Raw genomic sequence first — 70,700 nt, 5'->3', positions numbered from 1 at the left:
CGCTCCCTGGGCACGGGGAGCAGCCCGGCGCATGGTCAGCCTCCGCTCACTCTGGCTGGCTCCCCGGCACGAAGGAATCCCCGCTCTCCCTGAAGGGCGTCTGCCTCGTCGTGTCCCGGCGGCTGGCGTCCCTCTTGCCCAGAATTCAGAACAGATTTGGGTCAGCGCGTTTCGAGGCAGCTAAATGCCAGATGAATGACACCGGACGAATGTCGAAGCGGCGTAGCCGAGGTTACCTGCGTCCTCGCTCGCAGCAGCTAGCAGGTGCGAGCCAATGTCAGCGAGGTAACCTTGCGTGTCGGGCCGTGCTGCTGCCAAGGCTGGGTTCCTCCCCGCTCCCTCCCCGCGGCGCGAAGGAGCGGCGTTAGCTCTGTCGTGCTCCAGCCGCCTTGTCGACTCTGGGCACAGAGTGGAAGGCGGGGCCGCTTTGTTATCTGGTCTCCACACGCGGCTCCGGGTTCGTGGGGTTGTTGGCTCGTGGACGGGGAGCGGCTAACAAGGTTTGTACCTTGTCGAGGGTTTTATGACTGAACCATCTGGAATTCTTGGACATTTTCAAACTAACACAGTTGGCATGGGTTTAGAGGTGGAAAGGTGGGGATAATCTTTTCCCTTGACTCTGTCAGTCTCGGGATACGGATAGACCTTCGGTATTCCAGAAGACGCGGTCGTCCCGGACGAGGGGTTGGGGGACCGAGACTCATCCTCTGTCTCTTGCTCTGGCTGTCTGTCTGTCTTGCTCAACACGCAGCATGAGTTAGATTCAAAGTTAAAGGACGCAGTATCCACAAGACCTCACTTTAGCTGCAAACTTGGGGGTCCCCAAGACTACTCTCAGGTTGGCTTAATTCTCTAGAAGGAGTCAAGGAATTCCCCGAGGGCTCTCACAAGGCAAGGACAGGGAAAGGACACAGACTGACCTCAGCCCATGGAAGAGACGCATCCGCAGACTCCTGGCAAGTGCCCAGAGTGTGTTCCCGTTGTCCCCTCCCGCGGGGTCAGGACCTGTCATCGTCAGCGTTGCTGTGTGACAACACACTGGAAGAATTGCTTCCAGGAAGCCCTCCGGAGCCTCACTGCCCCACGGGCTCACGCGTCAGGTCTGCCTCACGCAGCTGTGGTCAGTGAGTGATCACTGATCATTGACTGGTTGGTCGCCCGCGTTGTTGGTCTCAGTCTCCCGGTGATGGGCACCTGGGACCCGAAGCCCCACCCTGCATCTCAGGGCTGGTGTCTCTGGCACAGCCAGCCGTACGCAGAGCCCACCGCTCTGCGTCACGCTGTTGGGTTGCCCAGGGCGACCCAAGGCCTCCAGGAAGGCAGGACATTGTAGAGGGGACTGTCCGGAAGTGGGGGACAAAGACCAGATGAAAAGCCCCCTCCCCACGGAGAAGATGAACTACAGTGTGCCGGTGGGCCTGTAACTCCCCCCCTCCCCTCACCATAGGCTGGTTGGATCTTTCTTATCTCTTTTCTCTCGATTTCTGCTGAATTCCCTGGAACTAATGCCCATTGTGTGCACCTGATTACAAAGGGGGAAGGTTTTATAGAACATTTTTCCTCTCAGGAAAATGAGAGGCACCCTGCCTTTTTCTTGGTGAGAGAGAAATGTTCTTTTGAATAATTTTTTAATTTGCTAAAAATTTTTGATTCTGTTGCTGCGAGGACGCAGTCTCCCAGCGGAGAGGCACACAGATAACGATGTTTTAATATTTGCGCTGCTCCGTGGTGAGGCCAGCGAAAGCCCAGGGGCTGCCAAACCGCAGTGAGCTGTACCACAGCTCCCGCCGGCTCGCTGAGATGACGGCACACGGGTCCCCGGGCCTCGGGGGAGGCACAGCCCTGCCCCTCCCCAGCCCCCCACCGAGGCTCTTCTACCCCTCCCCCAGCCCCCAGCGATGCCCCTTATGCCCCCCGGAGGCCAGCCGTCCCACCAGCCTCAAACTGATTATCTCTGTGTCCAAGGGAAGATGTCCTTGCTGTTCACTTACTGCCTGGAGTTTTGAAAAGCGATGTGTTTTACGGTCAGCGGTCCCTTGTTGGTTCCGTGCCCGGTAACACCTGAGCTGGCGGTCACTTGACGTGGCCCAGGGCATCGTGCTGTGTCCAGATGGTGACATTTTCAGCTCAAGAGTCTCCATGGAGGTTTATCCCAGCTTTTTAAACTTTGCGGTGTCGGATGCGTCCAGCTTTCTGATAGAGCTGCTGCTGAGGTCTGGGGGTCCGGGCCCGAACATCCATTACCTCTCAAGCCTTCTGACTTGGGCAGCTCTCCTGCCGTGGGACCCCAGCTTTGCACTACTGACCAGCACGGGGGGTCACTTTTGTAGAGGAAGGAGTGTCCACCTGCAAAGGTGGCTAACGTACAGGTGGGGCATACTGGGACAAAGCTGGGCCCCTAGCAGGTCCCCGGTGACTGGGGATGGAATAACCAAGTCTGGTGACCCTGGGGACGCTGGGCGTCTGAGCCCCCACACTGATGCGGCGAGTACAGTGACACACACGTGCTGCGAGGGCAGTTTCGTTGTGCCTGGCACTGTTCTAGACTTCTTCCGTGCATCGGCTCGTTTGATTTTCGAAGCACTCTAGAGATGGGGGTCTCTCCCTGCACCATCTACACCTGGGGAGACTGAGGCATGAGGAGGCGAGGTCACGTGTCCAAGACCCCATAGTAAGGAGGTGGTAGCGTCCGGTTCTGGAGTTAGATATCCTGCCCCTGCCGGGACTTCCCCACCATGTGGGGAGCTGCAGGGGAGCGGCCCCCTGTCCCCCAGGGAGGGAAAGTGCCTTGTGCCGAGCTCTAGCTGAGGGGAGGGTGGCTGGCTGGGCGAGCGCAGGGGCCGGCAGAGGCTGGTGTCTCAGTCCCGACAGCAGGGGGCAGGATGAGACAGGGAACGGCAGCCGCTCCAGCTCCGCCGGGTGGGGGAGGCTGGGGAGGAGGGCGGCAGGTGCGGGACAGGGAACGCGGTTCTGTCCCTGATGACCTTCGGAACCTGCTGGGCCGGGGTCCAGTGCAGAGAAAGTTCCTCTTGGGTTCCCGGCGCCCCGGGGGATGCGGGGCGTGATGTCAGCTTGTTGACCTGGAATCATGCAGAGGGGGCAGCGGCGCTCAGGGCGGGTTCACCTCCTCTGAGCTCAGCTCCTGGGCCCGCCACCAGCTGGGACCCCCCCTTCCCCCTACCACCCGCACAGCGGCCCTGCGGGCCTGGAGGCCTCGCTGATCTGATCCTCCCGGAGGCTCCTGTGGGCCTTCTGGGCCAGGGGTCCCGGGGGCGGGTGGAGTTTGCTCACCCTGCCCTCCCCCACACTCTGCCGCCCCCAGCCCAGCCCCGCCGTGAGGCTCTTCTGGGGGGGGGTCACTGCCAGGCTCCACAAGAGGTACCACCCCCCCCCCCGGCCCCGTGCCCACGGGGCCTCTGCTGCTAGGATCCAGGAGGCAGAGCCAGGACCTGAGACCCAGGTCAGGGTTGCAGACTTTCCCACTCCGTGGGTGCCTTCTGGAAACCTCTCTTCCTTTGTGGGGCCTCTGATGAGTGGTGATGGAGGGAGGGGTGCGCTGGCCCAAACCGCTTGGTCACGAAGGAAAAGATGGTGGCCCGGAGCGGTGGAGGCCCTGACGGCACCCAGGGGCCGCGGGCTGGCCCGCTCCTGGGGGCCGTGGGACCCCTGCACGCAGGGCTGTGTTCTCCCTGGGCGGCTTCTGTCTCCGCTCGCCATTCCAGGGCCTACGCTCTCCCTTCCCCCGCCCCTTCCCTCCCGGTCCTGTCCTGCGTCTCAGACCTCGCTCCTCCCTCCGCTTCTCTCCTGGGGCCCACGGCCACCCCCAGCTCAGCGAGAGGAGGGAGTCCAGCAGCCGCGGCCCCCGTGCAGCCGTGCCCCTCAGGCTCCCCAGAGAGGCCAGCCTTGACTGAACGTGGACAGTCCCCACAGACACTCCGCCTTGGGGGTTCCCAGGCCCCCCTGGGGTACACATCTGGCAACTTTATCCCAAATCTTCAGTTAACCAAGGCCAAGAGATGGGGCAGGACCTGAGCACCCACACCTGCTGTCAGACCAGCGGGCACAGGGGTCACCCGGGGCTGCGGGCATCTCTTTGCCGGAACCCAGAGGCCCATCACAGACATGGGGTTCCTCTGGGCTGTGGTCCTGAGCTGCTGCGGGGACCCACATGGGGACCAAGGGGGAGCCCATGCCCCTCGTGTTTCTGCGACAGTCTGTCTGGCGGTGAGTGGAGCCAGAACAGCTGAGATGTGGAGGTCTGCCTCTGGCCTGCCGTCCGGGGCCCCCTGCTGGCCGTGGGGTCAGGGCGGCTCTCTCTTGTGACTCTACTGTCGGACTGTTTTGGGGCCTCCAGTGACCCGACTGGGCCCCTCTCTGTGGAGAGGAGCTCGGGAGTGGGGGCTGAGGAGTAGACGTCTGGCACAAGCTTCTTTCTGTCCCGGCCACACTCCCAGCTCTAGACCCCAATGCCCTGGTGAGCAGCACCTGTAAGCAATACGGCCTTTGGCGCCCGGGAGCAGCTGGCCCTGCGGGTGTGGACGGAGGCCAAGCAGAGAAGACTCGGTGCTCCGGACGCGGCTCCAAAATTCACTCCCCTCGCAGGTGAACCAGCACAGACGCCTCTCCCCAGGCTTGCCCAGCACTTAGCGTCCAGCTCCTGCTGGTCAGGCTTCTGACCCCGAGGAAGGAGGACGAGACCGTTGTGTCAGGGTTGAGGGTGGTGCACGGAAAGCGGGCGGCCTGGTCTGGGGCCATGATGGGACAGGCTTAGGACAGAATATGGTTCATTCAACACGCATCGATGGCGTGTCCATTCTGGGCCTGGTTGTGAGGTCAACAGTGGATGTGAGCGGCCCCCAGGGCCTGCCCTGGGAAGATGAGGGTCTGGCCGGGGGGACGGACATCAATATCGACAGGCAGCTAAGCAGACTGCACAGCGCGCTGGGCCCCCCTGCGGGCGACGGGGGTGGCCAGGGGGCAGACGGGGACAGGTATGGGGTCGGCGGTGCGAAAGGCACTGGGCGTTCACAGCGTGTGGTGCGTCGGAAGCCCGGAGTCTGGGTCGGAGCGCAAGGGGGCTGGTGAGCCCACCACGGATGCGTGAGGACCAGGAAGACCGCGGCCCCACGGGGCTCCTGAGCTGTCTGGCCTCGGAGAGTGGCTCTGAGGCCCAGAGGCAGCCATCCTACCGGGCACTAAGGGAGAAATGAGGGCAGCTACCCCCACCCCCACCATCCTACCACTGGGATATGCAGCCGGTTCCCGACTGTGGCCAAGGACTGGCAAAGACAGACACACGGGGCACGGTGTTAAGAACAGACGTGGCTGTTTATTTCACGTGTCAGGTTGGCTGGGCCGTGGTGCCCAGGTAGTGAGTGAAGCCAACTACCCTCCATGACGTGGTGGGCCTCATCCAATCAGTCGAAGGCCTTGCCAGAACAAGAGACCCAGGTCCCCTCAGCAGCAGGGAATCCTGCGGCAGACGGACTTGGGTCCGCGGCCTCCCGGCCAGCCCGCAGATCTGGGGCTTGCGCTTCCCCAGCCCTGTGACCAGTTCCTTGAACCAAACCTCTCCCCATGTGTACATCCGTCATTTCGATCTTGTTTCTTTGGAGAGGGCTGCTGGCTGCACCGGGCAGGACACACTGGACTTCTCTGAGACAGAAGCCTGGTCCCTGAGAAGCAGCGGCCGGCAAAGGAGCATCCCTCTGGCCCCGGGGAGACTGCTGGAGCGAGGCCGTGCCCACTCACCCACACTGTCCCCAGGAAAGCCTTTCCTTTACGGCACGACACACACCACGCGTGCCCTCTGCCCCTCAGTGCGATTCTGCCCGGTGCCCCCAGCCCCCGCTCACCCCAGCTTCCTCGCCTTGGCCTGACCGACCCGCTCCTGCTCTGCGGTGCGTCTCGGCCGCCTTGACTCCCGAAGACCTCCAGAAAGGGAAGGAAGAGAGAGCCTGACCGCCGTCCTTCTGAAACGTCCCTCGGTCCTCCGTCCATGCTGGGCCCTCCACCGCGTTTCTCCCCTCCTCCCCGGTCCCGTACCTCCCCGGTCCCTCCCCCGTCCCGGGCAGCCCCCGAGAGGCATGGACTCCCTCCATTCCCCGGAATTCAGACTCCTTTACCTCTGCCACCCCAACCGGGGGGCTGGGGCGTCTCTTGTCCACTCGCTGGGCCCTCCTGCGAAGGCTGGGATCTGCCTCCGGGCAGATGGGGCTGGCCAGTGTGCGTCCTGCGGAAGCAACGTGGCCGGAGCCGTGGCTCTCGGGGGGCCCTGGTGGCCACACGTGGAGGGACTCAGACGCGGCGTCTTTGCTGGCACGGCAGGTGGCGGCGGCTGGGGCTCGGCCAGCCCCCCGCAGAACCCGTGTGTGCCCCCTCTTGGGGCCAGCCTCTCTTGGCCTCGGCTCCGGGGACCCCGGCCCCCCGCTGCTTCTTCTCCCTACTCCCCTCCCTCAGGACCTTCTCTCCCCAGCCACTCCCACCCCACATCCTCAGAAGGCGTAATTCCCATGAGAAGCTGCCTTTCCCTGAAGCGCGGACGGTACTTCTGCTTTCTTGACCGGCCCCGACGGGCTCACAGAGAAAGCCCTCGTCAGAGGTGAGGCCTCCTCATGCGGAGAGGACGCTGGCCCGGGCGGGTCACCTTGTCTTTCTCTAAACCTGTCCAGTCTCACAGGGGACTCTGGCCGTCATCTCTGCATCACGGGGAGGCCTGGGTGTCTGGGTGGGTGGTCACTGCCTGCTCCTGACATTTCCTTCCTGGGGACAGATGTCACTCCTTGGAAAGCTCGGGCCTCCTGTCCTTGCTCTCCTCCCTCCCCAACGGAGCAGACCTCCTGGGGAGTTGGGGGCAGCCCTTGGTCCGCCTTTGCCGGTACGACGAAGACAGAAGAGGACACGCCATGAGCCGAAGGCACTGGGTGTCCCTCCCTCATTCCTCTCTGCCCAGACTGTGGGGAGCAGGGGCGGGGGGCAGGGAGCCTGCTGGGTTCCTCCACGAAGCTGTGTCCCAGCCCTTCGGGACCACGGTGAGGTTTTGCTTCTCCACACACTGGCTCGTGCGTCTGATTTGGTGTTCAGTTCAGAGCTTGGGTGGGAAGAGGGGTGACCCCCTCCAAGACCTGGATGACGGGGAGCGCTTCAAAATCGGCATTTTGAAGGCACCTCCTTGCTCTCTACATCGGTATCTCCTTCGTGCTAAGCAGAGAGCTGGGGTTGGAATCTGGGCTCTGCCACTTACTTACCGCGTGGCCTGGGGACACTTCCATATCCCCGGGTCCTCGCAATAAAGTGCAGATAAAAATGCCTTCCGCTGAGGCTCTTCTGAGACTCAAGGGAGATAGTGGGCGAGCCCGTATTCCGCAGACGACAGCACGCCGGGTAGAGACAAACCCCGGGGCATGTCGTTCCCCATCCCAGGATGCGGGGGACGGCGGGCGGGGCAGCCCGGCTGGGGTCGTCCCCGGAGGCTCTCGTGTGGACGAGGTGGCTGCTCTGGCGCCCGGAGACCCCAGGCCACAAACCACACGTGACCGTGTGAAGAGGGAGGAGGGCGCACCTGCGGCCGGGACCCTTCCTCTGACACTTCCTCGCACAGACATCTCCCTTTTGAGGCGTGCCCATGGGGGCCGGAGGGCATAAAACCTCTGCACATAAACCCACAGCCCTTTGGATTTCAGGAATTCTAGGATCAACTAGAAGTGACCAGAGAGCATGGGCAGAGGGCGGTGGGCGGCACCCTCCATGCTTCCTGGCAGCTATAAAACCCTGCAGCCCGGGGTCTGACGACTTGTGTGAATTATCTTGGGCAGATTCCCACCGATCTCAGGGAAGAGCTTAGCCCTGTGGCTAAATTGCTGTGTGAACTTGACCTTGCTACTTAACCCCTCTGCGTCTCAGTTCCTCCTCTGAAAGCAGGGAGGGCACGGGTTAGGACGCTGGGATTCAGGCGGTCCGGGGAGAAGCCACCCCCATGGGCTCTGGCCCGGGAAGCAAGGGCAGATCCCGGAGCTGCGAGCCCCAGGCCTGGCTGCGGACTCTGGTCCTGCTCAGCTCCGAGGGTCGTGCGCGAGGACGGGGCTGCCAGCGTTCTGGAGGGGGCCCCTGTCTAGGCTTTCTTCGTGCGGTTGCCTTGTGAAGGTCACACGGGAGACCACCCGGATTACATCGCACTCTTGGCCCGGGAGTGGGAGTCGGTACTTAACCTCCTTTTGAGGAATAAACAGAAGTGGAATTAGCTCATGGGGGCATGGAAACCAGCCTCCAGACCCAGTTCATGACATTCACGTGGCAGATTTCGTACGAAACTCCTGAGCTAATTCCAGGTAGAATTCTCATCCCAAAACACCCACTGCAAACAGCCGGGGTGGGGGAGTGACGTCAGACTGTGACCACCGCTGAGACCGCAGCCCTGCCGCACGGCTGCTAATAGGACCGGGACTTATTTCTAGGATCCCCGCCCCAGGGACTCGCCAAAGAGGAGGCAGAGGGCCGTTGGGACAGAAGCGTGGTGCCTGCGGGATCCTGAGCCTTACCGGCAAGATGCCCCCAGTTGCTTGCTGCCCGCCTCTGGACCCCCGTCAGGCGACTCGCCAGCAACAAAGGGCTCCCCCTCTCCGGGGCTATTTGTGGCTTCGTGGCTCACGCAGGGCTCCTCCTCAGTCCAGGGGAAGCCTTTGTGTGCCAGGAGGGCCCGCGCGGAGGGCAGCTCCTCCGGCACTGACTCCGGCCCCCAGACCTCAGCTGCTTTGGCAGGGACGGTCTTTTTCCTTTACCAAATAGGGCTTGAAAGTCATCTGTGTGGGGACACCCCCCTTCCCAACAGTGACAGCGGATGGCTAGGGTCTTTCCTGCTCAGGAAAAGATGCTCTGTGAGCGGGCAGGGACAGGGAGTGGGGCCAGGGCTTATCTGCAGACCCCCGTGTCCTCGGCCACTTTAGCTTGTGAGCAAGGTGGCCGGCTGGGACACCAGGGAGCAGGGGTAAGTCACCCCCGGGGACGGTGCACCTGCTTCAATTCCAGGGGCGTTTCGATCAGCAGGTAGAACTGTTGGAGAAAGATCCACTTCCACTCACTGAAACGGGCCGCCGCCAGCCCGGGAGAGGGAGACAAAGGCGCCGATTGTCCCGTCCCAGTGGTACTTCCGGCCACTCAGGACCAGCTCTCCCGTCCCCTCCCTTTCCTGGGATTGCTCTGCAATCTTCCCGGCCTGCTGCCTGGGGCTGTCCTGGTTCCCCTTGAGGCAGGTGGGCTGGGGGACGTCTGCGGTCAGAGACTGACAGGTACCTGCGTGCCGTGTCCATCGGCCCTCTTCCCCTGGGGGGGGGCAGTGGGCATTTCTTCCTGCCCATGTTTGTAGGGTTGGGGGTGACAGTGGGTAGTGACGTGTCAAGGGCCTTGGGGATGGCAACCAGGCCTGGCCTCTGCTTTAGAGAGAGCAGACGCCGGATTAGGACAGATCCGCCTGGATCAGGTGTCCCCAGCAGGAAAGCGAGGCCTCAGGGAGAGCGGCCATGAACGGGGATGAGGCCGCAGGGACTTTCCGGGCTGACAGAGGAGATGAGCGCTCTCCGCTCTGGGGTGGTGGTGGCGTGGGTGGATAGCGTCGCCCGACTCGGCCGTGAACACCGAAAATTCGTTTCCGTGTGTGGGTCACGCATCAGCCGGCACTTCCCAGGCTGCCAGCCAGGACTTCCCTTTGTTTCTTCCACGTGCAGTGGGGTGGTGACAACTGAGATACCATATTGGGCTCCTGGGAAGGGACGTGCCAGGCTGGGGTGATCATCGTCACGGGCTAGCTGCTGCCTCTTCCGAGCCTTCCCACGAAGCAGAATGCATTCTGTCCCTTTTTAAAAACATTATTTATTTACTTATTTGAGAAAGAGAGCATGAGTCGGGGTCGTGGCGGGGGGGAGGGGCAGAGGGAGAAGCAGGCTCCCCACTGAGCAGGGAGCCCGATGCCGGACTCGACCCCAGGACCCCGAGATCGTGACCTGAGCCGGAGGCAGACGCTTTACCGACTGAGCTCCCGGGGTGCCCCTGCACTCTCTTCAGTGGGAAAGGGGAATGTCTGTGCATTAATGTCCACCCGAGGCTTCACGTGCCGCCTGCAGACTTAGGGCCTCCGCCATCCCAGCAGCTCGGGCTGGGGTAGTGCCGTTATTGTGGGGTATCACCTGGACGGATGGTGACCGGTCCACCACCCACCTGCCACCGGCAGAAAGTTCTATGAGGGCGGGGACCAAGCCGGCTTTTCTCATCCCCGATGCTTAGCACCCAGCGCAGTGCCAGACACACGGGACTCTTTGGAAATATCCGTGAAATGTTTTAAGGATAGTGATGACGGGGATGGAGATGATGGTAATTGTAATATTAATTAGAGTAGTTAACTTTAAAAACCTTTTCATTGTAGGGGCGGTCCCTGGGTGGCTCAGTCAGTTAAGCATCTGACTCTTTTTTTTTTTTTTAAGATTTTATTTATTCATTTGACAGAGAGACAGTGAGAGAGGGAACATAAGCAGGGGCGATGGGAGAGGGGGAAGCCGGCTTCCCACTGCGCAGGGAGCCCAATGGGGGGCTCGATCCCAGGGCCCTGGGACCATGACCAGACGCTCAATGGCTGAGCCACGCAGGCGCCCCAAGCGTCTGACTCTTGATTTCGGCTGAGGTCATGATCTCAGGTGGTGAGGCCGAGCCCCGTGTCGGACTCTGCACCCCGCATGGAGTCTGCTTGAGATTATCTCCCTTTCCCTCTGCCCCTCCTTGCCCACCTCCCCCAAGCCGTTTTCACTGTAAAACAAAGCACCTATACAGAAAACTGTAGTTTTCTACAGCCCTGAGGCCCCAAGCCGCGTCAACAAATGGAACGTAGTTGAGTCTTACCCGTTATTTTAAACCTGATCTATCTCCGTGTCTCTCGTAACAGACGGGCTCCACATCTGTCCCTGGCTTTCCCTTACACTGCGTCTGTGAAGGACGGGGCCCGGGCTGGGGAGTAACCACACTCTGGGTTTGCTGACTGCGTCCTCATGGTGTGCTTTGTCACGTTCCTCCGTCCTTGGGACTTCCTGGCGAGCGGCCGCTAAACCCCGAGGCGCAGCTGGACTCCGGTGCCGTCCCTTTGGCGCCGGGTTCCTTCATCCAGAGGTTTCAGTCTGGTTTGATGTTCATGGCTACGGGGGGCTGAACCCCCCCTCCCCCCAAACAGAGATGCTCGAGTCCAAACCCTGGGACCTGTGAATGTGAGCTTATTTGCAGATGGCATCCGGTTATGATGAGGCCGACAGGGTTAGGGTGGGTCCTCATCCAGTGACTGCTGTCCTTACGAGAAGAGGGAGATCGGAATACGGACCTCCTTCTCCCCAGTGACGGGTCGGCGTTTGGGCCACATCCCTCGACATCACATGGTGTGGGTGAAGGGGTTGGCTTGACTTGGGAGGGTGGGAGAAGACCCCACCTTGCACCTGGCAGTGACAGCGGTGTCAGGGCTGAGCTGGGACACAGCGCCTCCCCAAACACCTAGCTTTTTACAGTGCACGCGAGGGAAATCGGCTGTGTCTGGAAGCACCAGCTGCCCGGCCCTGACGACCCTGGGCTTGTGCGTCCATGGGGAGCTGCAGCTAGAAGCAGCAGACCGTCGGCCACGAGGAGGGCAGCCTCTGTCCCAGCCCACCCGGGGTCCAGACAGGTCAGGGTCACTTGTGGGCGCGGTAGCCCACATCCCTCCGTGACGGATGGACCGTAAGGCCCTCTCAGAGCTGGAGGGAAGAAGAGAAAGACTGAGGTCATTACGGACACACCGACAGCCCCTGCTGAGCCGCGGGCCGACCTCCCCAGTGGGCCTTTGTGAGCTTTGCCGTCCCCGGGCTTTTGCCAGAGAGACTGACCTTAGAATATCTTTGAGGAGCTGAATCGGGCCGTGCTGCCCCGCCCAGGAATGCCACATCCGGCCCCTTCCTCCTCCTCCCGCAGGGCCCCGCTGGCCCTTGGTCTGGCAAGGGGCCCCTCCGGGCCGACGCCCACCTCGGGCAGGAAGCCGCCCCCACACATTCCCCGGATGGATTTCAGGCAGGGCCCGTCCCTGTGGGCGAGGACGATGACAAGTGTGTCTCCCCTGCTCTCAGCCGTGGGGAGAAGAACAAGAGATAGGAGATGAGGTCTCGCTCGGGAAGAACCGGGTCTGCTCTCCAGAGAGTGCTCCTGGCTGGCGGCCGGCAGCCTCATCCGTCTGGTTCTGACTCTTCCCTGTCTGCTGAGCAGACCCTAGGCGACAGCGGCCCGTGTCTGCCCGCAGGTGTCCTGCCTGGTCCTCAAAGTCTGTGGTCCCAGGCCAGCGTCACTCCTGCACACCCCAGCCGGGCTCTGACCTTCAGCAGGCCCTCAGGCCTCTGTTTTTCCAGGCCCCCAGGCCCAAACCAGCCAGTCCCTGCAAGTCCCTACACTTCCTGGCCCCTCAAGGAAAGCAGCCTCTGGACCTGCTCCCTCCCCTGCTGCCCTCCACCCAGGGTGGCCCTCAGCACCTCTCATGGGTTCCAGAATCACAGTGAGATGCGGACACGTCTGTCTCCAAGAAGACGGCAAACACCTTTCCTAACTGGGACCATCTGGACCAGTGTGTACCTAGTCACCCTCTCCTCCAGGAAGCCCTCCCTGACCGCAGATGGGACCCGCCCCAGCATCCCGGCCTCCAGGAGCTCACTGCAGCCCAGCAGTGTTCCTCCACCCCGACCTCCGACCTCTGGCTTCCGGAGAGCAGGGGCCCTGTCTGCTCCCCCCACGGCTCAGAATGTGGCTGCATGAATTGAAATGTTCGGGGAGCTCAGTTCTCTCTCTGAGGCGGTGCTAGGCTTGGGAGGGAGGCGGAGGCCTCCCAGGTTATTGTCCTAGACGGTGACTCACAGGGGGGGTCACCGTGGGATTCTGGCCCCAATCCTCCTTCCACCCGGAGCCCTGTTGTCTACCTCCAGCTGTCATCACTCCTAACGGAGCCGTGGGAGCTCCTTCCTTCGTCTCTGCTGGAGGCACTGTCTCAGGCACGCGGACAGCACTGATGAGGAAGGCATTCCCACTTCACATGCGACTCACGGTCCCCGCCATCCCCAGGCCGCTCTGAGAGGGGGCAGGGCTGTGGGTGCCGCTCACAGCCCGTTCTGCCCGCCCAGGGATCTGGCATTGTCTTAGAGAGAACTCAGGCACCTGCCCGAGCCCCAGGGCCAGGACGCGGTGGGAGGTGGGTTTGAAGCCCGGCATCTGCGGAACCGGGGTGGCCCGTGTGAACCAACTGGTTGGGGGCGGTTGGAAGAGAGAAACTCATTGTGTCATTTCCTACTGCTGCCGTGGTTGATGACCACGCTCGGAGGGGCTTGGGCTGGAGGTCAGAAGTCTCCAGCGGCCCGCAGGGCTGTGCTCCTTCCGGATGCTCTAGGCCAGACTCTTGCTTGCTTTCCCCCCATTCCTTGGCTTGCAGACCCTTCCTCCATCTGCAAAACATCTCTGCGTGACACCCCCACCCCTCCCTCTTCCAGGGACCAGTGATGACATTGGGTCCGCCCACACACTGCAGGATCATCCCTACCTCCAGGTCTGTACTCAAATCTGCCGTGTCCCCTTTGCCGCGTAGGGGGACACGTTTACAGGTTGTGGGGATGAGGGTGGGGCAGGTTTGGGGGCCATCATTCGGCAGACCACAGCCCCTGGGCGTTCTGCTTAAGCAGTGACCAGCGTCCCTGGTGTTCTGCGAGGAGGGGAGCAGGGACGGGACACTTCAGCCGACATGGGACCTGCTTTGACCAAAGGCCAAGCTCCCCCTTGGCCTGGGGCAAGATTTCTGCAAACGGTGCATTATTCAGCGTTGTTTGTGGAGGGAGATTAAAATTGCATCGGGCTGGGGAAGCTCCTGCCCCCAACACCTGACAGAGACAGAAGGGGCTGCTTTACAGAAGGCTCATTAAAAATGAAAACATGATGCTGATTTCCAGCAAACTTAAATTACTTAAGCTGGTATAAGTGGATAAATATTTCATGCCACAGTTTATTAAGTTCCCACCAACAGTACCTCTCGGAATGCCTCCCAGTGGTCTCAGCAGGGAGGTAGGGGAACCCCACTCCCGGGTGTGCGGACAGGCCTCTAGCTGGTGACCCTCGGTGTTCTCAGGGTCGTGCTGGGTCCCAGCTGCACATCACCAGGGTCCCCGGGCTCCCTCAGAGGCAGGCGGCCACCAGCGCCGTGGGTAATTATCAGAGCCAGAGACAGACAGTGAGAAGAGACAATAACCCGGGAGCCAATGCCTGATGGTTTTGTTTTTCTTGGCAAGGGAAATTGGGACCCGGACAACTTGGGAGCTCAACTTCTGGCCTCCTCCTCTTGGCAGATGTGCGGAGGCTGGCGGTGCCCCGCGGCTGGGCTGGTGGCCGGGGAGCGCACCTGAGCTCCGTTGGTAACGTCTGCCTCTGCCCGGCGCAGAGTTGCCGGGACACTGGCTCCCCGCGCCCCTTCTCTGCGCAACTCGCCCACTCCCAGAGCTGCAAGTATCAAGAGGCCTCTCTCTGCGAGGACAGTGGAGCAGAAGACAGGCACAGCAGGCAGCTCGGGGGCCACACGCTCCGGTTGCTGCGCTCCACGTGTCCCCGGGTCGTGGCACTTGGTGACGCGAGCACCCTTCCGCACCAGCACACGCGCAGGAGAGGCGGTTAACCCAGAGCTGGTGGCAGGGGCACGGTGTCACCAAATCCACAGGCTGAGGCCCTGAGGGTCTATCTGAGAACGAGACCCTATTTAGAAAGAGGGTCTTTAAGGAGGCGATCCACGTTGACCGAGGCCCTAATCCAGTAGGACGGTGTCCTCCTAGGGGAAATCCGGACAGCGAGAGCGCCACGGAGATATGAAGACGGCTGCAAGTCAAGGGGAGCCCACCTGCCCACACCGTGATCTTCTTCGGGCTCGGCCTCCAGACCTGGGGGTGAGTACACGTCTGGGATCTAAGCCCCCTCCCCACCCTCATTGGAGGAGAAGTGGGTAGAGGGGAGTCCTCATTGGAGGAGAGGAGGGCAGAGGGGAGTCCTCACTGGAGGAGAGGAGGACAGAGGGGAGTCCTCCCTTGAGGAGAGGAGGACAGAGGGGAGTCCTCGCTGGAGGAGAGGAGGGCAGAGGGGTCCTTGCTGGTGGCAGTGACCGGGGTGGGGGAAGAGCTCATCTGTACTCAGCCACACTTTCTGGTTGAGAAACCAAGTCTAGGGGACAGTTTCTAGAAGCCACCGAGCATTTTCTGGGTAGTCGGCACTGTATGAGGCACTCCGTTAGCTCACTGGGTGCTCAGACAAGCGGGCATTGCCATTTTCCCCACGTGATCGACACGGGCAGGGAGACACTTGCCCACGGTCCCACAGGGGGCAATTGGCAGAGCTGAGACTTGAATGTCGGATGTCCAACTCCAGGGGCTGTGCTCCCGCTGGGAAGAGTGAGGGAATGTCAAGAACATTGCTCACCTCAGGAGACAGGACACTTGGCAGCCAAGTGGTCCAATGGTCCCCAGCCTGGGGGCCCCTGCCTCACCTGGAGAGCGGTCCAGTATGATACCGTGGGGACACGGTGCCCAACGCTCACACTCCTGCCCTCAAGGTGAGGTCACCTGGGGACCTCCACGCACACAGACCCCAGTTCCTTCCCTGCAAGAACTAGACATCTGGGGACTGCCTCGGTGGGAGAGCCCCGTTCTTCCCACAGCAGGCTGCTCCGTTCTGAGGTCCCTCTAGCCACTGCCCTCCGCCCACAGCTGTGTGTGTGGGTGGCCTCTGGAGGAGACCACCTGGGGCCGAATGACCCCCCCTTGCCCGTTCTACTACAATCACAGACTAGAAACAAGTCCCTCCAACTCTGTCCTTAATTTGGGGAAAATAATGCTCCACAAATGCGTCAGGGTCTGCACAGTCCGGGGCTCGAGGGGCAGAGGGCCTTGCCAAGCTGATGGGACAGAAACATGCCGCTGCTCGGGGATGTCTGCTGGGGAGCCCGGGCAGGAAGCCTAAAGGCCTTCCCTCCCCAGCTGGGGTGGGGTTTTCATTCCCGAGCAAGGATAAGGTCTCTTGGGAGGGAGGGATGGGCAGTCATGCCAGCCCCCCAAAGGGACCCCAAGTCTTGTACTTGTGGGGTTCTGCATGTGGGCGGGGTGGGGGGACGGACTCATGTGGATTCCCTGCCCCGGGGGGCTAACCCTGCGGGCGGTGTTGTGCTTTTCTGCCTGAACGTGTGGTAGAGCTGCGGCCGGCTGACCTCCCAGCCTGTGGGCGGGGCCACACCTCAGACCCATTCTGGTTTCCCGTGGAGCCGGGTTGGTGACGAGGGTGGGATTCCGTCGGCGATGTCAAGAGAAAGAGGAAGCCGAGGGCCCCCATGCTTGGGTAAGGTGTTTGGGCGAAATGGCGCGGGAATTGCTGGCCGACCGAAAGTTGTGGTCACTCGGCAATCCACTGGCCTCTCGGCTGTCGCCTGTGACTGAGGAGGAGCTGAACGTTGGGAGGGGTTGACAGCAGCAGCCCGAGCTCTGCTCTTCTCCAGACCCGAGGCAGACAGGACTGTGGGTGGGATGAACACATTAGAAGCGTGTCTGTGTGTTGCCTTCCCTTCCAGGCAGGAGGAGAAAAGGTTCAGCGGGTCCCAGAGCTGGGGTGGGGCTGCTGGGGGCCAAAGACAAGGGCAGCTGAGCCACGAGCAGCTACGGTAAGTCATTGTGTCCCCCACACTGGCCTGGAGACACTTCCTCTGCATCTCTCGGATCCCTTTGTCCTTTCTGACCTCAGCTGCTTTACAGGTTAGGGGTGGGGTCAAGGTCTCTCTGCCCCCAAGGAGGAACCAAAGACACCCTATGCTCTGGTCCAAATATGCTGGGGTCTTCAGGGAAGAGAGGGGCTCACACTGTTCAGTGCTCTGTTGGATACAAGCACCCAAGCACCATGGTGATCCTCCACGGTCTCACGGGGGAAAAGGGGCGCAGGGCACACGTGTGGGCTGAAGGTACCAAGAACTGTGGGATGAAGCCATGGTGGCATGTAAGGGAAGCAGAAGGAATCCAGGGTAGCTCTGGAGGCTGGGGGGAGCTGGGGGAGGGGAGGCGGACCCTGGGATGCAGAGCCAGAGTGGGAAACACCCGTGGCGGCTCTAGCTTCTCTCAGTCCTTCCCCGCCAGAAGGCAGCTGCAGGCACACCTGTCCAGGTGCTGGATCTGCTAGAGATGGAGAGAAAGCTGTAGGAAAGGAGAGAGAGCCCAAGGTCACTCGAGCAGCGGCCCGTCCCACGACTCAATGTGCTGCAGCGGCTTCCCCGTCCGGGTGTGTCCTGGGAGCGGGTGAGCCGTGTCTGTCCGTCATTGCCCACTGCTGAGTACTGGCCGAGGAGAAGGGAATGTCTCTGGGCTGGTCCCGTTCGTGGTCCCCTGAGATGCTCCAGCGTAGGTCTATGTCTCTTGCCAAACTCGGGGAGTTCCCAGCCGTTACTTAAATAGTCTTTCTGCCCTGGGCTCTTCCTCTCGTCCTTCGGGGACTCCGGTGACACGAATGGTAGACATCCTTTCTTAATCGTCATGTAGATCCCTGCGTTTCTCTTTATTTTTCCAACTGTTATTCCTGCATTGTTACGATTTGATCATTTCTTTGATCTATCTTGATCTTTACTGACTCTGTCATTTGCTGTATCTGATCTACTCTGGCCCTGTCCAGTGAGTTTTAACATTTCAATCGTCTCTTTTTAGTCCTAAAGTTTCCATTTGGTTTTTCTCTATGTCTTTTACTTTGCTAAGTAAGACCTTGTATTTTCCCTTGTGTTTTAAGAGGATTCGTGTTTGCCTTTTGGAGAATTTTTATAATAGCTGCTTTAAAGTCTTTGTCAGACCATCGGAACAGCTGTGCCGTCTTGGCGTTGGTGATGATTGTTGATTTTCTCCGTGCGAGTTGAGATTTTCCTGGTTCATCATATACCATGTAATTTTGGGTTGTATCCTGGACATTGTGAATATTACGACATTCTGTGCTTTGCTCATATACTTTGAGGAGCGGTGCTGTTTTTGTTTCAGCAAACAATAAGCTTGTTTGGGCTCCAGCCACGTGTTCCAACGCATCTTCTGCGGGTTGTGGCTCTAAGGTCAGTTCAGTTCTCAAAGCCTTTGGAACGTCCTTCAAATCTGTCTCCCGTGGGCTCTGCCATGGGGCCAATCTTTGAGCCGGAGGTGGTTCAGTTCTCCAAGTGTTTGGTATACCATCTAGGATCAGATTCATGCCACGTGTGGCCGGGGAGGTGCGACCAGGGGTTCTTAGCAACTGTCTGGGGTTGCTTTCCAGAGCTTTCCCCTCTCTGCAGTCTTCCCCATAATCCCTGGCCCTTTTTAGTCTCTGGCCGGGAACTTAGGGCTCCAGTGACCCTGCCCTTCATGCGCTTCTGTGACTATGTCCTTATCTGGTGCCAGTGATGGAGAAAGACAGAGGAAAAAGATCAGTGGATCTTCCCCTGCCCTCTCAAGATCCTAGATCCACTGACCGGAGAGGACGTTTCCTCGGCCTCAGAATTTTGGCTCTCGTTCATTTCTCGTGTGGTCCTGCCACAGGGTCACGCGGGGACTGGGGCGTGAGAAAATAGGAGAGAAAAGATGTGGGATGTCCGTGCTTTCTCTGAGCATCAGGAGGCTCTGTTCCTCCTTCAGTCAGAATTAGAAGGCTTTCCTTAAGTTCCCTCTGTGCCAGTGCCCACTTTTGGTACTTAAAAAGTCTGGTTTTCTTTCTCAATCTGCCTGCTACTATTTACTTCTCAAAACTCTTAAATAACCGGTCCATATACGTGTCCAGGTGCTACAGTTGCGTGTAGTGGGAGAGACCAGGTGGAGTGTGCTTACTTTATCTTATCTGAGGTTGGAATCCTTGCCTTTATTTTTTAAAGATAATTTCACTGTATAAGGCTTCCGCTTATGGAACGACTAAGTCACGGGGATGAAAAGGTACAGCATGGAGAATGTGGTCAGTGGTATTGTAACAGTGTTGTGTGGTGACAGGTGGTGGCCACATCTGGGAGTGTAGCACAAGTTACAGATTTGTCTAATCACGATGTCGTACACCTGAAACTAATGTAACATATTGTGTCAACTATATGCAAATACAAAAAAGAATTCTAGTTCTTAAAAAAAGGTAATTCACTGTATAAAATTCCAAGTTGACAGTTTTAAAAAAAATCAGTAATTTAGGGATGTTGATACACTGTCTCCTTGCTTCCATTGTTTGCAATAAGAAATCTGGGGTCATTCTGACCTTTGTTTCTCTTTGTGTAACACGTCTTTTTCCTCTGGCTAATTTTGCAAGTTTCTTTTTATCATTGAGGTTAAACAAATGATGTGCATTTATGGTTCCTGGGCTGGAAGTTCATTGAGCTTCTTGAATCTGTAGGTCTATAGTTTTTTTTTTTTTTTTAATCAAATTTGGAATATTTTAAGCCATTATTTCTTTAAATAGGTTTTGTGTTCCTCGTCTTTGGTGAGTCCAGTTATACCATATCGGGGCTCTGTGAAGTTGTTCCTCAGCTCGCTAATTCTCTGGTCGTTTTTCAAAATTATTATTTTTTTTGCTAATTTTAAGACGAGATAGTTTGTTTTCTTACTGTTGCGATTTAAGAGTTTTGTTCCCCCCCCCCCCCCCGGTATATTCTGGGTAAGAGTCCTTTATCAGATGTGTGTTTTGCAAATATTTTCTCCTGGTCCTTGTCTTCTCATTCTCTTTGCATTGTCTTTCCCGGGGCAGAAGTTTTTAATTTTAACGAAGTTCAGCTTTTTAATTAATTCTGTCATGGATTGTGTCTGTGGTGTTATCTCTACAAAGGCATCACCCAATCAAGGCCAGCTAGGTTTTCTCCCGTCATCTGCCAAAGGTTTTATAGCTTTGCATTTACATTTATATCTATGATTCATTTTGAGTTCATTTCTGTGAAGGTGTAAGTCCTGGGTCTACATTCACTTTTCAGCCCGTGGATGTCTAGTTGTTCCAGCGTAATTTGCTAAAGCAATTTTTGCTTCATTGCAATGCCTTTGCTCCTTGTCAGAGATCAGTGGAGTATCTTCACAGGGCTCTGCTTCTGGGCTCTTCATTCTGTTCCATTCATTTATTTGTCTGCTTTTTCACTGATACCACATTGTCTTGATTGCTGTAGATTTATAGTAAGTCTTAAAGTCAGGTGGTGTCGGTCCTCCAACTTTGTTCTTCTCTTTCAATATTGGGTTGGCTGTGGTAGCTCTATTTCTTTATTTGGGAGCAAGGACCTTTGAAATCTGCTAGGTTTCTTTTCAGGCACACAGTAGTTTGTTTGTTTTTTTTTTTAATTGAAGTGTCGTTGACATACAATGTTATATTAGTTTCAGGTGTGTAACGTCATGATTCAACAAATTCTGTACATTACTCCATGCTCACTACAGGAAGTGTGGTTCCCATCTGTCACCACACAATGTTATTACAATGTCATTACAATGTTATTACAATGTTAGTATTGGCTATATTCCTTATGCTGTATTTTTTTCTCCCCCCGACTTATTTGTTTTATAACTGGATGTTTATACCTCTCAATCCCCTTCACCAATTTCCACCATTCCCCCCATGTCTCCATGTAATAAATGTTCTTGTCTGTTAATTCTAACAGATATGTCAGCTCTGACTTCATTGATTTTTCCTTTTATCATAAATCATGTTTTCATGCTTCTTTGCATGCCCAGGAATTTTTGATTGGATGCCAGACATTCAAATTGTACATTGCTAGTTACCGGATTTTCTTTTTAATAGATCTAAAACATCCCCGAGCTTTGTTCTGGGATCCAGTTAAATTACTTGGGAACATTCCGATCCTTTCAGATCTCATTTCTAAGATCTGTCAGTTGGGGCTGGCAAATCAGTAACGGTTATCCCTAGCAATTACCCCAGAGGAGATCAGCCGCTGGTCTAGGGGTAACAGATCCCCCGTGATGGAGGCAAGACCCTTCTGGTATTCTACCCAGTGTCCTGTGAATTATGGAATTTCCCAGTCTGGTGGTGGGAGCAGTATTTCTCAGCCTTGTGTGAGCACTGGGCACAGTTCCTGCTAATCCTTTTTGGGAGCTTCTTTCCCCGGCTGTGGGTAGTTTCCTCACCCCCACACACTTACCACTCCTTGAAGGGGGTCTTCTCCAGTTCCCCAGAGCTCTCTCTGCAGCTTTCTCCTCTCCAGTGCTGTGTCCTGGGAACCCTGGATGCCTCTTAGCTCTGTCTTCTCCACTCAGGGTCCCCTGGCCTCCACCTGGGTTCCCTGTGCCTATGCTGCCGTCTGGAAACGAACCCAATGCAGCAAGCCGGGGAGATCTTCAGGCTCACATGGTTTATTTCCTATGTCTTAGAAAGTGCTTTCCTTTGTCGCTAGATGTCCATGGAATAAAAACTGTTGTTTCATATATTTTTCCTTTTTTTTTGGTTTCGAGTCAGGAAGGTAAATCCCTGTTATACCAATTGGCCAGATGGATTTATCCTCATGGATAGACTATTAAATTAGAGTGAAAATGTCTAGAAAATAATACACTTATTGAGCACCCTCTGCATACCAGGAACCGTGCTAAGAATGTTGTTTCTCTTGTCCGTAGATTCCTCACATTAACCAGTACTTCTGTCATCCCGTTTTCCACAGGGTGTGATTGAGTCTTGCAGAGGTCACTCAGCTAGTGAGTGGTGAGGTCACTCCCAGGCGGTGTGCGTCTCGGCCACCCCAGGGCTCTGCCTGTTTAGAGGATAGGTTTAGGCTTCAACAGGGAGACCCCCGCTCCCCACAGGAAGCTCTTCTCATAGACCTTTCTAGGATGGTGAGGGATGAGTTTAAATTAAATTTGAAAGTACTTTGTGTGGGTCTTCAAAAACAGACGTGAACTTACTCAAAGCTTAGAATAAAATTCTGGTGATAACCTTAATTTGGCCATTCCTCATTTCTCCTTTATCTCCTGTGCTCCTTTCCTGAGTCACACTTTGCCAAGGCTTGGACATTTGAGGGGCCATGGAGGTCTGGCCACATTTGAGACCCTCTGACTCTGGACATGGGGGCATTTCTCAGTAGTCAGATGGTCTGCCTGAGGGACTATGAGGAAGGGACCCCACCATGACTCACACGTCTGCCTCTGCTGGGGGCCTCCCTGACCCTGTTCCTCTAGCTCCTCCAGCCAAGCTTGGTCAGACGCTCCCTCACCGTCCTTCGCTCACCTGGCTGGAACCTGCCTGTTAACTGTCTGTCTGCCCTCCTGTACTTAAGCACTCGGGGCAGAAGACTTTTTCTTACTTGCTTTTTTAATTCCTCGCACTAAAGAGAGAGTACCCCAGTGTGCTGGGTTCTCGGTGAAGATGGTGTGAGTGAACGAATGACTCTCAGGCTTGTGCCAGTGAGGACACCTTGGATCCTGAGTCATGGAAGGGCCAGCTCAGGATGGTTTAGCCACGAAGAGATGCATCATCTCATGCAGGCTCGGGTTCAGAGGTGAGGTCAGCTGCAGGCACGGTGCCATCAAGGCTCTAGCTTCACTGGTGTGTGATTCCCTTGACTCTGCGTCTCCTTGTCTCCAGGCAGCCTCCCTCATAGCCTCGGGATGTGTGCTGCCAGCTGCCAACCGGACAACACCCAGAGGGAGAAGGTGGAGTTCGAGTTCTTCTCATCACTCTGATCGGCCCAGACCATGTGTCCCTGCCCGGACCCGTAACAGTCCCCAGCGGATTTCCTGTGCTGATTGGCCGAGATAATCACTGGCGAGGGGGATGGCATACTGTGATTAGCTGATCGGGATTCAGACAGAACGACAGATGGAACTGGCTACCCAAGTCGATGGGCAGTGCAAAGGAGAGGTGGACATGAGACCACCTACGGGGAGCACTGGGGAAGGTCACAGGTGACCTGTCCCCTAGCGACACACCAAAGGATGATGGGAAGTCCCCTACACGCTAGGTGTCCCTCCTTTCTCCCCAAAATAAGCATGTGCCACCACCTGCATTTCCTGGGTGTACGTTTGGCTCCACACTGGCACTGTGCCTTGAGCTGCACAGGCATGACCCTATCGGAGACCCTCCCAATGTCCATTTGGAAAGGGACTGCAATCATCCCGTCCTTGAGATGAGGGAACGAAGACGTGGAGAAACAACGAAACTTGCTCAACGTTGCCCAGCGGCTGGCAGCTGCTCCGTGTGCCCAGCCCAGGTCACCGTGTCTGAGGATGACCACCAAGGTCTTTTCAAGACGGGGCGTCTCTGTGGCTCCCAGGACCCCACTGACCTCCCACAGCCCCCCATCTTTGCCCCTCCCTCCCACCCAGGGCTGTCACTCCTCGGTGGGCAGAAAGCACGGGCTGCTTAGGGACCCTCAGCCACATCTGAGAGTTCTCGAAACGCTGGTGGCTCTGGCTGTGTGGCAACCAGGATCACCCCCCACCCCTGGCTGGGGTGGGAAGGGCAGAGCCCGTGTCCGGAGGCCCCTCTGTCCCCATCCCCTCCCCACCCCCCAGTCCAATTCCTCTGGACTTGCCCAGAGCCGGGCGACCGAGAGACCCTCAGGAGGACATCGTGTAGAACAATAAATAATCCACGAATGAGGAAAACAAAATATTAAGAACGCATTAAAGCTGAGGCTACATGACCTTTGGGGGCAGCAAGTGTGGGGGTGAGGGGCACCCCTGCTTGCCGCAACGGGTCAAGACCACCCCTTCCTGCCCACGGAGACAGTGACAGTTCTCAGCGGTGGCCTGCTCACGGCAGGTGCTGGGCTACGCACGTCCGAGTACCCGTCCACCCGACAGACATTTGCTGGGCCGGCCACACTGCCCGCGTCGCCCCGTTAAGACCCGGGGACTGCCCTGGAGAGCAGGGGCGGTGAAAACTCCGACAGCCTCGAAACCCGGTGAGGGGGCGCATCTGAACCCGCCTTCTCGGAGGCCTCCTGGCCAAGCCTGCACCCGGGCGCTGTCTTCCCAAACTGACTAACTGGTGTGCTCAAGCCTCGTGCCTGCACCCCCCCCTCCCCCGCCCAGGAACGGCCCAGGACACGTGGCGACAGGCTTGTCACTTTCACGCCCCAGAAACCAGGCGGTTCTTTCCCTCCTCGTCTCGATCCTCCTTGCTGTGTGCAGGCAGAAAGCCCCTCCCCTCACGTCCCGCTCCAGAATTCGGGACCCCCCTTCCCTGCCGGATCCGACAGGAGCAGCTGGTTTGTGGCCCGTGCCTAGCAAATTCAGCACCCGCAAATGCCTGGAAAAATGCAAATAAAAGTAAGATTATGATATTTTTCGTAAATAAGCAATGTAGCAACTCAAATCTGGTTTGGGCTGTCAGCCGAATCCACCAGAGAGAAATTGATGTTGAAATGTTTGCGTATGTTCTCATGGAGCATTTACTGTGCAACGCTGGGCTCCAATAAAGCCTTTATATAAATTATTCATCATGGAATTCAGATGAAACGCCAAAAACCCTCCCACCGAGGGGCTGCCTTTTTTAATTTCTTTTTTCTTTTTTCTTTTTTTTTGGTCTTGTTTTGTTACCTCCGAAGAGCTGGTGTTGGTTAGTGTCTCATGCCGCCGGCCAGGCAGGCAGTGTAATTAGTGGGGAGACATGGGTTGGTCTGATACCAGGTTTCTGACCTTACGCTCACCCTCTTCAAGGGAACTTGGCTTTTCTTACAGGATTTTCTCTGCTGGTCGAGCACCCGCTAACGTCCTCTCCCCACCCCGCCAGACAGCTGTGGTTTCCTGTCCTAGGCCAGAAACCTGCTTACGCCCGTCAGCAGGGTCCTGCCAGACTCTGGGAGGGGGTTGGAGCGACCGCAAGGACAGCCAGGCTCCGAGACGGTTGCCGTGTGCCCCTAAATCCACGCGTCGGTGCGCTAACCCCCAGCACCTGCGAACGTGACCCCATTTGGAGATAGGTCTTTATAGAGGGACCGTCAAGAGGGACCGTGACCCAGTAGGACCTGGGCCCTCAGAGGTAAATTGGGACACAGGGCACGTGGCCAGGGAGAACACTGCGTGGACAGGGAGACAGCATCCATCCCCGAGCTGGGGAAAGGGACCCCTGGAGGAACCAGGCTGCCGACACCTGGACCTTGGATCACCAGTGTCCGGAGTGGTGAGCGAAGAGATTTCTGTTGTTTTAAGCCACCCAGCCTGGTGTTTTACCCCAGCACACTGGCACACAGATGGAGTGACCCTGCAAGGTTCAAAGGCAGCGGGGCGGGATTTGAACCAGTGGCCTCTGTGTCCAGCCTGCTGGTGTCTCCAGGCTGGAGGAAGCAGGAGCGCACTTCGCAAACGGCCCCACGGCCTCCTGTGAAGCCTGAGTCAGAAAGACAGGCCGAGACAGGAACTCTGCCAAGGGCCTTCCTTCTCCCCTTCCGAGGGCTCGCAAGCGCTGTCAACATTTGCGGAGTTAACGTCACAGTTCACACATGAATAAATGAAGGAGGGAGAGGGGAGTCCCGCTTGCTGGGACGACGCCCCAGAGAAGCCTGCCAGACGCCAGCCCCGTGGGGCCACCACAGGCCATATCCCCGGAACCCAGTGGCCTCCTGGGGCTCTTCTGGGACCAGCAGAACTGCCTGGGGGTGTCCCGTTCTCCAGGGCCCTGGGGCGAGGCCAGGTGTGGCCTGAGCTTGGGGGCAGAAGGGTCTCCTTCGAGAGAAGTCCTGCCCCATGGGCCGTCTCTGCAGGAGAGGAGGGCCGGGCGGCTGGGGGGCTTGTGTCCCTCCGGGACCTTCTCCGTGGAGGGAAGTCTGCTGGCCTGATTCAAATCCGAGTGCGGCTTGGCAAGGCTGCAAATGATCTTTGGGGGTTTTCCATTTTCATTGTTAACGTTATTAATCACTTCTGTTCTCTCAGGGAGGAGCAGGCGGTGCATTAAGGAAATTGTTTGTGAAATGTATTGGATTTATGTTGAAAACAGTTAACGTCTCACAGAGCAGCGCTGGGTCCTGAGAACCTTCCGGATCCTTCATGCTTCCAAATACCCCCATGGCGCCTGGGAGCAAAGCAGTCACCGGAAAAGGCAGGTCCTGGCGCGGGGCCGGTCGCCCCCTCTCGCCCTCCTTCCCTCCGCCGCCTCCCCTGCCCCTCTCCATCCAGTCTGCGGGCGCGCGTGTGGTTTTGTTTTCCCGCTTGTACACGCTTTCTGTTTCCGTGTCGTTCACAATTTCTGGCTTGGTTTGAAGACTCAGCCGCAGAAGATTTCAGAGTCCTTCGGTCTGGTGGAAACTCCAGCTGTCCCAGCTTTGTCCCCTCTGTCCCTCTGCTGTACTTACACTCCAGTCCCACCCGGGTCGACCTCCTGTCCCTGGTCCCCGCCCCGGCTTTGGGGTCCCGCCTGGCCCTCTTGCCGTCCTCCTCTTATCCAGCATCCCCGCCAGCCCCCAAGTCAGGCCAGAGCCCGGTGTCCGGCTACTAACGCACCCAATCACCCCCCAGCTGCCGCCCCGAGGCCGGGTCACCCACACGTGGCTCCCTCCGCAGGGGCGGGCTAGATTTGCTTTGCTGTTGCTGCCGCGCTCAGTGACAGCCCCTCAATCACCCTGCGAACGAACACACTTCGTAACACCCATCCGTGGGGGAGCCCCGTGTCTCCCCCTGAAAGAGCAGCGTCTGGGCGTCAGGAGGGCTGTGCCTGCGAGGCTGGTGACCCGAGGACGTGTGTCTTGGCCGGTGGCTGCTCCAGGTTTTGGTACACCTGTTCTCATTTGCATAAAGCAGAGTGACCCGGGGAGGGGGTGCCTCTCTCCTTCCTCATTGGGCTTTGTGGTCTCCCTCCGTCCGCCCCTCCTCCCCCAGCTCCCCGACCCGAGCCGCACTCAGACTCCAGTGTGCTTCGGCTCGCCTCCCGGACTCGCTGTCCGCATCCTGAATGACAGTGCAGCCGTCAGGGAGCGTCTGGCTCCCCGGTCCCCCAGCCACAGCTGCACGGGGCGGCGACTCCCGCATCTGTGACTTGGGGGTCTTGGAGCCTTGAGGCTGTGGCTCTGACGGCCCTGCAGCGGGGAGTCAAGGGCTGAGGGATGGTCAGAGGAGAAGAGTGTGGTGGATGGGGCCAGCTCCCGCCACCTGTCCCAGCCCCTCAAGGTGGAATGACAGGCAGCCGGCCCTTCTGGAACCCGTCTGCTCTTGGCTGTTCAGTGATGTGTTCTAACATGTTCCTGGAACGCTTCTTTGCCATCTGTCTCGTGAGCTAGATTACTGTGCGCGCTTGGAGAGACGATTTCCAATTTGCAATTGTAAATTGTTTTTTTTTTTTTTTCCTTTTTCTTCACTCCCTGTGCAGCCACTCTGACGACTTCAAGGGGCCTCATGGCTTGTGGTGAGCAAACCGTTCCAGAGAGCATAGGATGTGCGCTCCGGAGTCCTCCTGGAGCCCAGGACCCCACCGTGGGAAGCCAGGTGGGCAGGACGCTGGGAGGGAGGGAGGGCCCAAGGCACGGCCTGCCCCCAAGGTGACCTTGGGCTGATTCTGGGCACGGATCCTGGTCTCCAGAGAGGGGACCCAAATCCCAGGGCCCACGCTGATGAGCTCATGTGTGCTGTGTGATGAGACACCCCCCCCCCCACTAAACCCGCCCCTCCCCCCCACTAATACCCACTTGGCCTCCTGGTCTCCATTCCTGACTGGCCAGAACCTTCCTAGCCATGCTGGAAGCCGGGGGGCTCCTGTACCACGCAGACAGATGTGGTCGCCTCTCCCCGAGCCATGCCCGCCCTCCTTCCTGTGGCCGCTGGGCCCTGCACGCACCTGCCGCTCTCTGCCCCCCAGTGACACTGACCTCCTGACCATTCTGCCTTGAACACACCACACAGGCCTCTGCCCAGTGGCCTCACTGCTGAATTCTGCCTAACACTTAAGGAATTCATACCAAACCTTCACAGTCTCTCCCAAACAAGGAAAGAGGAGAAGACCCTCCCCGACTCCGTGTATACCGTTCTGCGGACACGAATGGGACAGAGATGCTCCTGTCCCAGCTCAGTTGCAAAATTCTGCAGGCTGGAGGCTTGAACCTGGACACTTAGCTCTCACGGTTCCGGAGGCTGGGACGGCCGAGGTCGGGGTGTCCGCATGGTTGGGCTGCGGTGAGAACCCTCTTCCTGGCTTGCAGACAGCGGCCTTCTCGCTGGGTCCCCACATGGGGAGACAGTGAGCCCTGGTGTCTCTCCCCTTCTCACAAGGGCGCTAATCCCTTCACGGGGCCTGCCTCCCATGACCTCATCTAACAGTAACCACCCTCCAAGGGCCCCACTCCGGTATCACCCCACTGGGGGCTGGGGCTTCAGCACAGGAATCTGGGGGACACACCTCAGTCCATAGCCCACTGCCAGGGAGACCTGCAGACCCGTGAGCCACTCACCCCCTCTGCCCGGACCCTCCCCGCGCTGGGCCCACTCCTCATCCCAGCCCCCCCCTCCAGCCCACTCCCTTCCCGTGGCCGTGAAATTTACGTCCTGCCTCTGTCCTGTCCAGAAGTAATTCAGTCTACGTTACAAACGGACCCCGCTGTTTCTGTTACATCACACTGCATCGTGGGGACATGAGTGACAGTGACAGAGACAGACGGATGGGTGGACAGTTGGGACCAGTGGTTTGGTGCCAGCCCAGGGGAGGGTGAAGTTGGTGGTGTGTCTGGAGCAGGTGGGAGTGAGGCCACACACGGGACTCCCCAGAGCCCCCAGGGCCGACCGGGGAACCCCGGGGACAGGTGGAGAGGGGGCCAGGCCCAGGGGCAGGCTCCGCTTCAGAAGATGTGGAGGTCATTCTCCTGAGGCTGCCAGGAAGCCTCCCAGCCACGGTGGGCCGGGGACAGACACAGAGCCCAAGGCAAGGGGCCTGTCGTGGTGGGGGATGGGGGCTCATCCCGGACCTGGGGAAGAGACCTGGGCCAGCGGGGAGGTTGTTCATAGGCCCCTTGCGGGGAGGGTAGGATCTGGGAAACGGAACCCTGAGGAACAAGGATTTAGAACTGGAGGCGTGGCTGGATTTCGCAGGCAAAGTCGAGCTCGGCCAGCGGAAGCCCAGACCAGTGGGCACAACTTCGCTGTCCGCGTGGGGTGGAGGCGCACGGGCTCCGCTTCACGGGACCCCGTTTTCTGGGGGATTCTTAAAGGAGGTCAGGTGTCCACGACTTAGGATCCAAAGGCAAAAGGGACTTTCCCTCACTTGTAAAACCTTCTCCCTGGTGGCCTCCCGTGGCCCCCGTGGCCCCCTGACCGGCAGTTCTGACGCCCGGAGTCCGGGGTTTCCCGCCGCCCCCAGCCGCGGGCCCAACCCGCGTCTCCCTCCGCTCCCCGCCGCTCCTCCCACCTGCGCTCTCCAGGTTCGCGTGAAGTTCAGCCACAGGTGTTCGTCTCCCACTTGGGGTGAGAACGGCCACCCTCATCGTGGCTAAGGAGCCCCCCTCGACTGCTCCCGCCGAGGAAAAGCCAGCGCCGACCGGCCGTGTCCAGGGGAGGACCGAGCTCCAGACAGTCTGGGGACCCGCTCAGCCGCGGTCACGGTGTTGGCAGCGCCGCCCCTCGCACGCCCGCTTGTCCTCCCCAGACGGCATCCCTCCGCAGGGAGGAGGGACCCCGCGCCACGTGGGGAGACGTGCGACCCGCGTGGGGTCAGGCGGACCCCGCGCTGGGATGCTCGAGGGGACGTGCGCCACAGCGAACCAGCCCTGGGGGGGGGGTGTCCTTCCGCAGCGGCCGCGGTCGGCCCAGGGCCCCTCTTGACCGCTGTGTGTCCTTTGTCCTCTTAGAAGGAGGATTAAACCCCTGGGCCTGGGCAGCAGAGGGATCTGGGTTTGAGCCTGGCCGGGCCGTTCGCCAGCCCGCGGGGTGAAGTCAGGCAGGCGGTCTGAGCCGCCTCCGTTTTTTGGACAAGTGACCTCCAGTGGGGTTGCCGAGCACTCTGTGTGTGGCCCGTGGTAGCCTGGGGTCCCCAGCTCCGGGTGACTGTGTGGCCTTGGCTTTCATTCTGCCCGTCGTCCTCATGCAGGCACGGTGCACACCGTCTCTATGCGGTTCGGGCCCTGGGACAAGGTCTGTTAGCCTGCGAGGGTCCCGGCCTTCCCCGCCCCCCTCCCACTGAAGCTTCAGTGCCCTCCCAGACAGACTGCCAGGTTTCCCTCATTGCCCTCTGGATTTGGGGTGAAGCTGGGCCAGAGGAAGGTTGGAGCAGAGATTAGGCTGAGTGGATCTCCCCAACATCACAGAGAGGAGATGAAAAGCAGAGGTTAGGCAAGAGCCCAACGTGCTCGGTGTCACGGAGCGCTCCCGGGGAGAGCTCCTGGTCTTTCCCCTTGAGAGGCTCTGGGATGCACATGGAAGCAAGAGAATTAGGGAAGGGAGGGAAGAAGCTTCCCGGAGGTCTAGCTGAGAAAGACAAACCAGACCATCAAATGCTACACAGTGCAGGTCCTTGAACTCAAGACATCACGGAAACAGGACCGCAGGGGACCCCACTGATGTCTGGGTTACGTTCCTGCCTTAGGCTCAGTCTCTTCCGGACCAGACAGAGGCAGATTGTCCACCAAGAAATGATACGAACCAGAGAACCTTTCTTCCTTGAGCAGGCCATCCTCTGGCCACTCATCTGGTTTCTTTCTCCTCGCATGAGAACTTGGGGCACTCGGTGAAGAAAAGGCATTCCCTCCAGCCAGGAACAACAAGAGATTTGGAACGCGAGTCTGCCCAGAAGGAACAGACTTTCACCCCCCAGTCCCGACGGCACTGCGTCTGCTTTACTCCCATCCCCGCCTTTGTCTCCTTGGTGCCGAGAATGGAGTGGTAGCCATGGTGGCCATGTCCATGCAGGGGAAAGGACCCTTATTTTTATGTATTCTTAGTGTAAGTGGCTGGAACCGTCATGGGACTGCTGGGAGTCATGGCCGAGACAGCTGGCTATCCATCAAAGATCGGTCCTCTCCTTCGGAGCTGCGCTGCTGGTATTGGGGATTGGTTTTGCAGGCAGGGGTCGATCGCCCTTGCCAGCCTCCTTAGAACTAGGCAGGGTCAAGTGACAGAGGTGTGGACAAACGAATGTGGGGAAGGAAGCACCCCAGTGGTCACCTGCACACACTTCCCTTCCTCCCCATCGAGGGACGGGACGAGGAGGGGAGGGGACTCTGCTGCCCGGGTGAGGTGGAAAGCTTGGAGTCGCGTGGAGGAGAGCTGCGTGGTCATCAGGAACACCCGACTGGACTTTATCTGAGCACAGACTAAACTGCTGTTGGGTTGGGCCATTATATGCTTTTGGATTTATTGTTTTCGAGCAGTCAGCATTCCTTTACCTAATACATACTAGAGGCTCCCATCAGGTGTAGGTGGTACATGCTGTTGTGCCTCCTGATACAGAAATTTGCAATGGTCACTGCCCAAGGACACTAGGTGAAAAACAAGGATTTCAGACCTAGAGCAGCTGGAGTTTCTGGCTCTGCAGATAGATTTCTAGCCCCGAGCCCTCCGGAGCAGATGAAGCCTCTTGTTAGGGTCGGCGTGAGTTACAGCACAGGCTCCAGCTGCTGCAACAGGAAGGGGTGCTGCAGTGGCTGAAGCAGCAGAGAAGTCAGTCTCCGTCGCACGGACCTGTCCCAGCGCAGGCTGACCAGGCTTCACGTGGCAAGAGCCCTGTCCTTGCTGGCTGCTGTGCTCCACTGGTGGCCGCTGTCACAATATGGCTGCCCCAGCTCCTGCCATCATTTCTACTCTCTAACCAGAGTGCTACTGTCTCTGTTCTTCCTGCATCTTTCTCCCACACTTTGGGGGTGCACTCCCCATAGCACAGGGTGCTCGGCGTTGCTCTCCCCAGCCAGCACCTCCTGCCCCTCCCTGCGGCTGCTATCAGTCAGGACTTAGACAGGAGCACGGAAGCCACTCAGGTGTTTGAGGAGAAAGGGGGGGGAGGGGCAGGGCATGAGGCTCACCGAGACATTGGAGGGGAGTTATAAAATCGGGGAGACGGTTGTAGGAGAAGCCCTGGCCCCTGCCCCCCTCGGCTGGCTGCCCCCAGATTGAAACCAGACAACCCACAGCTCGCCGCTTCCGTCTCGACCCAGCAGAGCGGCCGGTCGCCTGGCGGGTTTATTATAGACTGCGTTCAGGAGGCTGGAAAGGAGACGTGTCCCCCAGACCACACCTGCCTCTCCACAGGGCCTGGCCCCGGGGGACTGTGCCGGCGGGCGGCTCTCGGGGGGCCGGTGCAGCGGACAATTCCGTTTCCGGGTCCTGCCTCTGTTTTCCACCCCCGCCTCCTCAAGGACTTTGCAATTATCCGAGCTCTCCTGCCTCATCTGATGCGCCTGTCTGGGGAGGCCATGTCAGCCGTGCTGCGGTAATCACCCGCTTTGGAAAGATCCTGACCCGCCCGCCGCTGTGCCCCAGCCTCTGCTCGCCTTCGCACCACCGTCCATGGGGGGCTGACCGTACCCTCGCCCGCTGTGGCCCGGGCCATCCCCGCTGCCCTGCACCGGTCCTCACTCCTCTGCTGGTCCTTCTCCCGCCTTGCTCGGCCCGCTTTGCTCTGCCTGGAACAGCGTCTTCCCAAGCTCTGCACGGCGGGCCACCCCCGTCCTTCCGCTCTTTCCACCCGAGTTCCCCAGACGGAGCTACTGTGACCACCAGGAACATAGTCCAGCTCAGGAAGGAGGCACTTTATTCTAGAGGGTTATTGGAAGGGATGACAGGGACTGTTGTTGGGGCGCCTGGGGGGCTCAGTGGGTTGGGCCTCTGCCTTCGGCTCAGGTCATGATCCCGGGGTCCTGGGATCGAGCCCCGCATCGGGCTCTCTGCTCAGCGGGGAGCCTGCTTCCCCCTCTCTCTGCCTACCTCTGCCTACTTGTGATCTCTGTCAAATAAATAAATAAAAATCTTAAAAAAAAAAAAAGAAAGGGACTGTTGTCTTGGGGGAGGGCCCGCTGTCCTGGGGGAGGGGCTGGTATTAGAAGGGCGGGGCCGCTGTCCTGGGGGAGCGGCTGTCACTGGAGAGCGGCTGCGGTCCCGGGAGAGAGTTTGGTGGGTGGTGTGGAGGCACCTCAAGAATGGGGCTAAGGTTCTCTCTCCCCGGCAGGCCAGAGGAAGCAGGTCGGCTCTTGGCGCGTCTGCAGGTCTGAGCCTGAAGGCTGACCCAGGGTGGATGGTCTTGAGGGCTTGTCGGATGAAGGAGTGATGGGAGGCTGGGGACCTCCGGAGGACTGCCGGAAGGACAGATGCAGGGGGTGGGTGGGGTGTCAGTGGAGGGGGGCAGAGCCCTGTCAGGGTTGCCCCAAGTGTCACTGTCCCCTGCAGAGCCCTTGGCAGGGCAGCTCCCAGGGAGGTCACGGCTAGAGGACCTCGTGGGCGCAGCCACAGCTTCCTGGTGAGCAAGACGGGACTGAGGGTGGCATATGGGGGGATCTCCCCTGCAGAACTCATCGGGGCCTAGAATGGAGGGCCTGGGTCATGACCTTGAGCTTCTGTCCCCTTGGCCTCGGTTTGTCCTCCTGGGACTTGATGGTGTGTGTCAAAGGGGGGTCCACGCTACCCTAACTGCCACCAAGTTCTGGGGCAAGAGTTCCGAAGCCGGGCTTGGTCGGCATGACAGCAACTCGACCAGCCTTCTCTTCCCCACGTCTGCGGGGGCCCGGGGACGCTCGCTGCCCAGCTTCTCCCCAGTTTGTTCAGTCCCCGCCCCCTGGAACTCCTTCGCTTTGTCTCTGATGGGCTGAAGAGCTGTGCTCGGCCCTGAAACCTCACTTAGCTCATTTCTCCCTGACCTTGGCATGACCTAGGGCCTTGTATTCAGTAGGCGCTCAGTGCACACATGTTGGTCCCGTTTGACGAAAAACGTGCATTCAGTCTGGAAGCCACGGCTGCAAGTCTTGGACTGAGCCGGGTGGGGCGGGGGACACGGTAAAGGAAAAGTAGCTGTTTGGGGTGGAGCATGGGGGGGATTACTGCTCAGTGGTGGGGGGACACTTGGACCCTGTTGTCCACTGTGCACCAGGAGGTGCAGGTGGGGGTCCAGCCTCGCTCCCCCTCAAAGAGCCTCTTGGATGCAGCTCTCTGTTCGTTTTCTCTGTGCGCAACGCTTGCCTGGGGACATCTCCTGGAGAAGGTTCACCTTGGCAGAACCAGGCATGCGCCCAATGCCGGGAGAACGTCGCCGGCGCGCGTGGCTGGCTGTAAACCATTCTGCCCGCTTTGTTGCACCTGAGCTCCCATCTCCCTGGTCCTTTAGGAGGATGATTCTCTGCTTGCACACTCCGAGGACGCCTCCCCCATTTCAGGGCATAGAAGAGTGGTGGGGTGGGGGACGCGGAGTCAGGGTCCCGCCTGTCAGCTGTGCTTTCTTGAAACAAATCGGCCACTAGAATCCACATTTCTACCAACCCTGTGGCCTGGGATTTTATCCACTCTCATCGGAGGCTCAGCAAGGGTTCCAAAGCTTCCCCAAAGTCACATTGCTAGTAAGGGTCAGCACCAAGATTTGAACACTTGTTGCAAAGCCTGTGTGTATACACGTGCACGTATGTGCACTCGAGTACCCACACGTGCACATCCATACACGTGTGTGGGCAAGGGCACATGTGCATGCATGTGCACCCATGGACACACAAGTGTGTTTGCACATACAAGCACATTTATGTGTGTGTGCATGCAAGTGCATGTGCGCACGTGTGTGCACTCATGTACCCATGTGTATCTGCATGTGTGCACATACCCATATATGTGTGCATGCAAGGGCACGTGTGCAAGCACATGGACACATGGACCCACAAGTGTGTTTGCACGTATGAGCACACTCATGCGTGTGTGCATGCAAGTGCACGTGTGCATGCGTGTGTACTCGTGTACCCACCTGTGTATCTGCATGCGTGCACACACCCACACATGTGCAAAAAAGGGCATGCATGTAAGCACGTGGACACATGGGCCCACATGTGCACTCAGGTGTGTGCACGCCCACACATATTTGCATGCAAGGGCATGTCTGCACATGCATATGTACTTGTAGATCACGCTACCTCCCGTGATACAGCATCCCTTGGTGAGCAGCTAACCGACAGCACGTATGTGAACGTGTGTGAGGAAATTCAGCGAAGCTGCTGAATCCCGAGGGCCTTGGGAGGATGCTCAGGAGGTCTGCCAGGAGAAGGAGCTTGGTGGGGCGTGTGCTTTCTGAGTCAGCTCCTTGCCCTCCTTGCCCCCAGGCCCCTCTGCCTCCTTAGCCCTTCAGTGGCCGGGAGCGCCTGGGGGGCCTCTGACCTGGTGTGAATGTTCTGGCCTCCCCCGGGGCCCAGCCGAGTCCTCCAGCTTGGCTCCGTGCCAGTGTGAGTCCGAGCATGGTGGCACAGCCTGGCGTCTGCAGAAGGACCCTTCCCTGTCCCCAGGCACCACCATCCAGCAAAAACCTTCCCAACTGACCCCTTGTTCAAACTGGCCCTGGGGCTTTATTCCTTTGTGTCTTTCAATACATGACTCGTCTAGCCACGCTGAGGGCTGGTGCTTTCCATGGGCCCCATGGGGACAGAGGCTTAGGGCCACCAACTCCAAGCTCTGAGGACCCACTCAGCTGGCCCCGGGCTGCATCTCTGAACACATCCCTCCCATCCCCAGGGCTGATATGATTTCTCTGCTGCATTATTTACAGGAGAACATCCATTCCCACCTCCTTGGGCTTGAATCCCAGCCCTTGGGGACCAGGGCAGTGGCCATGGGGCCGGCCTTCAGCTTTGTGTCAGAGATGTGGCTTCCCCAGACTTGGGGGAGAAAGCCTGGTCTTCTTGCTTTTGTGTGACTCCACTCCCGCACCCCCTGCCCCTGAAGCCCAACATTTAAAATTATCCTTATTTAATTGGGCTAATTTAGGAGGAACGGCGGCCGTGATTTGCTCATGTTGCTGAGTCTCTTTGAGAGACACATTAATATTCTGATTCCAAGAGGGATCTGTGAATTCCTCAGTTACAGATAATACAATTATATTTCTAAATTCTTCCCCTAAATTAGTACAGATGGTTAAAAATACCCTCGCCTTTTAATTAATCTTCTCGGCAATAGTTTTATGAATACAAATGGATCATTATTCCCTTCCACAGATGGGCCTGGGGTTTGGGGGGCGAGTCATGAGCCCGACTGTGGTCACGTCCCCAGCAGATCATGAGGCCTCAGTGAGGTTCTGGGGTTGTAGTTCTGGGAGTGAAGAGGGGGGGTACCCAGCACATTCCTCTCATTCCTGTGGCCTCCTTGGGTCTGCTGGGCTCTCCATGGTGACTTTTGTTTCTTAGGGGGGCTGGCTGATGGTCCTAGGGTCACTTTGGTTATGCAAGGACCCAGATGTTTCCTTAGCTATGAGGCTGCCCTAACCTGTGTTTGTGTGCACGTGTGTGTGTGTGTGTGTGTGTGTGTGTGTTTTCTAGAGCACATTGTGTTGGGTGCCATAACTGAGGCATGACAATTTGTTACTGTCTCTTTGCCAGTCTGTCCACCCTGCTGACTGCAGACAACACTGGCTCTTTCTTTGGGCACCAGAACCTACTATGGGGCAGGCCATAGTAGTTGAAATTAGCTGTGGTTTGAAATTCAAAGCCAAACTTCCTGGACTGTTTCAAAGTAAAAATCCTTCTGTGCATCAAGGGATGCTGTTGACAGAGTAAAAGGACAACATCCAGAGTGGGAGAGAATATTTGCAAATCACATATCTGATAAGGGGTTAATATACAGTATATATAAAGAACTCCTACAACTCAACACCAAAAACCCAAACAATCCTATTCAGAAGAAGGGCAAGGGACTTGAATACGAGAAGATGCTCCATGTCACTAATCATCATGGAAATGCAAATGAGCATGATGAAAGATTGTCCCCTCATTGGGATGGCTCCCTTCTCAAAACCACAGAAAACAAGACATGTTGGCAAGGATGTGGAGGAACAGGGGCCTTGCACTGTCGGTGGGAATGCAAACTGGTGCAGCCACTGTGGAAAACAGTGTGGCGGCTTCTCACAACATTAAAAACAAAGTTACCATACAATCCAGCATTTCCACTTCTGGCCCTTATTATTCTGCAAATAATTAAAAGCAGGGACTTGAACAGGTATCTGTACATGTGTGTCTATAGCAGTGTTACTTGTAACAGCCAAACTGTGGAAGCAACCCAAGGGTTCCCTGGCAGTGAGCAGACACACAAACCAAGGTAGAGCCACATGGCAGTGTATCATTCAACCTAAAAAGCAGGAAGAGCGGACACCTGCTATAATGTGGATGGACCTTGAGGACACCAGGCTCGGTGACATAAGCCAGTCCCCGAAGCATGACCCTGCTTCTGTGAGGACCCCAGGATGGTCAGATCCATAAAGACAGGAGGTGGAAGGGTGGGCGCTGGACCTGGGGCAGGGCTTGGTGTTTAGTGGGGACAGGGTTTCAGTTTGGAGATGGTGGTGGGGATGGTTGCAGAGGAGCCTGAACGCACTTCATGTGCCTGAGTTGTGCATTTACAAATAATTATTCTGGCAAATTGTATGTATAGTTTACCAAAACTTTAAAAAAGCCAAATTCTCTTGTCAAGAAAGACCACCACTGGGTCCAGCATGTCCAGGTGGACACTCACGTGGGGCCCTGGGGGAGGCTGCCCCGGGCGGCAGTGTGGGTGGTAACATCAGATTTTATTCTGGATCTTTGCAGTAGGGAAAGGAGAGCTGGTCTCAACTCTGAGGACAGCAAGGACATGTGGGGACAGGCCAGGGCATTGCATGGAAACTACTGAGAGGGACTTCAGGAGTGAGGGGTGTTCTGGCGAAACAGACCATTCAGGCTTCTGCTGACGACAGGCCAAGGTGTCCAAACATCCACTGGGGATGGTGGGGGGTGGGGACCCTATCAGATATCCAGGGTAGGGGTTCCCTCCAAGCTGATGTTGCAGGATTCCTGCTACGACTGGACGAGGCTGGCTCTGCAGGGATGGTTGAAGTCGAGTCATATAGACTTGGGGCAGGCAGACAAGAATTGGGGCAAAGAGAGAGTCTTTGTCAAGGCACATCAACTCGAAAGGAGCATCTCTGGGCTGCAGATGTGTCAGCCTATACCCTCCTGTCTGCCTACCCGACCGCTAGAAGCATGTGGGTCCACAGGCGGAGGCTGATATAGCTTCATGCAGAAATGAAGGTTCCTCCTGGTGACTGGTCTCATACGACAGATCCTGCCCCCCACCATGGGGACCCAAAGCCTTCAGCCAGCCTCACAGAGACTTGGGTCCTGGCATTGGGTCCTGCAACCCCACGTGGTTGAGGCCAGCCACTGTAACATTTCTAGGACCAGAGCTGAGCTGTTGACCACAGAGAATGAAGGCATAAGAAAGGCTGAGGGTCCAGAAGGTCAAGGTTGGCAGTGCTCAGAGTCAGAGGTGTGCTGATGACGTATAACAACCAGCTCTCTGACAAGATGTATGCACACCTGTGCATACAAGTCGATGTGTGTTTTTACTGACAAAGAGGATAGACAGCACGCAATTTACAAGTAATAATAAAGTATACAATACTCTTTACTGTAAATTCCATATGGTCAATTGATTCTCACAGATTGCTCTTGTTGATTTTTGCCAAGCTCTTGCATCTTTCATAGTTAACCAGTGCCCGCCATTGATGAACAAGCATGGCTCTGCCGTGAACGTAAGCTTGCACTTCTGTTTATGCTGGTGAGTAAGACAGGTAAAATGACAGAGCTGCATGTCTGGACATGGATAGTTTCTCGGTGACGTGAGTGACTCCTTTGCTGAACTGGATGACGGTTTTCAAATATTGGGAGGATATTTTCCGCATTGTTTGTGTTCTCTGCTGTGTATCCAATGACTGCACACAGAACACACTTTCAAGTTTGATCTGCCTCCTTGGCACTAATAAATCAAGCCTCGATTTATAGTGAGGGCCACTTCCGGTGGTGTAAATTCTGCCATGGTTCAGTGACAGCTCCCCTGGGTGTACGTCGGAAGAAGCAGAGCTGGGAGGAGGTGGACAGTGAGGAGTGCCCCCAGGCAGACACACGGTAACCTCAGGGCACAGAAAACAGTGACATGTGGTACACTCATCAGGGAGTGAGGGATCTTGAGTCCTTATTACCTTTGTTTTTATTATAATTCATTGAGTTGTGAATTTGCATACTTTAATTTGTAATATGGCTATGTTTGAACAACTGCCTCCTAAAAGCCCTGAAGCTTTAACATGAGCTCCTCCTGGGCAGAGTGAGCAGGCTCCAGCCCCCTGCAGACTCCCTCTGTCCCTCCCACTGCCTCCCGGAGCAGTCTGAGCTAGGGTGATACTCCAAGGAAGCTGGTGGCTTGTGCAGTGACCAAGAGAAGAGTGTCTCGCAGGCCACAAGTGCCCCAGGCTGCAGAGATGTATGCACGTGTGGCCCTTCCCAGGTTGCTGAGGAGTGAGGCTGGGTTCACAGGTCCGACCGCTCAGGCACGGAGAGCACACACATGTCACTCAAAGCCACACAGCAAACGCTCCCATCTCAGAGCCCTCGCTGGGGCTTTTGCTGTATCTTTCTGCCTTCCTTAAGAAAAAATGGGAAAAAGAATATGTCCTTTTGGAATACATTAAAAGTATTCAGAAATTTAACACTGTCAGTCTTCCTGGTGGGCCTCAGCTGATGTGCAATGACTGGCCTGGGGGTTGCTGTGCACCTGTGATAGACCAGGTGCCCTCGATGCCCCCCTGGAGCAGGGTAGTTTGGGGGCTGTGCTATGGACTGAATGTTTGTGTGGTCCCCCCACCCCCCCAGTTCACATGTTAAAATCCTAAGGGTGATGTTTTTAGGAGGCGGGGTCTTTGAGAGTTGATTGAGTCAGGAGGGTGGAGCCCTCATGAGTGAGGCTCATGTCTCTTTCAGGAGAGAGGTTGCTTTCTGCCTCTGCTCTTCACCATGTGAGGACACAGCAAGAAGACAGCCATTTGCAAACCAGGACGCAGGCTGTCGCTGGATACTGGATCTGCTGCTACCGCCAGCTCCGACTCCAATTGCCTGGTCTGGGCTCTTTTGTGACAGTGGCCCCAAAATGACCGTGAGAGGGAGTTCCCGAAACTTTCTGAGCCTCCGTTATTCATCAGGAATGTGGTTGTGATAACAAATAGGAATACTGGGGAGGCAATTCAGTTCATAGCAACTGGTGTCCTCATAAGAAGAGGAAAACACTGTGAGAACACAGAGACACAGGGAGAAGGTCATCTGATGACAGAGGCAGAGATTGGGGTGTTGAAGCTGCAAGCCAAGGAACGCCAAAGATTGATGGCCAATCCAGGAAAAGGTAAGGAAGGGTCTGTCTAGAGTCTCGGATGGAGCATCACTCTGCTGACACCTGGATTTGGACTTCAGGCTGCCGGAATTATGAGAGCATTAATTTCTTTTGTTTCAAGCTAGTCAGCTTGTGGTGCTTTGTTGTAACATCTGTAGGAAAGTAGCACATTCCTGAGCTGACTATAATGACACTTGTAGGTATGAGTCTTTTGGACCAACCTCTTCCTAACAGTTGTTTACTGAGCACCAGTCATGTGTCCTGAAAAGTGCTGGATTCTGGGGTTATAGGAATAGGTGAGACACAGTCTTTGTCTTCATTAAGCTTATGGTACTGTGGTTTATGTGCACAAGTCAGTAGATCACATCAAAATATTGTCATAATTATGACATGTGGGCTAAGCATGACAAGCATTTGGGAACACCTAGGAGGGATACCCAGCACATCCTGGCAGAGGGGGTGTCAGGGCAGCTGAAGAATAATTAGTAGGAATAGACTCAGGTGAGATAGTCTTCCTCCAGATGGCTGAGTCCTGGGGCTTCGGCCAGAAGGTGAGAGGGAGTGTGGGTCCCATAGTAATGGAGTCACTGGACTGGACTGGACATGTAGTGTCAGGATGGGGAGGGGAGGAGATATGTGGTCACAGAAGTCAGGAGGAACCTCTTCATGGGGGACTTTGTTTTTGTTTGTTTGTTTGTTTGTTTTAGTTTTTAAATATTTTATTTTATTTTTTAATTTATTTATTTTTTTTGGCAAAATAATTTTATTTTCTAACACATGGTAAACATATACATCCAACATGCATTCATCTTGCATATTCACAAATGACTTCTAAATTACAACAACTGCTTTGATATTGAAACACGTACTCTTAGTTGAGATATGAAAAATGCTTTTAGATGCGTAACATTCTCAATATATTGGTTGCAGCAGAATTTGCTTTAGTTAGATTAGTTCTATGAATGTGAAGCTGTGAGAAGCTACTTTTGCAACTACGGCTCCAGATGAACAGGGTGTGGCATCACCAGCCTGTATTCCGCAGAATAGGCGTTAGTTCTTCTGGTGATGGAACCACTTATCCACATCTGTTGGTACTGTGCAGGCAGATTCGCATGGTGGCGGTAAAGCATCCATGATAGCTTTGACAGCATCGGGGTCACACTTGAAGGGGCTCTCAGACACTGTAGTATTCATGCAACTGATTCCCTTTCCATTGGTTTTCTTTGTCACTAATGCTCTCCAATGGTCATGAGTGCTTTTAATAATATCAATTGCAAAATCCTTATCTTTGAATTCTGCATTGAAAGCAAACTGGTTCTCTGGTTTTCCATCAGGAACCTTGTACCTTCTGAACCAGTCCACAGTAGCTTCCAGGTAGCCAGGTTTCAGCCGCTTGACATCATTAATATCATTGTAATTGGCTGCATCAGGATCATCCACGTTAATGGCAATGACCTTCCAGTCAGTTTCCCCTTCATCAATCATAGCCAGTATGCCCAGAACCTTCACCCAATTATTTCACCTCTCGCACATACCTTACTTCCAATTTCACACACATCAGTGGGATCATTGTCACCACAACAGCCAGTGTGCTTGTCATTGTGTCCCGGGTCTTCCCAAGTCTGGGGGATGGCACCATAGTTCCAGATATATCCTTTATAAGGGAACAAATTTGCAACATAACGGAGTTTTCCTTTCTTCACATCTTGTTTAATTGGGTTTAAAGGGTCCTTTGTAGCTATCTCCATTTTTGCATTAGACCAGCATGGTACTTCAACTACCATGTGGAACACATCCTTATCTGCATGAATCGGAACATCATGAAATGGAGATATATGTTGTCCTTTTTCATTTTTGAGAAAGACTCGGTACTCAAGGGTGAAGGGTGCGGCGCGCTCCTCGCTGCTGAAGCCACTCATGGTGCCGATGACTAGCCGCCACCACAGAGCCAGTAGCCCGCACGCGGCACCGACTGACAAGGAGAGAGCTCCGCGCCTGCGCACCGCGGAGGCTGCTTTAAATATTTTATTTATTTATTTGACAGACAGAGATCACAAGTAGGCAGAGAGAGAGAGGTGGAAACAGGCTCCCCGCTGGGCAGAAAGACTGATGTGGGGCTCGATCTCAGGACTCTGAGATCATGACCTGAGTTGAAGGCAGAGGCTTTTAACCCACTGAGTCACCCAGGTGCCCCTTCATGGGGGACTTTGTAAGCTGAGACAAACCGAGGTAATCCAAGAACTTTATCCCCAGCAAATGGTAGAAATCAAGAATTGTCATGACTTAATGTATTTCCGTGTTTTAAATCACTGACAATTAACGCCAATTAATGAAAAGTGATCATCTCCTGGACAAGGCACATATCCACATCTGGCCTATCCAAGGAGAGTATAATCTACACAAAGCCTCCTCTGTCAGAGGCAGCCAATCACACTCAGACTTGAAGTTGATGAGGATCACCTGCTTACATTAAAATGTGGATCTGAGGGGAGGCATCTAAAGTAACACATGCGATTAGCAGTGTTCTACTGGAACACTCTCTGGGGACAAGGCTGGTGGGCACCACCTTCACACTTTCCCCTCCCTGTGCTCCAGAACATCATTACCTCCTGGAAGGGACCTTTTACATGTGCTGCTGCCCCAGTCATTGAAGACATTGCCCAGGGGGCTTCTCTTGACTGCCTGATGGTGGGGGCCAAGGGAACTTGTGTTCTCATTCCATGGGACTGTAATAATTCGTGTCACCCAAAACAGATCTCAGACCCCTCTCTGGTGCCCTGATTTTTGCAGCTGCTGCCAGCAGACACCTCTACAGCACCTGGTTATGGTGGCCAGTGGGACTTATACTTGTGGGTCCCACAGGACTACAGCAAATGGAGAAAGAACTCTTAAAGAGCTATGGCCCCCAGGACACAGTAAGAGGCAACAGATCCAGATATGTCTTTCTGTGAAGGAGGCTTGGAATAGCTAGTCATCATGTCTGTGGCCTGAAGGGCAGTCTTCTAATTAAACAGACATCTGGGGGCTGACTGTTATCCTCTCCAGATGCCTCAGAATGTGGGTGTTACCTTCATTCTCCCTCTGCTCTGCTCCGGAGCACCAGTGTCTCCTGGGAGGGAGTTCACATGCACCTGGTGCCCTCGCTTTTATGTCTGCTGTCCCAGTTCTTGTGGCTGCTGCCCAGGGGGGCATCACGTGGCACTCGTGTGCCTGGTGGGGCTTACACTTTTGGTCCCACAGGACTATACATATTTACACATTTTAAAAAACTGCTACCAAATGGTCTGGCCTCCAAATAGCCTGGATCCAGGTACTGAGATCCTAACAGGTCTTGGCATATCCTCAGCTACTGGGAGCTGTTAAAAATATAATAAGCTACTTGGACAAGCACAGAGGTTTGACAGACAATGAAGAGCTGGGGCAGGATTGAATGACAAGCTTCTTCTCCTACATGAAGCCACTCCTTCATACTGGGAAAGGAGGTTTGTCATCTATTGCTTAGAAACTAACATAGAGAGTCAAGCAAAGTAAGGAACAGAGGAATATGTTCCAAATGAAAGAACAAGAAAAAATCTCAGAGAAGACCTGAATGAAATGGAGATAAGTAATTTGCCTGATAGAAGTTCAAAATAATGGTCAGAAAAATGCTCGCTGCCTGCCTAGAAGAACGGATGGGCATGGTGAGAACTTCAGCAGACATATGGAAAATATTAGAAAGTACCAAATAGAAGTTGCAGAGCTAAAGACAATAACTGAGATGAAAAATGTACTAGAGGTGTTTAACATCAGACTAGATGAAGTAGAATAAAGAATCAGTGAATTTGAAGACAAGGCAGTGGAACTTACCCAAGCAGAGCAACAGAAAGAAAAAAGAATGAAAAAAAAAAAAAAGTGAAGATCGTTTAAGGGACTTTCAGGACAAAGTCAAACAGACTATCTACATTTGTATCATAGGGCTCCCAGAAGAAGAAAAGAGAGAAAAAGGGGCAGAAATTTTATTTGAAGAAATAATGGTTGCAAACTTCCCTAACCTGGGAAAGGAAATAAACTTCTAGATCCAGAAAGCTAGAGAGGTCTAATGAGAACCCAAAGAGACCCACACTAAGACACATGATAATTGAAATGTCCAAAATTAAAGGCAAAGATATAATATTAAAAGAAACAAGAGAAAAACAACTTGTTACACACAAGGGAATCCCTATAAGGCTACTAGCAGATTTTTCAGCTGAAACTTTGCAGGCCAGAAGAAAGTGGCATGATATAATCAAAGTGCTGAAAGAGAAAACTTCCAACCAAGAATACTCTATCTGGCAAGGTTACCCTGTAGAATTTAAGTAGAGATACATGTTTATCCAGACAAGCAAAAGCTAAAGGAGTTCATCACCACCAACCCAGTTTTATAAGAAATACTTTTAAAAAATACATTATTTATTTATTTGACTGAGAGACAGAGATAACAAATAGGCAGAGCAGTAGGTAGAGAGAGGGGGGAAGCAGGCTCCCTGCTGAGCAGAGAGCCCGATGTGGGGCTTGATCCCAGCACCCTGAGATCATGACCTGAGTCGAAGGCAGAGGCTTAACCAATGAGCCACCCAGATGCCCCCTTTATAGGAAATATTAAAGGGATTTCATTAAGGTAAAAAGAAAAGGTGCTAATTAGTAACAAGAAAATATATGAAAGTATAAACTTCAGTGGAAAGGGAAATATATAATAAGGATAGTGGATTAATCACTTATAAAAGTAGTACGAAGATTAAAAGACAAAAGTACTAACTTTTGTTTGTAACTAAAATTACAATAATTAGTTAAGTTAAGATAAAAAGATGTACGATGTACGTCAGAAACAGAATGTGGGAGGGGAGTAAAAGAGGTTGAGCTTTAGAATGGGGTCAAACTTAAGTCCTTATCAACTTCAAATACACTATTATAGATTTAAATTATTATGTGTAAGCCTCATGGTAACCACAATACAAAAATCAAAGTAAGTACACAAATGATAAAGAGAAAGGAATATAAGCCTACCATTAAAGTCATCAAGGGTGCCTGGGTGGCTCAGCTGGTTGAACGTTTGACTCTTGATTTCATCTCAGGTTGAGATCTCAGGGGTGTGAGATTAAGCTCAGCATCAGGCTCCACATTGATCATGGAACCTGCTTAAGAGTCTCTCTCTCTCTCCCTCTGTCCACTCCCACTTGTGCATGCGTGTGCTCTCTCTCTGTTTCTCATAAAAAAAAAAAAAGGACAGTCATCAAACCACACAGGAAGAGAGCAAATAAAAAGAAAGGAACAGATAGGAACTAACGAAACAAAACAAAACAAAACCTGCTAATAAACAATTATCAAATGGCAATAAGTATATGCTTATCAATTACTTTAAGTATAAATGGACTGAATGCTCCAATCAAAAGACATAGAATGGCTGAATGGATTAAAAGAAAAAAGACCCATCCATATGCTGCCTACAAGACTCACTTTAGATGTCACGACATACACCAATGGAAAGTGAAAGGATGGAAAAAGATATTCCACGCAAATGGAACCCAGAGGAAAGCTGGAGAGTTATACTCACATCAGAAAAAATAGGCTTTAAAACAAAGGCTATAATGAGAGACAAAGAAGGGTGTGAGATAGTGATGATTAAGGGATCAATTCGACAAGAAGATATAACACTTGTAAATATAAGTGTGCTCAACAAGGGAGCACCCAGATATGTAAAGCAGATATTAACAGACCTAATGGGGAAATAAACAACAATGCAATACAGTATAGGACTTTAATACCTCATTTACATCAAATAAACCCATGCGTATATAGTCAATTAATTTATGATAAAGGAGCCAAGAATATATAGAGGGGAAAATTTATCTTCAGTAAACGGTGTTGGGAAAACGGAAAAGTCACATGCAAAAGAATGAAATTCCATTGCCATCTTCCACCACACACAAGAATGAACCCAAAGTGGATTAAAGACTGGAACATAAGGCATGAAACCATGAAACTCCTAGAAGAAAACATAGAAAATCCACCCTTTGATGTTGGTCTTGGTGATGATTTTAAAAATTTGGCACCAAGAGCAAAAGCAACAAAAGCAAAAATAAAGAAATGGGAATACATCAAACTAAAAAGCTTCTGCACAACAAAGGAAACCATAACAAAATTAAAAATCAACTTACTGAATGGGACAAAAGATTTTCAAATCATATTTCTGATAAGGGACGAATTCCAAAATTTATAAAGAATTAATACAACTTAATAACTCAAGCAATCTGATTAAAAAATGGGCAGGTCTGAGTAGACATTTTTCCAATGACGACATGCAGATGGCCAACAGACACATGAAAAGACGCTTAACATCACTCATCGTCAGGGGAACGCAAATCAAAACTGCAATGTGATGTCACCTCACACCTCTTAGGATGGTTATGATAAAAAAAAAGACAAGGAGTAACAAGTGCTGGTCAGGCTACAAAAAAAAAGGAACACTGTGCACTGGTGAGAGTGTAAATTGGTGCAGCCACCATGGAAAACTATGGGGGTTCCTCAAAAAATGAACACAAAAACCACTGTGTGACCCAGCAATCCCACTGCTGGGTATTTATCTGAAGAAAATAAAAACAATAAATAGTAAAGATATATGCACCTATCTGTTCATTGTAGCATTATTTTTAATAGCCAAGATGTGGAAGCAACCCAAGTGTCCATTGATGGATGAATGGATAAAGAAGATGTGGTGTATATATATGATGGAATATTACTCAGCCATAAAAAGAATGAAATATTGCCATTTGCAACAACATGGATGGATCTCAAGGGCATTATGTAAGTGGAACAAGTCGTACAGAAAAAGACAAATATCATATGATCTCTCTTATATGTGGAGTCTAAAAAGCAAAACAAGCTCATAGATACAGAGAACAGATTAGTAGTTGCTAGAGATGGGGTTAGGGGAATGGGGAAAATGAGTAAGGACAGTACAAAGCAAAAAGATTCTTAGTTGCATTCATCCAAATATCTCCACCCTTGGCTCAGAGTTCCACTCCATCAGCCCAGGACCTTGGAAACCTCTCAAGGCTATGCATTCAGTCCCTTATAATTTTCTGACCTTCAGTGTAATTACATGCCTGGTCTTGAATCCCATCTGTCCTCTGGCTACGGGGGTGAAGGTCACTTTAAATGCGGTCATGGAGGCATTCTGCCTCTGATGGCATACCCTGAGCTGACAGTTGGCTGACCTGAGCTTGTCCTTTTCTTTTATCAAGTCTAAAGCAGTTAACAAAAGCCAGCAAACTCCCAGCCTTACAACTACCATTGCTTCCACACACTACAAGGGCTAGTTACTGTATAAGCCAGTGCTGCCACCTGTAGCTAATTCAACGCTCTACAGGTGAGAGTGTTCATAGCTGTGGTGCTACTGCACACCAGGAATTGTCATCACTCTATTTGTCACCCACAAACGGGGTCCTTGTTGCTGTCTTACAGGGAGTAATCAAATTCCAGGATTCCATTCTGAGGGTCAGCTTTCTAAGTTTGGTTTGGATTCCTCAGAAAGAGTATGAGTACTTTAATGGAGATGTGATCCCAAGGAGTAGGAGCAGGGATAGTGGGAATGGAATAGGGCAGGAGGAAAATCCAATGAAAGAATTTGCTACTAAGATAATTACCGTTGTATTCAGCTGACCTTCCATCCTACTGGGGACCCTGTAAGCGTTGTGCAGAATGCCTCTTGTTATTGTGCCTCTAAAAAGAGTGAGACAGGGCCATTTATCCACCCACTCTCACCCAGAATTTTTTTAAGGTTGCCTCTAGGGTGTGATCTTCCCCACACCATGGGCTGTGCTGAAGCCAGGGCAGAGAGCCCTGGTGCAAACAGGTGTGTTGGAGACCCGGGGGAACTGTCCACACCCACAGTGCTGAAGTCAGGCATGCTGAGGGGCACAAGTCTGGGGGAGACAGGGGATCTGTCCACACCCACAGTGCTGAACTCGGGTGTGCTGAGGGGCCAAGGTATGGGACACCACCAGGGTCTGCTACTCCTGACAAGTAGATTTGGATCCAAAATGCTTCCAAAACATTTGCCTACATCATCAGTCTGATGATGCACTATGCCTTGCCTGCCATACACTATGCATTTGCCTCAGAAATTTTATTTCCTTTACCTATGGTCTTGACACCAGCCCAACCTCTAAAATCCCTATGGATTTACACTAATGGTGGCACACAGCATCTGTGCCAGGAGAGCAGAGGGCAGTACACCAGCTGGGAGTCTGTCTGTAACTTGTTTGTCAACTCTTGTTTGTGGAGGGGGAAAAATCAGACAACCAGCTGTTGCATCTGTGAGTGGAGAAAACATCATGTCGATTCTGTTTTTTTGTATTTTGGTCGAGTAGTCTTCTAGAACCTCAGGAGGTGTCAGGTCAGGACACTGTAATCTCTGGCTGGGAGAAGTAGTGGCTGCTCCATTTTTCTCAGTTTGGGCTCCTGGAGACAAACATCAGCTGGTTCACCAAAAACAAAGTGTTCCCCTGTGGGAGAGTTTAAACAGCTCACTGATAAAGGGTATTGCTTTTTCTTCCACTTCTGAAGTCTGCCCAGGTTTTTCCTTCTGCCTGCAGCACCCTTGAGTTATAGGTCTACGAGCTATAAAAGAGACATAATGTTCACCTTTCATGAGTGAGGGGCCCTGGAGCACCTGCTAAAGGCTGCATGTGGCTCTATGAAAAATGTGCAGTAGCTTTGACCTTGTTACCTGAGGGGACTGAGCACCCAGGATGCGGGTGGATTCGAAGACCGTGTAGGCAGAGGGAAAACTTGTGAGCAGGTGGTCGCTGGGGTGGGACATCCTGAGCACATCATTAAATGCAGGGGTAGCCGGTCATTGCTTCTTGGCTCTCAAGCCCCTGGGACCCAGTGAGGAAAAATGAGGGATACAGGGTTTAAGAATGTAAATAATTCCCAATCTGTTTTTCACTTTCTTAAGGGCTCAGGATCGAAGGCTATTTCCCCAGTGGGCCGTGGGAAGAAAGTGTGTGCTGGGGGCAACCCTGGAATGGTCTTGGCCGGCCATTAGTCAAGTAGTGTGACCTTGAGCAAGTTATTAAGTCTCTCTGAGCGCTGGCTTCTTCATTTGAATCAAGGGCACAGTACTCTTCACCTCATAGGGTTGTCATAGGGATTAATGAGGTGACACAGGCGACATGCTGGCCTCGTATGGGGCACACAACTGAGTGCTCAGTGAAAGTTTGTTCCTTTCCCTTTTCCTAATTGTAGGGAGAAAGCCAAACTCTGTGGTTTCATCGCTGGGAAAGTCCACGGGTTTGGGGACGATGAACCACGCAGTCGTCCGCTGACCTCGAGGCAGTCTGAGGAGAGATTATAAGGATGTCTTCAGATGTTGGAAGCACCAGGAGCTACTGCCTCTTTGATCTGTCTGCTTTAAAAGTTCTATCCTTACAGTAGCCTCACTGTAGGTTTTTTCAATACTGCAGGATTTCCTAATCCCCTTTAAATAAAGATCAAAAAGGAGCCAGCTCTTGGCAGCATCTCCCTTTTCCTGCTGGTCAGTATCTTGTAGAGTTTTGGGTTGAAAGTCCTCATGACTGGCTCATGAGAACTGAGAATACTATCTCTGGGCTCCAGACCAGTTGGAAAATGTGTTCACCTGGTACCTGATCCAACCCCCACATTTCTGAAATAATAGTTATAAATGCTTATATGCTCTAAGGACAGTTTGAAATACTTAAAAAAAAGATTTTGTTTATTTATTTGACAGACAGAGATCACAAGTAGGCAGAGAGGTAGGCAGAGAGAGAAGGGGAAGCAGGTTCCCCGCTGAGCAGAGAGCCCGGTGTGGGGCTTGATCCCAGGATCCTGGGATCATGACCTGAGCTGAAGGCAGAGGCTTTAACCCACTGAGCCACCCAGGCGCCCCCAGTTTGAAGTACTTTATATGGATTAATGCATTAATTCCTCACAATAGCTTATAGGGTAGGTGGCAATTACTGTCGCCATATCACACAGATGGGGAAACTGAAGCACATGGAGGTGAAGTGCTCACCTAAGATCATGCAGAGGGTCAGTGGCATTTGGGACCAAGGCTCTATGGACATAAGCAGACTGATGAAGTGTCAGGGACTTAACCGATGACATGTTCTCAACTCAACTGTCCAGAACAAGCCCTTTTGCAGAGAATGTCTCTCCCACCTCGGTTCAGAGACCCCCCCCCCCCGCACTGTGCTGTCTAGACATTTGAGATTCCTAGCACATTTCTGGGAACCACTTCCCCACAGAATCCAGGGGAGACTCAGGGACTGAACACACAGCAATCCACAACTTGTGATGTCCTGGGGAATCAGTTGCTGTGGGGCCCGAGCACCCACTGCCGTTATCTCAGAGATGCTGGGAAACTCCTGCTTCTTGAGGGCCAGGATTGGCTCTAGGTTAAACACAGAGCTGGGAAGCATTTTTATTCAGACTTTAAAAGAACAGCAGAAGGGCAGAGCGAGCCAAGCTTTGCTGCCCAGAAGCCATCAGACGTGTTGTTTTTTCTGTCCAAGGGGCAGGAGGGCTCCCGCTCCGGCGTGCAGTGAGTGGATGGGGAAGTGGGGACCTGGACGGAGGCGGGGCCACCATCAGTTCTGAGGTAAACAAGCATTTGTCTTCAGAGACGACGTCACAAGGAAGACCTGCTCACTGGACAAGAAGTACGTGCTGAGTAGAATGTGGATCCTACCGCTGGGAGTGTGGGCGAAGCAGGAAGTGGGTCCTGCGGCAGAGAGTGTGGCCGGAGTGGGTATCGGGCACCATACCCACAGCCCAGTGTGGCCAGTGTGGAAAGTGGTTCCTATGCCAGGGAGCATGGCCAGGGAGGGCAGCAGACTCTTTTCTCACTGCTCCGGAGGACAAGGTACCTTATAGATCCATCCCAGGATGGGGACAACCAGGATGCCCTTTTCCCTCAGGACTGTGAAGTGACATGAGGACAGCATGAAGCTGGGAATCAGTGCGGAGCAGGCTGCCTCTTAACACCCGACACATGCACACATGCGTGCACACAGGCACCCACGCACACCCACACGCACATATGTGTGCAAGAGCACATGCACACGCATGCACACACATGCCTCCCCTTGGCCCAGACACCCAGGGCAGCAGTGTTTCTAGGGCTTTCCTTTAAGGCTCGGCGCCCTTGCCCGCCTGCTGACAAGCACTCCAGGACCCACACTGGGAGCTGGGTGGGGCTGAGCGTCTGATGCCCTTGGTGGTCAGGCTGGCTGGCTGTTCCCAGGGTTACAAGAGGAGACAAACCCGGCAGGAGGAGCCAGCGAACTGTGCCAGCTGGCGATGGTGCGTCCTCGAAGGCTGGGAGGAAGGCCGTCGGCCGTGCTTCTAGCCGGGCGGTTCACTCAGACATTCATTTCACCGTTCGTTTAGAAGTTACCGAGTGCTACTGGGTGTGCTAGACACTGCTATCTGGGACGCGGTGATTAGCAAAATAGACAAGTCCCTGCCTTCGTGGAGGGTGGGGGGGGGACATTCGGTGGGGGAAGAACAGCTGTTGAGAAGGTAAATATACGTTCCTGTTCCACGGTGAGCTCTGCGGAGAAGCTGGAGCGCAAAAGCAGGCAGGGAGGTGAACTGCAGCTTAACGCGAGGCGTCCGAGGGGGCCTCTCTGGGAAAGTGTGGGTAAAGGAAGACCAGAAGAAGGCGAGGAAGGAGCCATGCTGACATGTGGGGAGAGGGCATTCCGGGAAGAGGACGCAGCAAGTGCAAAGGCCCTGAGACAGGACCGGGTCTGCCCAGCTCAAGGAGTGGCGTGGCGGCCAGGCGCTCAAGGGTGGTTTTGGTGAGCCGGGCTCCCCCTCTGAGTGAGCCAGGAAGCCACGTGACGGTTTGGAGCAGAGCGAGTGACATCATCTGATTTCACCGTTCGGGCACTGCTGAGAGGATGGTGTTGCCGGCGCCCGAGACAGGGAGACTGTCAAAGGACCCGTTTCGGGGTTAAAGACGAGGAATTGCTTTTGGATGTGTGAAAGACGAAATTCTTGCTTAACATCCAAGTACAGTTACTGAACAATTGGCAGGAAGACACTTGGAGAAGATCAAGGCCAGAGGACACATGTTTGGGGTCCGGAGGGCAGGCATGAGGTTGCACAAGGCCACCCTGGGAGTGAGGGTGAGGAGAGACAGGGAGAGCTCCAAGGATGAAAACCTGGGTCCTCCGACGTTGGGGCAGGAGGGAGCGGGCAAAGGCAGGGCATCCACGTTGCCGAGCACATCATGCCCCTGGAGTTGTGCCGTGCACAACCTGTGTGGCCACACGCGGTGGTCCGGAGCAGAGGAGACCCTGAAGGAGGGAGCAGAGAAGCAGCTGGGAGGCCGGAAGGGTGTGGAGTCCTGGTGGCCAGGTGAGGAGAACATGCCAGGCTGGTGGGGCCACGGACCGGGACACGTTCTGCTGACGAGTCACAGAGCACCACGACCGGGAGTCGATGGTTGACCCGCAGGGCGCGGGTAACTGATCGCCGGCACTGGTGCGGCTGTGGTGGAGGCGTGGCTGGAGGCGGCGGGCTCTGGACAGGAAGGCAGGGGAGGTGGAGAGGCTGAGGGCAGACAGCTCCGGCGGCCCTCCTCGGTGGACGGGAGCAGACAGGCACGTGGAGTGGAAGGCGAGCTTTCTCGCTGTGTGCTTGTCAGTTTTCCAAGGTGGGGAAAGAGATGCCCAGAAAATTTCCCGTATTGCCGGGAATAACCCAGCAGAAGGGTCATTGACGGTGCAGAAAAGAGGAGAAAGGTTTGCTGGACGTCTGATGGGGGTAGGCGGGGAGGTGTGCAGACAGAGGAGGGGCTGGCGTTGGAGGGAGCCGTCCGTAGTGACCAGAGAGGAGGTGGGAGGGAGGGCGGCCACCCATGCAGGGAGGTGGCAGACGCGTCTGCCGGTTCCCTTTGGATTGCTCCGACTTTTGTAGCGATTTGGACGGTGGTCATCACAGCGGAGTGGGCAGGGGGTGGTGTGACAGGCCCCCGCGGGAGACACTCTCAGGGGGTTTGGGGTCCACTGGGCATAAATTCCAGGCGAGGTGTCTTCACGGTCTGTTTTTCTCCATCCTCTCTGAGCCAGAGAGGTCAGGGGGGGCAGCATTTGGCTTTAACGAGGACACGGTACTTGAAAAGGATGATTTTGACCCAGAAGGAGGGAACAGAGTCTCTGGGACAGGCTGCTGGTGAAAGAGACTCCAGGAACTCCTCTCCCTGAATCCATGTTCTTGGTGGGGGGCTCCATACAGACACTGGGCTTGGCCACGTGACTTAGCAGCAATGGCTAGAAATACCTGTGCCCAGAGGTGAGTCTTCTCTCTGTGCTCACAGACCTGAGGCCACCACCTGCACAAGCCCGGGTCAGCCTCAGGAAGATGAGGTGCTGTAGCGAGAGGAGAACGAAGGAGCCGGCAGATAGTCTGCCAGACATCAGCCGGGTGAGGAGGCCACGCCGGGCCATCCAGGTGCTAGCCAGCTACAGACCTTCAAGAGAGCCCTGCGGCGATCAGCCAGGAAGAGCTTAGACCACCAAGTTCACCAGTCACAGAATCCCAAGAAAGAGCACACGTGTTAGTTCTGGTGCCACGAGGCTTTGCTATGCAGCAAAACTGACTGGTATCTTCAGAAAGCCACAGTGAAAAGCAAGGAGGCCGCCTCCCCTACCTCCAGGTGTGTGGTCAGAGGGTGTGGGGGGAAGCAGTGACAGCAGGGGAGGGCCAAGACCCCATAGGGCAAGAGCATGAGGGCGTCTCCAGACAAGAGTTTGAGGATACGGGGCATTCCGGTGATGACTGGCTGTGGGCTCCAAAGTCACAGCGGGAGGGTTTTAAGAGTTGGGGTAGAGTGGGCACGGGGGTCAGCAAAGGGTACAACCAGCCTCCACGGGGATGAGGGGGGCAAGGTTAGTTACCTGGGTGTGCTGGGACCTGTGCTCATTCCAGTCCATAAATACATCCTGAGGGCTCACTGGGTGCAAGGTGCTGGGCACAGGCTGGCTGTTGTAGGACTCTGTCCTTCGCTCTGCTGGGAAGCAGTTTCCCTCCTTGCAAGGGCATGTCCTGTAGCTCCCACCCTCCCCCCGGCCCCCCGCCCCAGCTAGGCAAAGACCATGCTGCTTCGCCAGCCCTAATAGTTAATGGTTTTTTTCTTCCCTCTCTGTGGGAACATGTCCTTGTTTGTATTGTTTGTATCAAAGTCAAAAGGAAATCAGATTCACCCAACAAATTTTCGTTGCTATAAATGAATCTGTCCCACAAGGTGAGGGCTACCTGTGAGGTATACGTCCAACCAAAAGAACGCGGACTCCCCTGCAGTGAGCCGCCAGGCCCTGCTGGCCCTCGGTGGGATGGGAGATCTTGGAACTTCCTCCTTGCAGCCTCTTTAGCATGTAAACCAGCTATTATTGGATTTCAGAGCCCGTACTTATGTTTTATTAATTTGGTATAATGAAGTCCCTTCTCCCCTGAGTGCCATCAAGGAGGCGTTTGTCCAGGAAGGTAGAGGACCTGCTCTCAGCAGGGCCTTGGCCCTACCTAGAAACAAGAGCCACGTCCATCCAGCAGGCTGATGGAGGCCTTGGTCAGGTGTGTGACCCTGCATTTTGGGGTCCCTTCATGTCTGGAGGCTAAGTCCCCAACTGACCTCATGGAGGGGAACCGCTCCCTGATCCACCCTCAGTCCAGTTGCTTCTTGCTCTGAAGTGGCGCTGGCAAGGTTCCCGAACTACACAGTCTACGGGGATAAGGGGACCCAGAGGCCAAATACTAGTATGTCAAGGAACTGGAGTGACAGCCTTTTTGAGCCTCTGGATTTGGAAAATGAAAACTTGTTTAATTTGATCATTAAATGACTGGATTTTATAGCCCATCAAGGCCCCTGGGAATATCCCTGTGGGCATCTGAGGCTCAGAGAGGACCAGGGGTTTGCCCTGCGTGCTTCCTTCTCTGGTGTGTCCTTCTTGTGCAAGCCATGTCTTCAAGGGTGAGAAGGAGTTTTCTCTCACTGCTTTGCTCTCCATGTGTAACAATAACAATATTTTATTTAAACAAGTTTGTGTTTCAAGGGCAGTGTGGTACATGAGGAGATCCCTGGACATTCATCCACCCATCTACCCATCCACCATCCACCCATCCATCCACCATCCCTCCACCTATCCATCTATCCATCCACCCATCCATGTGCCCACCTACCCACTCTACCACCTATCCATTTATCAGTGCATCCACCATCCATCCATCCATCCATCCACCCACCCACCATCCATCCATCCATCCACCCATCCACCAACCCATCCATCCATCCATCCATCCATGCATCTATCCTTGTGGATGGGGTTAGAGTGGTGAAGGAGATGAAGGGGTTCCTGCCTCCCAGAGCACACAGGGCCCCGGGAAGGCTAACGTTGGGTATCTTAGGCAGGATGGTCAAGGCTTGAGGTAGGGTTTCTCCAATCAAGTGATTAGCTCTGAGACCTGAAGAATGAGGAGGTACCAGCCACTTGGAGAACAGAAAAAAATCCCCTGATTTCTTCTTGGGCCATATCCCAGAAGATCATTTTTGAGCACTGGGCCCCTTTTCCTCCTGTTTTTGGTGTCATCTTTAACTCCTGACTGGTTTCCCTCCCTCCTTGTTTGCTTCTAAATCTTTGTGACAAGAGGTCCAGAGGAAGGCAGTAGAGGGCTGGGACACAAACCAGGCTCTGTCCCTTTTCCTGTTCTATCATCCAAAGAAGATGCCCTTCATTTTCAAGGCTGCAAGAGGGCTGCCATGCTTCCAGACATTGTGCACACATCCTAGGCAGGAAGAAGTCAGGAGGGACAAAACCACCTCTTCTTGAAGGTTTTTCTTTTGATTTGGAAGGAACACACTCCTTAGGAACTTCTGCCTGGACCTATTTGGCCAGAATGATATGACACAGTCTTTCCCTCCTGGCTGCAAGGGAGGTTGGGAAGTCACCGTTCTGACCTGCTGGCCCTGGGTGTAGCGGAGGACAGGGAGGCAAACCAAGAAGCCCCCACCCCGAGGGGGCTCCTGTCTCCTTCCCCCGCCCTCTTGCATTGGGTTCACGTTTTCAGTGCAGAATTACCACGTGCTATTAGCCCCACTCACCTCCCTACCCCTGCCCCTGTCAGCGGGTTGAGGGCTGGCATGGTGTCTGGGGGTCCTTCTCCCCCTTTGGCTGAACAAAGGCCCTTGTGTGAGGAGGGGGCACGTCTCACGGGCCACAGCTCACCTCCTCCCACGCCGGCCTCACCACATGCCGTTTGTCGTGTTGAAATGTCTTCTTATTGCGCCAGTTGGACCCTACCGAGCCCCCATGCTGTGTAATTATTTTGAGGGGCAGGACCTCAGTGTCTTCCCTTTTACCCCCCACTTAACGCCGGCCCCACGGTCTCCTCGCTCCATCCCTCCAAGGCCATGACGAGGACCCTGTGGCATTCGCTTCCGCGTCCCGCCTGCCCATCACTAAGGGTTCCTTTCTCAAGCTCTCCAGGGTGGATCTCCAGGGCAGACTCTGAGCAGGAGGGACTGCTGGGCTGGTTTCGGAGGGTCGCAGGCTTGAGCACCCGCTCCTTTCCAACAGGTTCCTGACGTTCACTGGGGGCCCAGCCTCCTCCAGCAGGGCTCACCCTGGGGAAAGTGTTCACCCAATGGACAGGCTGAAGGTCCTTCTGGAAACACACATTCTCTGCGGAGCAACCCAGTAGGGAGTCAAGAGCAGGCACAAGCCTGCACACCTTTGGGGCCCGACATTCAGACCGTCCACACGGAGCCTCTCCAGCTCAGCCCTGTCGGCTGGGGCACCCAGTCTCTCCAGGGCCGTCCTCCGCGGGCTCTGAGCTTCTGCAGTTTGGGAGCCGTAAGTCAGGAAAAAGGGAGCTTTTCTCAAAACCAGGCAAATTTGTCTTTTTCTCCATGGACGCCCGGCCAGGCTGTGGGCCCTGGAGGCCCCTGGAAGTCGCCCTCCCCAGAACCTTGACAACGTATATTTTAATCACGGTGTTGGTTAAAACTGTGTTGTTTTCTGGATTCACCTGCACCTGGGAACTATCATTATTGTCCTTATGGAGTCAAGGCCCAAATGGAATTCTTCTCTCCCCATCGGTGTCCTGATGGAGCGGCCAGTGAAGGGACACAAGGCGAGGTGTCCTGGGGGGTCTGTGATGGGAAGGGCCTTGGTTCTGCCCCACCTGAGTGTGCATGGGGGGCAGCGAGGGCACCAGGGCTCAGGGGACTCTGAGCGAGGTTGTGGGGCAGCTTCCACTCCTGTTCCAGTAAACAAAACCCTGTGTCCACTCTGTGGGGCCTGGATGACCTCGGGGAATCTCTCTTGGAGGCAGTGCCCAGGGATGGGTTGGATCATCTGGCTGGAGGGTGATGCCCCTTCTGGGACAGGCAGTGGCTCTCCTAGGCAGTGGGAGAGAGATGCCCTTTGCTTGTGGATGGGTTGGGGGTTTGCCAAGCTCTTCTCCTGATGTTTGGACAGGTCCTGTCCTGGCTCCTCAGCTGGCCAGTGTGGCTCAGACCTGGTCCCCGATGGGACGTGTCCAGACTGGGGAGCGAGTCGATGCCCAGAGCACGGTGCGATCTGGTGAGCTGAGAGCCGGCAGACTCGGATCTAGCCCTAGGTTAGGTTCAAACCCCCGATGTGACCGGGGGCAAGGGGCCCGCTCTCTCTGGACCTGTAGGGAGGTGGGGGATTTGGGCCTGAGAACCAGGGAAGTCAGCCGTCCCTGTTTGTGGCTTGCGGAGGGTGTGCGGAAGCTCAGGGTGTGCGACTGTGACACGCAGGTCTTTAACCTGCGGGACTGAGTCATGATGCTGTCATCGGCGTGAGAGCTTGCCTACCTGGCAGTCTCGCCCGGGACCCTGGCCAGCCTGCGGTGGGGTCCCCAGAGGAAACCGAGGAGTGATGGGACGTCCTGGTTTCTGGTGGAACCCCAGCAGGAGGTCTAGGTTGTAAAGTGTAGAGAAGCAAGGAGCACTCGAACCTTTGCCATGCTTGGGAGCTGGTTGTCTGGGGACAGACACATTCCCTTGAGGGTCCCTGTCCCTGTGCATGGAAGAGGGCTATGTGGGGGGATCTCAGGGGCTGTCCTGGGTGCCCCAGGGCACACAGCCTCATAGCTGCTTTCTCCTGCTTTATTCCCCAAGTGTTTGGCCCTGTGATGACATAAAAAGTATTTTCATTCCTTGTTATGGGCTGAATAGTGTCCTTCCCACAAATTCAAGTGTTGAAACTCTGACCCCAGGACCTCAGAACGTGACTGTATCTTGAAAAAGGGTCTTTGAAGAGGTAATTAAGGTAGAATGAGGTCATGGGGGAGGCCTCCCGACTCAGTGTAACATATTAAAGGGAGGTTGGGGCACAGACATATGCAGAGGGAAGATGTGAGGGCGCCCATGTCCCAGCCCAAGATGCTCAGAGGAGAGGAGATGGCCACCCTACACGCTGGGGAGGGGAGCCTCCAGGGAAACCAACCTGCCCACCCTGGGACCTCCCAGGACTGAGAGAGGCCACGTGTGTGTGAGGCCACCCCACAAAGCCACGTGTCGCCTAATGCCGGCATGTGGCTGACGTGTGCCCAGAATGGTGGTCCAGAAACAAAGGCAGGACAGGGGTCAAAGCAGATTGTGGAAAGCAAGTGACCCCATGGATGTTCCTGCCCCCTCACTAGGTTCACCCCTGTCTTCTTTTCCTCTTTGAAATTCTTATTTAGGATTGTTCTTTGACTCTGATGGTCAGAGCGCTCTTTGGGGAAAGGTGATGGGTCTATGGGGCCCGATTCCACCTCCAGACTGGGTGGCCTGCAGAGCCTGCTTCCTGGGTCCGAGAGAGGGGGAGCCGACCCCGCAGGGGTGCAGGGAGGCAGGTGAGGCCCCTCCCGTGGCCCGGCAGGATCAGTCGCCCAGGTTAGAGGATGAGATCCGGTATCCCACACGGGGAGGAGGTGAGGAGGAGGAGGGGCAGGGCTCCGATGAGGCCTCTGCTCAGGCAACACCAACCCCATCTTGGGGGAGAAAAGACGAGGAACAAAGGTACCCATGCAGTGTTCGGTCCCTTTTCTGTAAGGAAGGAGACGTAGGAAATGTTGAACAGATAGAATCCTGGAGGTCATGACAGTTACAGCTCGGCAGTGCGCAGGTGGGTGAAGTTTAAATCTGTTTACATCTCTATTTTAAAAATTATCTAAAAATGTTATATTGGTAGTAAGGATAAAATTAGGGAAAAAACGCAACTTTTCTTTTGGGTAGAGAACGCGATGGAGGGACAAGCCTTTGGTGTCTGCTCACTGGGCTCTTTGTCACTTGAACCGATGGGGACCCAGACGCGCCACATGGTTGGCCCGAGGTCCCACTTCCCTGTTTGCAGACGAAGAACATAATAGCACCTCCTCGGGGCTTTCCATAAAGACGGCAGTGAAGTCATATCCTTGCCGTTCTGGGCGTACCACGTGCCCCCTGTACGTGTGAGCTGCTTTGATGATTATGGCTACTTTCTGGCCTGAAGTATTGCTCAAGAGTGGGGAAGATGGTGAAAACCTTGCTGACCCACTCCATGGTGATGATCTTCCTTTATTGGAAAGCAGGTCCTACCTTCTCTGTTGGAAGTAGGTTTTTTTGGGGGGGGCACTGCCTGCAGGAAAGAGATGCCCCCTCCCCTGTCTCCTGGGGTGGTCTCATGCTGTTCTCCCGAAGCTTGGAGTCTGGCCCTGGATCAGACTCTGGGTCAGGCACAATCGAGACGGAAAGGGTAGGGGGGTTCCCCAACCTGAACCTCTGGGGAAATGAATTTGTGTGTGTTTGGGGACGGGGGTTCCCCAACAGCCCAAAGTCCCGAGTTTGAGGTGAGGGAAGCATTCTGAGTGGGCATGTCACACCAGCCGGGGCATCCCACGCCTGGGCGTGATCTGGACTGGCCAAGTCTAGATCATTCGTGGAGGAACATTCCACCATGCCGAGCTGAGCTCCAACTTTAAGTGACTGCTACTTATTCCCACTCCCGAAAAGGATGTCTATTGTTATATTTTTGTTGTTGAGCGATTTTTAGCTTTCTGCACATAGGCTCCCCCAAGGAAGGCTTTGATGGCTTCCCACTTCTCATACATTTGCCCTGAAGCTGTCAAACTTCTGAGCTGCCGAAGACCTTGTAAGAACGGCGAAAGGCACTGTGAATTTTTTTTTTTTTTTTATCAATGAACAGAAGACCCAAACAAGACCAAGCTTTTAAAATTCTTTGTCTTTACTTGTAGAATGCACGCACATGTTTTAAAGCCTTCCACACTGGGTGGAGGGACACAGAGGCTTTGGTCCCGCTGCCGCCTCCCCATCCCCACTGGCTCCTGGAGGGGCCACTTCTACCTCTGCTGTTCCTTCCTGTGCTCATAAAACACGCTCCAAAGACCCAAACAAACAGAGGACTCTTGAGACGAGGACTCCAAACGCAGCGGCCGCTGCAGCTCTGTCATAAAGAGCTGCGCCAGGAACATCCATCACCGTGTCACTGGGACTCGAGGGCTTACAATCATTTCGGCTCGGCGTTTTAAAGCAGCTTGTGCCAAAAGTCATTCCATAAATCCCATCCACGCCCACGTCAGGCAGGAGGCGATGTAGCTTTCCCGACGTGTCTGTGGACTGAATATCACTGGCTAGAGTCTCCGCCCGCCCCCGGGAGGTATGGCGCCGTTCTGGATGCCCAGGGCAGACGGGAGCTTGAGGATTCTCGATCGTTCTCCCCGTTGCGGTTAATAGAAGCAAAGCATTTCTGTGGAGGGAACACGCCCTCATCGACCCCCAGGTCTGTTCTTGTTTGGGGTGGAGACACACAAACCCCTTTTATAAAGCTCTTCTGTTTCGAGTCCTTTTTAGAATCAGGAGGAAGTACACATCCCACGTTAAAAGCACCGAATTCACTTTTTTAAAAGATGTAAGTCACGTTATTAGCCTGAAAAATTCACTCTCTCTGGCTTGTGGGATAGGGTGCAGAGCTCGGCGACCCTGCATCGTTATCCGTGTGACATTTCTCCTCCTGTTCTCGGAAGTGCGAGACAAGGCTGGAACGCCGAAGGAACGGTGACTCTGGAAGCCGGATGCGGCAGGAAGGACGGGGTCAGCGGCCACCGCCGGGCCGGATGTGAGCAGGAGCTGCGCTGTGCTGGGGTGCTGCGGTCGGGGGTCCGGAGGAGCCGTGCCCCGAGGGGGTGCATTTCTGTTGCCGGCAAGCTCCGCGGGGCAGTTTCCATGGACGCCGCAGCCTCGGAGGCCGCCCGACTTTCTACCCGTCTCCATATTGAGGGTTCGGCTGAGCACACAACGGGGAGTTCTCTGTCTTTGAGCCATTAACTCGGTTCCAAAGAAATAAGGTTATCCTAATCTCAGAAGAGTGTTTTGACTTGCCGAATGAATCAACCTTGCGATCAGTAAAAGTGGCGGGAAAGTCGTCCGTGCCTCGCACTCTCGTTGTCCTTGTGGGGCGTGGGGGTGGGCAGAGTGAGGTAGGGAGGGAGCTCTTCCTCCACGCCCCGGCCGCTGGGCTCCCACTGTCCTTCCTGGTCTGGGGGAGCTGCTTCCCATTAATAATAGTTAATAATTTAATAATAACAGCAATCAAGTGTGTCTGGTTAGTGAAAGGAAGGCAGTCACACGTGACACAGATCTTCCCCCGTGGCCTCTGCACCGACAGTGACGTTGGCAGATCTGCTGGCCTGTGTCCAGGTTAAGCAAACGAGGTCACGCGTGGCCAAGCAGCTGCACCTGACTTCCCTGGAAATGTAGGACCCGATTCCTGCCCGACCAATGGAACCACGTGGATGCAAACCTTCACAACGTCCATGTAGCCTCGGAAGCCAGCCTATATCGAAGAAAACTCAGCTAAGCTTTTGGCTAAAAGAAAAGCAATCCTGGTGTTTGCACGTCCAGCTCAGGATCCCGCTGGGTTCTGGAGCTGGAAGCAAGGTGGCAGCACAGTGGGTGGGAGGTGGGCGTCTGTTTCTATGGGCGTCTCCAAGGGAATTCTGAGGGGAAGATGACGATATTGCGCATCTCCCAGGAAGTGAAAACTCCACAGAAATTTGACAGTTTAGGTGTTTGCATCCCCAGCAGGGTCATGGGAACCCTTGCTGGGCCACCGAGTGCCCCCTGGCTGTGGGACCCTGAGCCCTGGCAGGAAATCCCGGGAGGGGAAGGTGGGCTCCTGCTCTCGAAGGGCCTGCCAGCAAGTTGGGCATCGTCACGGCTCCAACGACACGAGGAGGGGCTACAGGGCCGGGCCGGGGAGATGCAGAGCTGGTGAGCTTCAGAGTCCTGACATGGACCCAGGACTGTGTTGGACCCAGAGTTTGTGAGCTTGGCTGGAACCCTGGGGGACAGAAGTACAGATAGGGCATGTTTAGGCTGGCGGAGACCATCTGGCTGAGACCTGCTAGGTGTTTGCTGGTCTCATGAGACATGAGATGAGGCAACACACGAAGTCCTTGGGGGAGTTTCTGGGCAAGATTCTTTCTCTGGGTCTTAAAGAAAAACTCCTTTAGCCCTCACATCAGAGCGTGTTCCCTGTCTGGTTGGCTCCCAACCACGTGGGTCTGTGTCACTGTAGCTAAAGTGAGTCCCGGCGCCGGGGTCCGGCAGCCGTCGGTGCTGAGCCCGTATCGACTTTTCATACAGTCAGATGCTCTGCTACAAGCTGCTCCTGCTTCCTTCTTTCTGACTTGGAAAAGAGCCCTTCAGAAAACAGCACCTGTGCGCCCCATCATGTAGGGTAAACTGAGGCAGGGAGGCTTCGGAGAGAGGCCTGTGGGTCCGCCGCAGGCTGGGGCCGGCCCAGGAGCTCCTCTGACTCCATCGATACCAAGTGGACAACTGCTTAATATATTTTTCTCTGAAGCTGAATAAATGGGCCTTTTTAGAAATTTAGTAGGGGAATAAGCCACAGAAGAAAAATCAAAACGCTTAGAAAAATCTTTTAATGTTTTTATTTACACCATACATGAAAATACCAGCTTGGTTTGGGATTGGAACTGTTACATAATTTATAGCCACAAAACCAATTCCTAACGCAATGTGTTTTCCCGTTTCGCAGGTCCCGGAGGCGCCCGATCTATATTCCGTTCCGCTGCGGAGAGAATGAATGTCAGAGCCGCTGGCAGGCGGGGAAGGGCGGCTTCCCAGGAGCTGCAGAGGGGAAGGCGGCTGGAGTCTCGGGAAGGCAGACGCCGCACGGATGTAGGACAGCAAAGTGGTTTATAATCGAAGGATTGTAATTTATTTTGACACTGATCATGTATTATTCAGCTGGGGTAAAAATAAACCTTATTAGCTGAGAAAATAGATCCCCTTTTTCGGCCCACGCGATGCCAACTGCAACTTAATAACGATGATCAGGACGATAGTGGAGTTTGCTCAAACATCTGATCGGCACTCAAGGAATCAAATCCCTCGCCGGGAAGAGATTGACAAACACGCAAATGCAGCTACATAACAGGCTTAACCTCCCCCGGCAACGGAGCCCACGCTGCTGTGCTGAGGGTCAGATCCCGACGGGCCACCAGGGCCGGGCCCTGGGGTTCGGGACCAGGCCAGCCGGGCCTCGCCGTTGGCGCAGGTGGGGCCAGTCACCTACTTGGTCATTCATTCATTCTGCTACGCTGCACCAACTCTGTGCCAGGCGCCTTGACACACATCCCTTCCCTGCTTTCCCCTTAGGATCCTCCCAACTCCATAAAACAAGAGTTACTGGCCTGAATTTTGCAGACGACAGAGGCTTTGAGGCACGTGAGCTGTGGATACCAACTTGTGACCTTCAGCCCTAAGCCCTCCTCAACCTTCCCACCTGCCGATGGCCCCATAGTGCGTTGAGCAGTGTCCCCTCCAAATTCATGTCCACTGGGAGCCTCAGAATATGGTTGTATCAGAAATACAGTCTTTGCAGGTGTCGTCCAGGTAAGACGGGGCCAAGCTGCATGAGGGCGGGCCTGGATCCGATGACCCGGGTCCTTGTGAGACAAAAGAGACACTGGAGAAGCCGCCACGACAGCAGAGACATGGATCGGGGGGTGTGTCTGTAAGTCAAAACACACCGAGGACTGTGGGTCGTCACCAGAAGCTGGAGAGGCCCATGGGGCGGATTCTCTCTCAGAGCTTCTAGGAGGAACCAATGTGCCGACACCTTGACCCCAGCCTCCAGAACTGGGAGAAAGAAAATGTCTGTTGGGCCAAGCCCCCCAGTTTGTGTATTTCTTGGGGCAACAGCAGGGAACGAAAGAAGACCCAGAAGGGGCTTCATTCATTCTTGCAAAGATGAGAGGAGACCCAAAGAAGTCAGGGTCCCAGCACTGCCCAAGACCGGCGGGTCTCTGGGGCTTTTCTGAGTAGGACCATCCACTGGGTTCCAGCCGTGTCGCGTGCCGTGAGTCTCAAGAGGCTGGACCGGATGGGCTCTTGGCTCAACTTCGGCCTGAAGTCCCAGGGGGCACAGCTCGGGGGCCGTTCATCACGTTCACACTGTGGTGCACACATCCATCTGTCGGACCTTTCCGTCTTCCCAGACTCTCCCCATCTCCCTGTGCCCTTTCATCTTCTGTCTCTGTGGATCTGAGTCCTCCGGGGAGGGGGCCACTCAGCATCTGTCCTGTGACTGGCTTGTTACCTACGCAGGTGCAGGAGGACAGAACAAGCAGGTGCGTGTCACCTGTCTGGAATCTTGCCTCAGCCCCGTGGTGCCCCCCTGTGCCCTGACTCTAGCCCTGGGGTTTTTTTGTGCTCAGCGGGGCCCTTTTTGGTAGGTCCTTGGACCAACCACATCACAGCAAGCTCGCCCGCCTTCCCTCCTTCCCCACCCCTGTCTTTTGGTCTCCCTGACCTTTTCCCCCCACACACTGCTCCCTCTGCCTGGCTCTCACTTGCCTCTCCTGATGAGAAGATACACCACCCCCTTGGGGAGGGCCTCTCTGGTCCCCCATGACCCCCAGCACACACCTGGTCTCAGCCTGCACCTGCCTGGGGGAGCGACCCTGTCCCCGCACCTGGCATGGAATGAGCGCCCCGTAAATTCGCAGCATGTGCGGCGGCGGGGCGGCTGGCTGAGAACCTGTCTGCTTTGGCTCTAACGTGCTCAGCTAAGGGAGTTAGAGACCCAGAGGCCCTGTGCGCTCTTGTCCGTCCTGCGGGAGACTTACTCTTCGAGGATGAGTCAAAGATGTCCGCTTGCATATCTCAACTGTGCCCCAACTTGCAGGTGGTTGTGGGCCTGGGGGACGGTAATTCTAGAGACCACAGTGGAGTACTTGTGGCCCAAGAGACGGTTGTGGGTGGCGACCAGGGACGGGGAGAACGTTCCCCGAGTGGGCACAGTGGGCTGTTCTGGGACCTGCGGTGAGACCTGGTTTTCCTCCTTTTGTGGCTTTCCTCAGGACTAGCCGGCCCCTGACCGCTCAGAGGATGCCAATGTGGGGACAACCAAGTCAGAGGACGTGGACTTCAGTGGGCACAAGTTTCAGGAATCCTTTAACCACTTCGTCTTGCTTATATCTTTATTTTTATGTGTGCACCGAAGTGATAGCCAGTAAAAAGCTCTGTCTAATTAAGTCCAGAAGAACTCCTTCAATACGTATAAAATAAAAATTGTAAGGGATAGGAAACATCGTGTCAGTTTAATTGGCGGTGTTTTTTCTTTCTTAGTGGTACATAAAGTAACGGAGCATTTTGCCATGGACCACATCTTAAATTCAATGAAACATTCTCAGTAAAATATAGCAACAGTTGCTACGTGTCTGGCACAATCGTACCTTTGCTCTGTGATTTAACTCATTTAACTCTATGACAGCCTTGTCACCTGCCACACGTACAGGAGGGAAGTTCCAGGGTCTGGGAGGGAGGCTGCGACCGAGAACTGGATGATGGGGGGGTCTCCCCAGGGGGAGGTGTGTGCAAAGCCTGGAGGAGGTGAGGGGCCGCACCTGTGCTTGGTGGGGGAGGATCCCAGCAGTTCTAGAGAAAACCGGGTGCAGGGCCCTGGGTCCCCGTGACCCCGGGGGAGATGCCAGGCCCCCAAGGCCGGGCTGGGACCAGCATGAATCAGCCAAGTGTCCCTGAGTCTGCATTGCCCCGAGGTCCGAGCAGAAGGACATGAGACCGACAGAGGCGCCAGCCACCACCCACTGCGGGCGAGGCTTCCCTGTTGTGTCCTGAAGACGTGTGGTTTTGAGTTGAAAGGGAGGGAAGGGGATGGTCCTTGTTTCCTCTGTGCTCCCTGAGTCCATCCTTAGTCTTCTGGTCTCCTCTGGGCAGTGCTCACACCCCAGTGCCCCACTTGCCTTCCCCGGGGACAGACAGGCCCGCAGCACCCTCCCTGGGTTCTGCTCCGGGCTCTGCAGGGCCGGGCCCTACGACGGTCAGAGCCCCAGCTGTCTCTTCTGTGGGGGGGCCAGACCTTCCCAGGGGTAGAAGACTGCAAGCCTTCTCCAGGAACGCGGGTGCTGGCCCCTGACCCCGAGGGACCCCTGTCTCTCTGTCTGCATGCTTCCCCATAGGAGCAGGCTGCCGAGGGCCGGTGACCCACGCCCTCGGACCACAGCTTCTCTGGTTCCGATGTTGGGCTTGGTTTGGGGCCAGACAGGCCGGCTGAGGGTCCCCACACTGCCGGTGAAACCTCAGGGCCTTGTTTTCATGTTCTGACCACCAGGAAAATGGCAAGGGTTCCTGTCTGGCAGGCTTCTGGGGCTTCCGGGCGTGTGGGAGATGGAAGGGGCCGTGGAGAGGACTGTTCCCAGCGTGGTTTCTGCATTAGTACACTCAGTGGCTATGGGGTCACCGAGATGATGGAGATTCATTACTGCAAGCCCCCGTGGCCTGAAAGGGTACCCGGAGCCTTGGTAAGGAGGATGTCTGTCCCCTAATGCGGGGTGGGGTGGGGTGGAACCCTGCCCCAGCATGCTGCTGGCACGATGGAGATCTGGGAGGCAGATTCCTGGGGGCAGATTCCGGGGGCAGGGGCCTGGGGACTCCTCCTCGCAAGCAGGGGGGTGCGCGTGGCGTGCTGTTCCTTGGGCGCTCAGGGTCTTGCCGAGATGGGTGTGACGGAGCAGACGAGCTCGGGTATCTGTGAAACAGGAAACAGGATGGAGGCATGCAGCGACGGTTGTCAGAGAACGTGTCCCCAAGCCTCCATTTGGCAATGGTCCCAAATGACAGAGAGTGTTCCCATGCGGAGCTCCCAAGGAGGCGCGATCTGTCTGTTTCCCAGTACTGACCTGCCACCCGGGCCCTAGAGATTGTCCCACGTGGTCACAGTGTCCAACCTTGAAGCTGGGAGGTGTCAGGGCCAGCACAGCGTCTGGCTAACGCGGGCCGTGTGGACCACACCAAGTACACGGTTTCCGATTTCCGCATAGGTTTTATATAATGCTTTGGTTAGGGCGGCCTCTATGCTCAGACATTTCTACAGAGCTGCTCTGGAGGGGCCCGCGAGCGTGCAGACCTTGTGGCCTCCGTCTGTCCTCTACCTGGTCGTGCACTGGGGCCACAGTCAGGGAGGCCCCTTGGATGGGTAGTGGGTTTGGGTCGCCAGCCCCAAGGAGGGGTGGAGGCTGGCCAGGTGAGTGAGGTGAGGTCGTTGGTGGCAGGGAGCTGGTGGCAGGGGGACAGAGCATCAGTGCGTCCGGGTCCCCTGTCTGTAAAATGCGGAACAGTTACCCTGCCTGGAGTACCCCATCGGGGGGTCACGCCACGTGATTGGAAGGTGGGAAGCTGGGTGGGAACTTGCTTCTACAGGGGATGTACCCGCCACATGCTCAGATCTCTGTGTCTGTCTTCCCGTGGGGCTCTGCTGGCACCAGGGGCCCGCCGTGTCCCCCGCCCCGCTGGGAGGCTGGTCCCACACTGCTGGGGCAGCGTTGCCAGCCCGGGGACCCGAGGCCAGCGGACGAGCTTCCTGCCACCAGCCCACATCTCGGGGCAGAGTCACGTGCTACACGGCCACCGCCCAGAGTCTCAGCTAATGACTCCAGCAGCGGAGTTCGGGGGGAAGGGTGCCGCTGCCCTCACCGCTCCTCCGAAGCCAAGGCCCCGTGGATGCCAGCCGCCGTCTGTGCGGCTCTCACAAGGACCACCCCTGCCGGTTCTACCTTTGCCCGTGCTTGGCCCTGTCCTTTGTCTGCAGGCCTGGGGATTTGTGTGTGGAGGGTGCCCAGAGCCGGGGGCAACTTTGACTTCCTTTTCCAGATGGGGACACGTCTCTGACAGGGTCACATACCATATTGATGGCGGAAGAACCTGAACGTTCACCCGTCACCCGGGTCTCCTACCAGTTGTGTGGCTCTGGGCAGACTATTGTCTCCCTACCCGCCCTCAGCGGTGAGGTGGGCAGCCTCGGCCTGAAGGTGGTTCGCTTCTCACCCATCGTGGACCCTAGCAAAGGTCACCTGTCAGGTTTTGGCACCCGGGGAGCACTCAGGTGCCCACGGAGAAATAGTTGGAAGTCGTGGAGGACAAGACAGGTTAGATGACGGGCGTGTCCCCGCCAAGACATGCAGAAAGTGGGCTTCATCATTTCCTTGCAAATCCCACGTGAAGAACATCCTGTTCTCTTCTACTCCCCACTCTTGTCTTCAGGGCTACCATACACGGTTGCACAGGAGGAGCACTGCACAACCCCGGGGAGCCATTTGCAAGGACGATATCGTGAGTGGCCTCCCCAGGAGCTGCTGGTCCTCAGCTGGCCTCTCTCATGGCTTATGGCTCAAGTTTGTGCTGTGTGAGAAGGTCTAGTAACTCTGGATAGGGGTTGGGGAGGGCAGAGAGAGGGAGGTGAGGCCCCAGGGGTACCCGCTCTGTGGCTGCGTGCTCACGGTGACCAGTGCCTCTGGTGACTGCCCCTTCTCCTGCTCTGGCAAGATTGTCCAGGCCAGGGCGTGGGGGCTGGGACACAGCTTGCTTTTCCACAGCAGGGAGCAGGGGGGTCAGTCCTGGAACGCAGGGTCAGTCCGTTCTGTGATCGCGCGCACAAGTCAGCAGCGCAGCTCCGTGTAACTCACCGGGGGGAGACGTCCACCCAAACCCCAAACTCCCGCCGGCCGGAGACGTTTGGCCACTGCGGAGGGCAGACTGATGTCTGCAGAGATGTCCGGGCACTAAGCCCTGGATCCCGCCACCACTTCCTCGCTGCAAGGGAGTCAGGCTGCAAACCAGCTGGTCTCAGGTTACCCGCAGGTGGACCCCGTGTAATCACAAAGGTCCCTGAGACAGAAAAGGATGGCAGGACCGGAGATCAGAGACACGGGACCAGAGAGAGGTGGCCCCTAGAAGCTGGGAAACAGACCCTCCCGGAGCCTCCAGAAGGAACCAGTCCTGTCCACATCTGGCCTCGAGCCCAGAGACCCCTTTTGGATTTTGGGCCTCAGGGAAACAGTAAATTTATGTCTCCTGAAGCCACCAAGTTTACGGTGATTCCTGAGAGCAGTGACAGGAAGCTAATATCGTGACTAGAAGCGTGTGTCCCGAAGTTGACAGATTAAGACAAGGACCGGGGCTATCGCCTGTTCCGGCCATGAAGAAGCCTCAGAGCTCGAGAAGTCGTAACCAAGCGGTGGGGCGGCTCGGCGTCCGGGCTGAGCCTGGAGGCAGGTCCCGCGAGAAACCAGCCCCTCTCCAGGGCTTGGGCCCCTCATCCGTGCGGGGACGGGCATGGGAGGCAGGGTCTAGCCCCTGGTGGCTCCTGGGGACGGTTTTCTGGAGACGTGCATCAGTGTCCGACTGAGCCCCTGGCCGCCGTGCCAGGGCCACCTCCCTGGGGCGCCTTGTGGTGCTGGGGCTGCTGAGCGGAGGCCCCTCGCGGCCCCGGACGACCTTCCTGTTGAGCCTTGAATTCCCGCCGGAGTGAAAGTCCGCACCGTGGCCGGTCCTGTGTGCTCCGTGAGCCCGGAGTTTCCCCCCGTCCTGCCTCCTCTCTGCACCACCCCCCGCCACTGCCCATCAGCCTCCAGATGCCCAGCCCACCGGCGTCCACTTCTTGAACTCTGCACTCTCTGTCTGCCCCCTGTTCTGCTCTCAATCCCTGTGGCTCCAGAACCTTCCACCCCTCACCTTCAGAAACAAAAGGGAGGTGGGGAGAGGTCTCCTTGGTAGAGGAAGAGGCTTTTCCAGTGGACCCTCAAGAGCAAGGGTGAGGGCCAAGGCCGAAGATGGGGTGCAGGTGGCCGGAGCTGACACTTGGCCCCGAAAATAGCAGGGCCCAAGGCTGAACAAACTCCTCTCTCTGCCCGGTGGTGGTGGGTTTCTCGGCTGCAGCTTCGGAACCGTGGCCCTGACGTCTGGTGAAGGATGTCCCAGAAAGAAGAGACACGGCAAATGCACCTGTGACGACACAGGGCTTGCAGATGTCATTGCTA

The 70,700-nt window shown here is 55.2% G+C and overlaps 1 protein-coding gene across 1 annotated transcript; it reads right to left on the bottom strand.

Annotated features, from left to right (window-relative positions):
• Nucleotides 1-41,036: 41,036 nt before the first annotated feature.
• Nucleotides 41,037-42,242, bottom strand: LOC308341994 (inorganic pyrophosphatase-like). The gene is given in 2 exon segments (XM_080802173.1): nt 41,037-41,791; nt 41,794-42,242. Coding segments are annotated over 2 exon segments (867 nt in total). The 5' UTR covers nt 42,203-42,242; the 3' UTR covers nt 41,037-41,333.
• Nucleotides 42,243-70,700: the final 28,458 nt, after the last annotated feature.

Source organism: Martes martes (genome assembly GCF_963455335.1).
Source record: "Martes martes genome assembly, chromosome: 4".
Taxonomy (NCBI): domain Eukaryota; kingdom Metazoa; phylum Chordata; class Mammalia; order Carnivora; family Mustelidae; genus Martes; species Martes martes.
Note: the sequence above shows the minus strand (reverse complement) of the source record. Positions and strands in the feature narration are given on the sequence as shown.